Genomic DNA, 72,089 nt, shown 5'->3' with positions numbered 1-72,089 from the left:
GAGTTAGTTGCGGGATGATGCATTACGGAACGAGTAAAGAGACTTGCCGGTAACGAGATTGAACTAGGTATTGAGATACCGACGATCGAATCTCGGGCAAGTAACAAACCATTGACAAAGGGAACAACGTATGTTGTTATGCGGTTTGACCGAGAAAGATCTTCGTAGAATATGTAGGAACCGATATGAGCATCCAGGTTCCGCTGTTGGTTATTGACCAGAGATGAGACTCGGTCATGTCTACATAGTTCTCGAACCCGTAGGGTCCGTACGCTTAACGTTCGGTGATGATCGGTATTATGAGTTTATGTGTTGTGATGTACCGAAGATAGTTCGGAGTCCCGGATATGATCACGGACATGACGAGGAGTCTCGAAATGGTCGAGACATCAAGATTGATATATTGGGCGGCTATATTCGTACACCGTAAGTGTTCCGGGTGATTTCGGAGAAAACCGGAGTGCCGGAGGGTTACCGGAACCCCCCCCCCCCCCCCGAGAGAACTAATGGGCCACATGGGCCTTAGTGGAGAGAGAGGGCCGGCCAGGGCAGGCCGCGGGCCACCTCCCCCTCTGGTCCGAATTGGACTAGGGAAGGGGGGCGGCGCCCCCCTTTCCTTCTCCCTCTCCTCCTTCCTTTCCCCCTCCTAGTAGGAGTAGGAAAGGGGATTCCTACTCCTAGTAGGAGGAGGACTCCTCCTCTCCTGGCGCGCCACAAGGGCCGGCCGGCATCCCCCCTTGCTCCTTTATATACGGGGGCAGGGGGCACCCTAGGACACACAAGTTGATTATTCCAAGCCGTGTGCGGTGCCCCCCTCCACCATATTCCACCTCGGTCATATCGTAGCAGTGCTTAGGCGAAGCCCTACGTCGGTAGCTTCATCATCACTGTCATCACATAGTCGTGCTGACGAAACTCTCCCTCGAAGCTCTACTGGATCGTGAGTTCGTGGGACGTCACCGAGCTGAACGTGTGCAGATCGCGGAGGTGTCATACGTTAGGTACTAGGATCAGTCGATCGTGAAGACGTACGACTACATCAACCGTGTTGTCATAACGCTTCCGCTTATGGTCTACGAGGTACGTGGACGACACTCTCCCCTCTCGTTGCTATGCATCACCATGATCTTGCGTGTGCGTAGAATTTTTTTTGAAATTACTACGTTCCCCAACAATGGCATCCGAGCCAGGTTTATGCGTAGATGTTATATGCACGAGTAGAACACAAGTGAAATGTGGGCGATACTAGTCATACTGCTTACCAGCATGTCATACTTTGATTCAGCGGTATTGTTGGATGAAGCGGCCTGGACCGACATTACGCGTACGCTTACGCGAGACTGGTTCTACCGACATGCTTCGCACATAGGTGGCTGGCGGGTGTCAGTTTCACCAACTTTAGTTGAATCGAGTGTGGCTACGCCCAGTCCTTGTGAAGGTTAAAACAGCACATACTTGACGAAATATCATTGTGGTTTTGATGCGTAGGTAAGAACGATTCTTGCTCAACCCGTAGCAGCCACGTAAAACTTGCAACAACAAAGTAGAGGACGTCTAACTTGTTTTTGCAGGGCATGCTGTGATGTGATATGGTCAAGAGATGATGCTAAATTTTATTGTATGAGATGATCATGTTTTGTAACAAAGTTATCGGCAACTGGCAGGAGCCATATGGTTGTCGCTTTATTGTATGAAATGCAATTGCCATGTAATTGCTTTACTTTATCACTAAGCGGTAGCGATAGTCATAGAAGCAATAGTTGGCGAGACGACAACGATGCTACGATGGAGATCAAGGTGTCGCGCTGGTGACGATGTTGATCATGACGGTGCTTTGGAGATGGATATCAAAGGCACAAGATGATGATGGCCATATCATATCACTTATATTGATTGCATGTGATGTTTATCTTTTATGCATCTTATTTTGCTTAGTTCGGCAGTAGCATTATAAGATGATCTCTCACTAAATTTCAAGGTACAAGTGTTCTCCTTGAGTATGCACCGCTGCGAAAGTTCATCGTGCCGAGACACCACGTGATGATCGGGTGTGATAAGCTCTACGTTCACATACAACGGGTGCAAGCCAGTTTTGCACACGCAGAATACTCGGGTTAAACTTGACGAGCCTAGCATATGCAGATATGGCCTCGGAACACTGAGACCGAAAGTTCGAGCGTGAATCATATAGTAGATATGATCAACATAGTGACGTTCACCATTGAAAACTACTCCATCTCACGTGATGATCGGACATGGTTTAGTTGATATGGATCACGTGATCACTTAGATGATTAGAGGGATGTCTATCTAAGTGGCAGTTCTTAAGTAATTTGATTAATTGAACTTTCATTTATCATGAACTTAGTACTTGATAGTATTTTGCATGTCTATGTTTTTGTAGATAGATGGCCCGTGCTGTTGTTCCGTTGAATTTTAATGCGTTCCTAGAGAAAGCTAAGTTGAAAGATGATGGTAGCAACTACACGGACTGGGTCCGTAACTTGAGGATTGTCCTCATTGCTGCACAGAAGAATTACGTCCTGGAAGCACCGCTAGGTGCCAAACCCGCAGTAGGAGCGACACCAGATGTTATAAACGTCTGGCAGAGCAAAGCTGATGACTACTCGATAGTTTAGTGTGCCATGCTTTACGGCTTAGAACCGGGACTTCAACGACGTTTTGAACGTCATGGAGCATATGAGATGTTCCAGGAGTTGAAGTTAATATTTCAAGCAAATGCCCGGACTGAGAGATATGAAGTCTCAAATAAGTTCTACAGCTGCATGATGGAGGAGAATAGTTCTGTCAGTGAGCATATACTCAAAATGTCTGGGTATAACAATCACTTGATTCAACTGGGAGTTAATCTTCCGGATGATAGTGTCATTGACAGAATTCTTCTATCACTGCCACCAAGCTACAAGAGCTTCGTGATGAACTATAACATGCAAGGGATGGATAAGACAATTCCCGAGCTCTTCGCGATGCTAAAGGCTGCGGAGGTAGAAATCAAGAAGGAGCATCAAGTGTTGATGGTCAAAAAGACCACCAGTTTCAAGAAAAAGGGTAAAGGGAAGAAGGGGAACTTCAAGAAGAACGGCAAGCAAGTTGATGCTCAAGTGAAGAAACCCAAGTCTGGACCTAAGCCTGAGACTGAGTGCTTCTACTGCAAAGGAACTGGTCACTGGAAGTGGAACTGCCCCAAGTATTTGGCGGATAAGAAGGATGGCTAGGTGAACAAGGGAATATGTGATATACATGTTATTGATGTGTACCTTACTAATGCTCGCAGTAGCACCTGGGTATTTGATACTGGTTCTGTTGCTAATATTTGCAACTCGAAACAGGGACTACGGATTAAGCGAAGATTGGCTAAGGACGAGGTGACGATGCGCGTGGGAAATGGTTCCAACGTCAATGTGATCGCGGTCGGCACGCTACCTCTACATCTACCTTCGGGATTAGTTTTAGACCTAAATAATTGTTATTTGGTGCCAGTGTTGAGCATGAACATTATATCTGGATCTTGTTTGATGCGAGACCGTTATTCATTTAAATCAGAGAATAATGGTTGTTCTATTTATATGAGTAATATCTTTTATGGTCCTGCACCCTTGAAGAGTGGTCTGTTTATATTGAATCTCGGTAGTAGTGATACACATATTCATAATATTGAAGCCAAAAGATGTAGAGTTGATAATGATAGTGCAACTTATTTGTGGCACTGCCATTTGGGTCATATTGGTGTAAAGCGCATGAAGAAACTCCATTCTGATGGACTTTTGGAATCACTTGATTATGAATCACTTGGTACTTGCGAACCATGCCTCATGGGCAAGATGACTAAAACTCCATTCTCCGGAACAATGGAGCGAGCAACAGATTTGTTGGAAATCATACATACTGATGTATGTGGTCCGATGAATGTTGAGGCTCGCGGCGGGTATCGTTATTTTCTCACCTTCACAGATGATTTGAGCCGATAAGGGTATATCTACTTAATGAAACATAAGTCTGAAACATTTGAAAAGTTCAAAGAATTTCAGAGTGAAGTGGAAAATCATCGTAACAAGAAAATGAAGTTTCTACGATCTGATCGTGGAGGAGAATATTTGAGTTACAAGTTTGGTCTTCATTTCAAACAATGTGAAATAGTTCCGCAACTCACGCCACCCGGAACATCATAGCGTAATGGTGTGTCCGAACATTGTAATCGTACTTTACTAGATATGGTGCGATCTATGATGTCTCTTACTGATTAACCGTAATCGTTTTGGGGTTATGCTTTAGAGACAGCTGCATTCACGTTAAATAGGGCACCATCTAAATCCATTGAGACAACACCTTATGAACTGTGATTTGGCAAGAAACCAAAGTTGTCATTTCTTAAAGTTTGGGGCTGTGATGCTTATGTGAAAAGGCTTCAACCTGATAAGCTCGAACCCAAATCGGAGAAATGTGTCTTCATATGATACCCAAAGGAGACTGTTGGTTACACCTTCTATCACAGATCCGAAGGCAAGACATTCATTGCTAAGAATGGATCCTTTCTAGAGAAGGAGTTTCTCTCGAAAGAAGTGAGTGGGAGGAAAGCAGAACTTGATGAGGTAACTGTACCTACTCCCTTATTGGAAAGTAGTTCATCACAGAAATCTGTTCCTGTGACTCCTACACCAATTAGTGAGGAAGCTAATGATGATGATCATGTAACTTCACATCAAGTTACTACCGAACCTCGTAGGTCAACCAGAGTAAGATCCGCACCAGAGTGGTACGGTAATCCTGTTCTTGAGGTCATGTTACTTGACCATGACGAACCTATGAACTATGAGGAAGCGATGATGAGCCCAGATTCCGCAAAATGGCTTGAGGCCATGAAATCTAAGATGGGATCCATGTATCAGAACAAAGTGTGGACTTTGGTTGACTTGCTCGATGATCGGAAAGCCATCGAGAATAAATGGATCTTCAAGAAGAAGACTGACGCTGACGGTAATGTTACTGTCTACAAAGCTCGACTTGTTGCGAAAGGTTTTCGAAAAGTTCAAGGAGTTGACTACGATAAGACCTTCTCACCCGTGGCGATGCTTAAGTCCGTCCAAATCATGTTAGCAATTGCTGCATTTTATGATTATGAAATTTGGCAAATGGATGTAAAGACTGCATTCCTAAATGGATTTCTGGAAGAAGAGTTGTATATGATGCAACCTGAAGGTTTTATCAATCCAAAGGATGCTAACAAAGTGTGCAAGATCCAGCGATCCATTTATGGACTGGTGCAAGCATCTCGGAGTTGGAATAAACGTTTTGATAGTGTGATCAAAGCATATGGTTTTATACAGACTTTTAGAGAAGCCTGTATTTATAAGAAAGTGAGTGGGAGCTCTGTAGCATTTCTAATATTATATGTGGATGACATATTGTTGATTGGAAATGATATAGAATTTCTGGATAGCATAAAAGGATACTTGAATAAGATTTTTTCAATGAAAGACCTCAGTGGAGCTGCTTATATATTGGGCATCAAGATCTATGGAGATAGATCAAGACGCTTAATTGGACTTTCACAAAGCACATACCTTGACAAAGTTTTGAAGAAGTTCAAAATGGATCAAGCAAAGAAAGGGTTCTTGCCTGTGTTACAAGGTGTGAAGTTGAGTCAGACTCAATGCCCGACCACTGCAGAAGATAGAGAGAAATGAAAAGTGTTCCCTATGCTTCAGCCGTAGGTTCTACAATGTATGCAATGTTGTGTACCAGACCTGATGTGTGCCTTGCTATAAGTTTAGCAGGGAGGTACCAAAGTAATCCAGGAGTGGATCACTGGACAGCGGTCAAGAACATCCTAAAATACCTGAAAATGACTAAGGATATGTTTCTCGTGTATGGAGGTGACAAAGAGCTCGTCGCAAATGGTTACGTCGATGCAAGCTTTGACATTGATCTGGATGACTCTAAGTCACAAACCGGATACTTGTTTATATTAAATGGTGGAGCTGTCAGTTGGTGCAGTTCTAAGCAAAGCGCCGTGGCGGGATCTACGTGTGAAGCGGAGTACATAGCTGCTTCGGAAGCAGCAAATGAAGGAGTCTGGATGAAGGAGTTCATATCCGATCTAGGTGTCATACCTAGTGCATCGGGTCCAATGAAAATCTTTTGTGACAATACTGGTGCAATTGCCTTGGCAAAGGAATCTAGATCTCACAACAGAACCAAGCACATCAAGAGACGCTTAAATTCCATCCGCGATCAAGTCAAGGAGGGAGACATAGAGATTTGCAAGATAAATACAGATCTGAATGTTGCAGACCCTTTGACTAAGCCTCTCTCACGAGAAAAATATGATCAGCACCAAGACTGCATGGGTGTTAGAATCATTACTGTGTAATCTAGATTATTGACTCTAGTGCAAGTGGGAGACTGAAAGAAATATGCCCTGGAGGCAATAATAAAGTTGTTATTTATATTTCCTTATATCATGATAAATGTTTATTATTCATTCTAGAATTGTATTAATCGGAAACTTAGTACATGTGTGAATACATAGACAAACAGAGTGTCACTAGTATGCCTCTACTTGACTAGCTCGTTGAATCAAAGATGGTTAAGTTTCCTAACCATAGACATGAGTTGTCATTTGATTAACGGGATCACATCATTAGAGAATGATGTGATTGACTTGACCCATTCTGTTAGCTTAGCACTTGATCGTTTTAGTATATTGTTATTGCTTTCTTCATGACTTATAGATGTTCCTATGACTATGAGATTATGCAACTCCCGAATACCGGAGGAACACTTTGTGTGCTACCAAATGTCACAACGTAACTGGGAGATTATAAAGGTGCTCTACAGGTGTCTCCGATGGTACTTGTTGAGTTGGCATAGATCAAAATTAGGATTTGTCACTCCGATTGTCGGAGAGGTATCTCTGGGCCCTCTCGGTAATGCACATCAATATAAGCCTTGCAAGCAATGTGACTAATGAGTTAGTTGCGGGATGATGCATTACTGAACGAGTAAAGAGACTTGCTAGTAATGAGATTGAACTAGGTATTGAGATACCGACGATCGAATCTCGGGCAAGTAACATACCATTAACAAAGGGAACAACGTATGTTGTTATGCGGTTTGACCGATAAAGATCTTCGTAGAATATGTAGGAACCAATATGAGCATCCAGGTTCCGATGTTGGTTATTGACCAGAGATGAGTCTCGGTCATGTCTACATAGTTCTCGAACCCGTAGGGTCCGCACGCTTAACGTTCGGTGACGATCGGTATTATGAGTTTATGTGTTTTGATGTACCGAAGATAGTTCGGAGTCCCTGATGTGATCACGGACATGACGAGGATTCGCAAAATGGTCAAGACATAAAGATTGATATATATGACAGCTATATTCGGACACCGAAAGTGTTCCGGGTGATTTCGGAGAAAACCGGAGTGCCGGAGGGTTACCGGAACCCCCCGGGAGAACTAATGGGCCACATTGGCCTTAGTGGAGAGAGAGAGGGCCGGCCAGGGTAGGCCGCGCGCCCCCTTCCCCACTGGTCCGAATTGGACTAGGGAAGGGGGGGCGGCGCCCCCCTTTCCTTCTCCCTCTCCTCCTTCCTTTCCCCCTCCTAGTAGGAGTAGGAAAGGGGAGTCCTAGTCCTACTAGGAGGAGGACTCCTCCTCTCCTGGCGCACCACAAGGGCCGGTTGGCCTCCCCCCTTGCTCCTTTATATACGGGGGCAGGGGCACCCTAGGACACACAAGTTGATTGTTCCAAGCCGTGTGCGGTGCCCCCCTCCACCATATTCCACCTCGGTCATATCGTAGCAGTGCTTAGGCAAAGCCCTGCGTCAGTAGCTTCATCATCAACATCATCACGCCATCGTGCTGACGAAACTCTCCCTCGAAGCTCTACTGGATCGTGAGTTCGTGGGACGTCACCGAGCTGAACGTGTGCAGATCGCGGAGGTGTCGTACATTAGGTACTAGGATCAGTCGATCGTGAAGACGTACGACTACATCAACCACGTTGTCATAACACTTCCGCTTACGGTCTACGAGGGTACGTGGACAACACTCTCCCCTCTCGTTGCTATGCATCACCATGATCTTGCGTGTGCGTAGGAAATTTTTTGAAATTACTACGTTCCCCAACAAATGATTGTCACTAGGGCCCGAGTGCCATGATTTCAGATCTGAATCTATTATGTTTCATGAATATATTTGTGTTCTTGATCCTATCTTGCAAGTTATAGTCACCTACTATGTGTTATGATCCGGCAACCCCGGAGTGACAATAGTCGGGAAACTTCCCGGTGATGACCGTAGTTTGAGGAGTTCATGTATTCACTAAGTGCTAATGCTTTGGTCCGGTTCTCTATTAAAAGGAGGCCTTAATATCCCTTAGTTTCCAATAGGACCCCACTGCCATGGGAGGGTAGGACAAAAGATGTCATGCAAGTTCTTTTCCATAAGCACATATGACTATATTCGGAATACATGTCTACATTATATTGATGAATTGGAGCTAGTTCTGTGCCACCCTAGGTTATAACTGTTGCATGATGAAAGCCATCCAACATAATTATCCATCATTAATCCATTGCCTACGAGCTTGTTTCATATTGATCTTTGCTTCGTTACTTTTCCATTGACACTGTTACAATTGCTACAAAACTGCCACTGTTACCGCTACTTCCATACTACTTTGCTACTAAATACTTTGCTGCAGATATTAAGTCTTTCAGGTGTGGTTGAATTGACAACTCAGCTACTAATACTTGAGAATATTCTTTGGCTCCCCTTGTGTTGAATCAATAAATTTGGGTTGAATACTCTACCCTTGAAAAGTGTTGTGATCTCCTATACTTGTGGGTTATCAAGTTTATCTTGTCGACATCATGTCATCTTGCTTAAAGCATTACTCCATTTTTTTATGAAATTAATACACTAGATGCATGCTGGATAGCGGTCGATGTGTGGAGTAATAGTAGTAGATGAAGAATCGTTTCGGTCTAGTAATCTTGGACGTGATGCCTGATCATTGCTTTGGATATCGTCATAATTATTTTCTTTTCTGTCAATTGCGCAACAGTAATTTGTTTCCCACTGTATGCTATTTTCTCGGAGAAGCCTATAGTGAAAACTATGGCCCCGAGGTCTATTTTCTATCATATATTAAAACCAAAAACACCTTGCTGTAATTTTTTATTTTATTTTGTATTTTTGTCAGATCTATTTATCAAGACCTATACAATTTAATCTTGCTCATAATCGTTGAGGGATCGACAACCCCTCTACGCGTTGGGTTGCAAGTATTTGTTGTTTTTGTGTATGTGTTGTTTACATAGTGTTGCTTGGTTCTCCTACTAGATTGATAACCTTGGTTTCATAACTGAAGGAAATACTTACCTCTACTATATTGCATCATCCTCTCCTCTTCGGGGAAATCCCAACATAGCTCACAAGTAGCAGGAAGAATTTCTGGCGCCGTTGTCGGGGAGACATCATCAACATATACCAAGTATCTACGCATAAACTTTCATATCCTTGCATTTACATTATTTGCCATTTTCCTCTCGTGTTCATCTCCCGCACTTTTGAATCATTTTATCAAAAAAACACAAAAATGTTTTACTTTGTTGCTTTGCTTGTTTGTTTGCCATAATTGTATGTTTATTGGAATCCATAAAACGAAAACTTATGGATCCTCGTCCACTTGCTAGTCTTTTTAAAATGACCAATTATTATGAACCAATTGCTAGTGAGTTGAGTGCACTAGATTATCTTCATGAAGTTTTGCTTGAAATTCGTGAATCTGAAAATTGTGATGAAGTGCTAAAATAAGAAATTTATAAAGTGGTTCACGATTGCTCCTCAAATGAAAAGCATGATTGCAATGATGTTATTATAACTTCTATAAATGTCAATTGTGTTAATAATATGCAACCCCAAGCTTGGGGATGCTAATTTTGCTATGTCTAGTACTTATTGCAATGATCATGATTGGGTTGATTCTTCTTATGACCTTGAAAATTTATTTAAGCCTCATCATGAATATGATATTGATAATAGTGTTTGCAATAATATTGAAAGTGGATTTGTAAGAGTTCCAACTTTAGATAATAATGATCCCACTAGTTTGGAGAATAATCAATTCTATGAAATTTTTGATAAAAGTGGGCTTGGAGAGGTCATGACTTTATTTGATGATAATCCCACTATTTTGGAAGAGTGTCAACTTTGTATGCATGTGGATCATGTAGAGAATATGTTATGTGATAGCTATATTATATAATTTGAATATGATCCCACATGTAATTATTATGATAGAGGGAAATATGGTTGTAGAAATTTGCATGTTACTAAATTACCTCTCTTCATGTTAAGAATGTCAATGTTTTATTCTTCGTCCTTGCATACGCTAGTTCTTGCTTGTTTTGATAATTTGTTTGCTTACAAAATGCCTATGCACATTAATTATGTTAGAATTAAATGTAATTTTCACATGCTATATGATGCTCTCTTTGTGCTTAAATTCTTGTCTTCCATGTGAGCATCATTAAAATTATCAATGCCTAGCTAAGAGGCTTTAAAGGAAAGCGCTTGTTGGGAGAAAACCCGATATTTTTGTTTTCTTTTTTATGTGTTTATAAAATTATGCTATTGTTATGCTTGTGTTGTAGTGTTTTAATTAGTGTTTGTGCCAAGTAAAGCCTTTGTGATGATTTGGGTGATAGTTAAGTTGATTCTGTCAATTAACAAAAACTTTTGCGTCCAGTAGAAGAATTGTTAAAAAAATCTGGAGTGCGATAAAATTCTAAGTTTTTAACACATGATTTATATACAAATTTCCCATGTTGTCCCAATTTATGATAATTTTTGGAGTAACAGAAGTATGGTCAAAGTTTAGATTACTACAGATTGTTCTGTTTTTGACAGATTCAGTTTTCGTTGCATTGTGTGCCTATTTTGATGAATCTATGGATTGTATCGGGGGGTATGAGCCATGGTAAAGTTAGAATACAGTATATATAATGCAATAATAAAATATGAATGGGTTTGCAATAGCACTTAAAGTGGTGATTTGCTTTATTATACTAACGGATCTCATGAAGGTTTTTGTTAAGTTTTGTGTGATTGAAGTTTTCAAGTTTTGGGTGAGATCACGATGGACGAAGGAATAAGGAGTGGAAAGAGCCTAAGCTTGGGGATGCTCGAGGCACCCAAAGGTAATATTCAAGGACTTCCAAGGAACTAAGCTTGGGGATGCCCCGGAAGGCATCCCCTCTTTCTTCTAATGACCATCGGTAATTTTACTTGGAGCTATATGTTTATTCGTCACATATCATGAGTTTTGCTTGGAGCGTCTTGTATTATATGAGTCTTTGCTTTGTTTTGATTTTTTTTAGTTTATCACAATCATCTTTGCTGAACACACTTTTTTGAGAGAGCCACACGCATATCATGATTTGCTAGAATACTCTATGTGCTTCACTTAAATCTTTTGAGCTAGATAGTTGCTCTAGTACTTCAATTATATCTTTTTGAACACGACGGTTGTTATATTTTAAAGAAATAAACTCTCCTGCTTCACTTATATTATTTTGAGGGTTGGAATATTTTAAAGAAATATGCTCTCATGCTTCACTTATATTATTTTGAGAGTTAAATTTTTTTGAAGAAATATTTATGCTCTCGTGCTTCACTTAGATCTTTTTGAGAGCTAAGAATAGTAATGGTAATTTGCACGAGATATGAATTTGGTCCCAAAGTGATAGATATCCAAGGGGGATATAATAAAAACTTTCATGAAGATCATTGGATATTATAAACTTGATTCTTTGCAATAGTTTTGCGATACGGAGATGACGATATGTGAGTCATGTTGGTGAGTGATTATGCTTTAGTAAGAATATTGGTGTTGCGGTTTGTGATTCCCTATGCATGCATGTAAAGTCAATAGTTATGCAATGAAATTATATCCTACTTGTGGTTCATTATTCATGTTAATTATGTTCAATGTGCGTTTATGATCATTTTTCGTTTTTTGGTTGGTTGCTTCTCAATCTATTTGCTAGCCTTCACTTGTACTAAGCAGGAATATTGTTTGTGCATCCAACTCCTTAAACCCAAAGTTGTGTGAAATGCGTCCACGATACCTACCTATATGCGATATTTCCATGTCGTTCCAAGTAAATTTGTATGTTCCAACTCTAATTTTCATAATGAATTTTCGTTTTGTGTGCCTGTATCGCTCATGAAGCGGCAGGGGGTGGCCAATATTTTCCATGCTAGGTATTTTATTCTCACGATGAGTGTTTATTCACTTGTCATTGCATGAGAGTGTGGCGGGTAACAGGGATGCCCGGTCCCGAAATGAAAAAAACTATGACAATAAATTCCTTGGAAAGTGATGGTATAAAAGGCACCCATGGATGCGACTAGCCATGTATTGTGAAAGAATGATGGAAAGGAAATAAACTTTACTTTTTGTTTGCGAACCGCCTATAATTTTTCTAGCATGGAAGATATTGGAAATTCTCGGTCGTTTTCGTTAACAAGAAAGCATGCCTCTCAAAACAATTTGATCTCTCAATTTAAGCTATGAGCTCTGGCACCTCTACAAATCTCTACTTCCCTCTAAAAAGGGCCTATCTATTTACTTTTCTGCAATTTTTATTTTTATGTTGAGTCTCTGTCTTCTCTTATAAAGCACCAACTAGGGAACACTATTGTCATACTTGTGTATTGGATGTAGTTAATATTTGAGTGTGTTTCATGAATGGATAAATGATTGAGCATAATGGACTGGGGACAACTTTCTTTAGCGTTGATATTTTGAAAGACATAGTTGCTTGTTGATATGCTTGAATATTGTTGTTTTCATGTCAAATTATAGACTATTGCCTCGAATCATTAAAGTCCAATGTCCATGCTACAAAGAAAAGAATATATGATGATGTTAGGTAGCATTCCACATCAACAATTCTGTTTCTAACTCAAGGACGAGCAGGAATTAAGCTTGGGGATGCTTGATACGTCTCCAACATATCTATAATTTTTTATTGTTCCATCCTATTATATTATCAATCTTGGATGTTTTATATACATTTACAAGCAACTTTATATCATTTTTTGGGACTAACCTACTAATTGAGTGCCCAATGTCAGTTGTTGTTTTTTGCTTGTTTTTTACTTTGTAGAATATCAGTACCAAATGAAGTCCAAATGCCACGAAACTTTTTGGAGATTTTTTTTCTGACAATAAGAGACCCTAGAAGCTTCGGGAAGGAACCATAAAATCAAGGAGTGGCCCACTAAGCACCAGGGCGCGCCAAGGGCCTCTGGCACGCCCCGGTGGGTAGTGGGGTCCACGAGCCTCCTTTTGATGTACCTCCACCTCCATAAATAATCTAAAATCCCAAAACCTACCAAGGAGTCCACAAATTACCTTTTCCGCTGTCGCAAGTTCCTGAACCACGAGATCCAATCTAGAGGCCTTTTTTGGCACTCTGTCAGAGGGGGAAACGGTCATGGAGGGGTTCTTCATCATCCTTGCTGCCCCTCCGATGATGCGTGAGTAGTTTACCACGGACCTATGGGTCCATAATTAGTATCTAAATGGCTTCTTCTCTCTTTTTGATCTTCCATACAATGTTTTCCCCGGTGTTCTTGGAGATCTATTTGATGTAATGAAATTTTGCGGTTTGCTTGTTGGGATCTGATGAATTGTGAGTTTATGATCAGATCTATCCATGAATATTATTTGAGTTATCTCTGAACTCTTTTATGCATGATTTTTATAGCCTCGTATTTTTCTCTCCGATTTATTGGTTTGGTTTCGCCAACTAGATTGATTTATCTTGCCATGGGAAGAGGTGCTTTGTGATGGGTTCGATCTTGCGGTGCTCAATCTCAGTGACAAACAGAGACATGACACGCATGTATCGTTGCTATTAAGGGTAACAAGATGGGGTTTATTCATACGTGAGTTTATCTTGTCGACATCATGTCATCTTGCTTAAAGCATTACTCTGTTTTTTCATGAACTTAATACACTAGATGCATGTTGGATAGTGGTCGGCCTATGGAGTAATAGTAGTAGATGCAGAATTGTTTTGGTCTACTAATCTTGGTCATGATGCCTATGTACATGATCATTGCCTTGGATATCATCATAATTATTTGCTTTTCTGTCAATTGTCCAACAGTAATTTGTTTACCCATTGTATGTTATTTTCTTGAGAGAAGCTTCTAGTGAAAATTATGGCCCCGGGGTCTATTTTCTATCATATATTAAAACCAAAAATACCTTGCTGCAGTTTTCTCTTATTTCTTTTATTTTGTATTTTTGCCAGATCTATCTCAAAACCTATACAATTTAATATTGCTCATAACCGTTGAGGGATTGACAACCCTCTACGCATTGGGTTGCAAGTATTTGTTGTTTGTGTGCAGGTGTTGTTTACATAGTGTTGCTTGGTCCTCCTACCGGATTGATAAACTTGGTTTCATAACTGGGGGAAATACATATCTCTACTGTATTCTCCTCTTCAGGGAAATCCCAACGCAACTCACAAGTAGCATCGGTCTCCTCACTGTTGGCATTCTGGTGGTTACATCCTTGGAGCACTTCTATTTCCACAATGTCGAGGTCTTTGGGGTTCTGGTTGAGTTATCTCGGGTTTATCTCCTTCAGGTTTCCTCTCTTGTTGTCTTTCTGGGCATTTGTTGGTGAAGTGTCCTAGATTTCTGCATTTGTAGCACAGTATTTCTGATAGGTCGCACAGTATTGCGGGTCTTTCATTCTTCGGCATTGTGCATTCGTTGGCGTAGTGTCCAAGCTTCTTACAGTTGAAACACATCACTTTGCTCATGTCCTTTCTAGCAGTACTCCTCGAACTCAGGGCTCCTCCTTGTTGGGGTTGAAGGCATTCGCTCCTCCAGTGCATGGGTCCGTCACATTCCATGTAGATGATGCGACCCAAATCCTCCTTGGTCAAGGTTGGCTTGCTGATCTGGCTCCTAACGTACTCTACCATAGGGCAGTGACTTGCGGAGTGTCCAACTTGCCCGCATTCATAACAGGTATAATCCTTTGTGTCTGCTCCTTCTCCTTCCCTACCAACTGGGGTGTCACATGTGATGGATGTTTCTTGCGGGAATATTTCCCCTTCCAAATCCTTTCCCTTCTCCTAAGGTTCTGCCATCAGTGTTTCCCTCTTGAAGGCTCCGCAGTTGGGCGGGTAATGATCAGCTCCTTTGCACAACGGACAGTGACTTCCTCGATGGGGTGATCCTTCTCATCGGTGGTTATCCATCTGGCAATCCTTGCTCTGATTTCTGATCCGGACAAAATCAATCCCTTGGGGTCCATGCTGTCGGATTTTGGGTTCCGGCAAAACCCTTGAGGTTCGAACACTGGGGTGCGCACGAAGATCTCTCTCCTACCTAATCACGCCCTCAGCCACACCGCGATCTCAAAGCCTAACTTGACGAACCAGCAACACAAGAGACACGGGATTTATACTGGTTAGGGCCACCGTTGTGGTGTAATACCCTACTCCAGTGTGGTGTGGTGGATTGCCTCTTGGGTTGATGATGAACAGTACAGGGGGAAGAACAGCCTCCTGAGGAGAGGTGTTCTTGTGCTTGGTGAGTGTGAGGATGGGATGGATCTAGTCCGAGATGAGTCCCCCCTTCCTACTGTGGTGGCTAGTCCTATTTATAGAGGCCCTGGTCCTCTCCCCAAATATTGAGCGGGAAGGGAGCCAACAACGGCCAAATTTGAAGGGAGACAACTAGTACAGGCTATCCTGACTAAAGGTGGTCTTCGCCTGCCAAAGGCTCCGGTGGTGACGCCGTCTTGGGCTCCATGGTGACCTCCGTCCTGCTGTCCTACTAGTCTTGGTCTCATTGCACCGATATGGAAACCTTTGCCTGATGCCTCGGGACTCCTCGCCTGCGCTTGCCTCTTTAGCACCAAAGAGGAAACGACGACACTGTGCACGCTGGCACCCGCCTGGTGCCCACCTGGTCTTGGTCGTCACGGCTTACGTCATAGGAACCTCGCAAGGTTCCCTTGCCTTGATCTCTCCGTCCCTCGCGAGCCAGCCTAGTGAGGTCGCTCCCGAGGAGGTCTTGTGTCGTCTGCCTCGCGAGGCTTGGCCCCTCGTGAGGGTCTTGAGTGTTTGCTGGTGAAGATGGGCTGTACAGGGCCGCTGGTGGAGCCACGCCGTGGGCCGCAGGCAGGCAAGTCTGGGGACCCTCGTTCCCAGGACGCCGACAGTAGCCCCCGGGCCCAAGGTGCGCTCGGACTTGGCTTCGAGGCAAAGCCAAAGGGCAACTGCGGAGCGCCACGGGCCCCAACAGCCTAGAGCCTTGGTCGACGCATGTCGATTGATTGGACGTGGGCGTCTCCGCTTCCCCACGCTGCCTCGGCAACTGCCCGACTTGACGAGTCCCTGCTGCATGTAGAGAAATATCATCATTACCTGTGGTCATGGGGTTCACCGGTTGGCCTTCTCCTGCTATAAATGAGGAGGGGGGCGGAGCCCCCATTACTCATCTCTTCCTGCTCCGCTCGCTTCTTCTTCCTCGCTCCATTGCTAGTAGCGACCCCCATGGCGCCTACGAAGAGGTTCTCGGCCGCGGAGAAGGGGAAGGCCCGCCAAGAGGGGCCCGGCTCTCCGCCGCCCAAGCGTGGGCGCGGCCATCCCCGTAAGCACGCCGCGACCCCCGCCGCGGCTCCTCGTTGCCGCGGCGGTGCCTCTTCTCGTGGTGGGGCTTTCCCAGATCGTGGCAGCCCCGTCGATGAAGGAAGGCGCGCCATGGTCGCACGGCCTCCCCGGCCATGCTTCCACTCGGCGGAGGTGCTGCCGGAGTTCGTCGTTTGGTCGGAGAACCTGGCCGGCGCCTGGCTTCAACTCCCGCGCTTCTTCGCTGGCGAGCTGCCGGCCACAGGTCCAGGCGGGCTCTGGTTGCAGGCGGACGGCTGCTGCAGCAAGGCTTCGTGGGTCACAGTCGAGGTCTCCATCGTAGGCAACGCAGCCGTGGCCCGCGGGTGGCAGACGTTTGCCCGCGCCCGCGGCCTGGGCAGGCGGTGCACCCTCCACTTCAAATATGACGGCAACGCGACCCTCTACGTGAGGGCGTTCGGGGAAGACGGCCGCCGTGTCGGGTGCTGCCCCGAGGACAACGACGGCGACGAGGCGCTTGGCCTTGGCGATGGTTGAGACGAGGGTGAGGACGGTCTTGCCTTCGGTGTTGGCCGCCGCTCGCCCAGCTACATTGACTCACCCTCCAGCGACAGCTCCAATAGCGGCGGCTACGACCAGCCACCACGCCGCTGCACCTGCTTTGAAAGTGGCAGCGGGTCGTCTCGCTGCCACGCCCCTGTGAAGCGCGAGGAAGGGTCCGGCTGAGCTCAGGAGAGCGCCATGGGTCCATCCTCACGAGCTGCTTCAGGGGCATGCGCCGCTTTTGTTTTGTTCTTCCTTTTCTTCCTGCATTAAGAGAGAGACAAGTATGGGGCCCCGCAGGGGCGTGCAACAAACTATGATTTCCGAGTTGTTATGCTATGTTTATCGTTCCTGTGTTGTGTCGCAGCATCAATGTTTTATATAGGCACGTAGAAATAACTTAGCTTGACGCGCTTGAAGTAGCTTCTGCCTCACGAGGCACGCATTTCTCAGTACCCGGCGAGGCCTCCTTGGCCTGGGAGGCGTCTAGGAACTGCGAAAATTCGTTAGAAAACTTTTGTTCTTCCGAGCCCTGGTCGCAGGCGCCGGCAGCCACGATCCAGCGCTACGCATCGTGGTACCCGGGGGGCACGGATTAAGAGAAGCGTGCCAGCTTATGAGCTCGAATGAGGGTGCCTCGCGAAAAAACAGACAAGACGCTCACGAGGGCACGAGGGCACCTGTCCATGTAGCCCCCGGGCCCAAGGTGCGCTCGGACTTGGCTTCGAGGCGAAGCCAAAGGGCAAGTGGGAGCGCCGCGGGCCCCAACAGCCTGCGGCCTTGGTCGACGCGTGGCGATTAATTGGACGTGGGCGTCTCTGCTTCCCCACGCTGCCTCGGCAACTGCCCGACTTGACGAGTGCCTGCTGCATGCAGAGAAATATCATCATTACCTGTGATCGTGGGGATCGCCGGTTGGCCTTCTCCTGCTATAAATGAGGAGGGGGCGGAGCCCCCGTTACTCATCTCTTCCTGCTCCACTCGCTTCTTCTTCCTCGCTTCATTGCTAGTAGCGACCCCCATGGCGCCTACGAAGAGGATCTCGGCCGCGGAGAAGGGGAAGGCCCGCCAAGAGGGGCCTGGCTCTTCGCCACCCAAGCATGGGCGCAGCCGTCCCCGTAAGCACGCTGCGACCCCCGCCACGGCTCCTCGCTGCCACGGCGGTGCCTCTTCTCGTGGTGGGGCTCGCCCAGATCATGGCAGCCCCGTCGATGAAGGGAGGCGCGCCATGGTCGCACGGCCTCCCCGGCCGTGCTTCCACTCGGCGGAGGTGCTGCCGGAGTTCGTCGTTTGGTCGGAGAACCCGGCCGGCGCCTGGCTTCAGCTCCCGCGCTTCTTCGCCGGTGAGCTGCCGGCCACAGGTCCAGGCGGGCGGCTGCTGCGGCAAGGCTTCGTGGGTTGCAGTCGAGGTCTCCATCGCAGGCAACGCAGCCCTGGCCCGCGGGTGGCAGACGTTTGCCCGCACGCGCGGCCTGGGCAGGCGGTGCACCCTCCACTTCAAATATGACGGCAACGCGACCCTCTACGTGAGGGCGTTCGGGGAAGACGGCCACCGCGTCAGGTTCTGCCCCGAGGACAACGACGGCGACGAGGCACTTGGCCTTGGCGACGGTCGAGACGAGGGTGAGGACGGTCTTGCCTTCGGTGCTGGCCGCCGCTCGCCCAGCTACATCGACTCCCCCTCCGGCGACAGCTCCAGCAACGGCGGCTATGACCAGCCACCACCCGCCGTGCCTGCTTCGAAGGTGGCAGCGGGTCGTCTCGCCGCCGCGCCCCCGTGAAGCGCGAGGAAGGGTCCGGCTGAGCTCAGGAGAGTGCCATGGGTCCATCCTCGCGAGCTGCTGCAGGGGCATGCGCCGCTTTTGTTTTGTTCTTCCTTTTCTTCCTGCATTAAGAGAGAGACAAGTATGGGGCCCCGCAGGGGCGTGCAACAAACTATGATTTCTGAGTTGTTATGCTATGTTTATCGTTCCTGTGTTGTGTTGCAGTATCAATGTTTTATATAGGCACGTAGAAATAACTTAGCTTGACGCGCTTGAAGTAGCTTCCGCCTCACGAGGCACGCATTTCACAGTACCTGGCAAGGCCTCCTTGGCCTAGGAGGCGTCTAGGAACTGAGAAAATTCGTTAAAAAACTTTTGTTCTTCTGAGCCCTGGTCGCAGGCGCCGCCAGCCACGATCCAGCGCTACGCATCGCGGTACCCGGGGGCACAGATTGAGAGAAGCGCGCCAGCTTATGAGCTCGAACGAGGGTGCCTCACGAATAACAGACAAGACGCTCATGAGGGCACGAGGGCAGCTATCTAGCCCCCTCGCGAGGGACGCGAGAGAGAGTACAGGTCAAATAGAGAACCGAAGGCAGAAACAGAGGCAGAAGGCGATGGAACAAGGCCGGCAAGGAACACCAGAAAGCAAATTTCGATTAAAGAGGGGCAAGCCAACTACGGAAAGCAAATGAAAAGCCGCGTCCGGCACCTAGTCTAGTCTTCTTGTCTTCTCACCAGCGCGGAGCTAAGTGTTGCCACTAGGACGTGGGAGGGAGCCCCCGAGGCCCAAGGGCGACACTCCTGAGACTCCGGGGCATGTACAGCCCCACTCATTATTACGTGAGAGTGTCACGAGCGGAGACCTTCACAGGCACTGGGCCTTCTTCACAGGCGCTGGGCCTTTCTTCATGGGGAGAACTTCCGGAGGTCCTGGATGTTCCAGGCGTTCTGGATGGGTACCCCGTCCTGCGTCTCCAGGCGCACGGCGCCAGGCCTGGAGACGTGGGCGACCCTAAACGGGCCCTCCCACATGAGTGAAAGCTTATGCAGCCCCTCCCTGGAGAGCACCCGCCTTAGGACGAGGTCACCCACCTCGAGCGTCCTGGAGCGGATGCTGCGACAGTGATACCGTCGCAGCGCCTGCTGATATCTTGCCGCCCGTAGCGTGGCTTCACGGCGGCGTTCCTCCCCCAGCACGAGGTCCATCCCCCGCATGGCGTCCTACTGTGCCTCATCAAACGCAAGGACCCGCACGGAGCGATGCTTGACCTCGTGAGGGAGAACCGCTTCTGCTCCGTAGACGAGGAAGAATGGGGTCTCGCCCGTTGGCTTGGTGGCGGTGGTGCGGATGGACCACAGCACGGACGGAGCTCGTCGTGCCAGCCCCTGCCGCAGGCCTCGAGCTTCTTCTTGAAGGTCCTGGTCTTGAGGCCTCTCAGGACCTCCGCGTTGGCGCGTTCGTCCTGACCATTGCTCCGGGGGTGCGCCACCGAAGCGTAGCAGATCTGCGTTCCAAGGTTTGCACAATATGTCTTGAAGAGATTGCTAAAAAACTACGAGCCGTTATCGGTGATGATGTGGTTGGGGACCCCAAACCGGCTCACGAGACCCTTGATGAACTTGACCGCGGAGCCATCCGGGATGGTGCGTACGGCTTCTACCTCCGCCCACTTGGTGAACTTGTAGATGGCGACGTAGAGGTAGCGGTAGCCCCCAGGCGCTCGAGGGAACGGGCCCAAGATATCCAGCCCCCAGACCGCGAATGGCCACGATAGTGGGATGGTCTAGAGGCCCTGAGCCGGCTGATGGATCTGCTTGGCGTGGAACTAATAGGCCTCGCAGGACTTCACCAGCTCAGTCGCGTCATTGAGTGCCGTAGTCCAGTAGAATCTGGTGTGAAACACCTTGCCGACGAGGGTCCGTGACGACGAGTGGTGCCCGCAGTCCCCGCCGTGTATGTCGGCTAGCAACTCTTTCCCCTGCTCCCTGGAGATGCAACGCAGGGAAACGTCATTTGGCCGCTTCCTGTATAACTCGCCGTCCTGGATGCAGTATGTCGTGGCCTGTCGGGCCACACGCTCCGCGTCCTCCTCCTTCTCCGGCAGCGTCCCTTGCGTCAGGTATTCCTTGAATTCCTTGGTCCAGCACCCCTCCTGAGGCTCGAGCGCCAAGAGTAGGCGCGCTCCTGAGGTCGGACCGCAGGCCGGGGCTCCCGAGGCAGGTGGTTGAGGGAGCTCCTCCCGAGGCAACGCTGTCCTTGAAAGTGGTGGTGTTGCCGATGGCTTGAAGAGCCGCTCCTCGAAGACGCCAGGCTCTTGGGGTAGCTGCTTGGATGCTCTCCTGGCGATGTCGTCGGCTTCCTTGTTGGTGCCACGGGGCACGTGCTACAGTTCCAGGCCCAAGAACTGCTTCTCCATCTTGCGTACCTCCGTGAGGTATGCTTCCATGTGCTCGTCCTTCGGCTCGTATACCTTGTTGGAGAAGTTGACGAGGAGCTGTGAGTTGCCCTTGATGGTGAGGCGCTTCACCCCCAGGGCCACTGCAGCCTTGAGGCCAGCTATGAGGCCTTCGTACTCTGCTATGTTGTTGGAGACCTTCTCGCCCTGCTGGAAGCAGAGCTGCACGGCGTAGTAAAGCTTGTCCTGAGTGGGTGAGATGAGCATTGCTCCAGCCCCCGTTCCCTGGCACGCAAAGAGGCCATCGAAATACATAACCCAACCGTCTGGCACTTCACTCCCCGGCGAGAGGGACCGATCCTCGCCTGCTTCAAGCCCCGGGGCGTCCGTCCATTCTGCGACGAAATCAGCGAGCGCGGCTCCCTTGATGACCCTGGTTGTGTTGAACTCCAACTGAAATGACTGCAGCTCGATGTTCCACTCAGCAACTCTCCCGGCGGATTTGGGGCTCCTGAGCACCATCTCCAACGGGTAGGCCGAGATGACCTTGATGGGGTGACCTTGAAAGTAGTGCCGCAGTGATACATCTCCAACGTATCTATAATTTTTGATTGCTCCATGCTATTATATATTCTGTTTTGGATGTTTAATGTGCTTATTTATACACTTTTATATTATTTTTGGGACTAACCTATTAACCCAAGGCCCAGTGCAAATTGTTGTTTTTTGCCTATTTCAGTGTTCCGCAGAAAAGGAATATCAAACGGAGTACAAACGGAATGAAACCTTCGGGAGCGTGATTTTTGGAACAAACGTGATCCAGAGGACTTGGAGTGGACGTCAAGCAATCAACGAGGAGGCCACGAGGCAGGGGGCGCACCTACCCCCCTGGGCGCGCCCTCCACCCTCGTGAGCCCCTCGTGGCTCCACCGACCTACTTCTTCCTCCTATATATACCTACGTACCCCCGAAACCATCGAGGAGCACCACGAAAACCTAATTCCGCCGCTGCAACCTTCTGTACCTATGAGATCCCATCTTGGGGCCTTTTTCGGCACTCTGCCGGAGGGGGCATCGATCACGGAGGGCTTCTACATCAACACCATAGCCTCTCCGATGATGTGTGAGTAGTTTACCACAAACCTTCGGGTCCATAGTTATTAGCTAGATGGCTTCTTCTCTCTCTTTGGATCTCAATACAAAGTTCTTCTCGATCTTCTTGGAGTTCTATTTGATGTAACTCTTTTTGCGGTGTGTTTGTCAAGATCCGATGAATTGTGGGTTTATGATCAAGATTATCTATGAACAATATTTGAATCTTCTCTGAATTCTTTTATGTATGATTGGTTATCTTTGCAAGTCTCTTCAAATTATCAGTTTGGTTTGGCCTACTAGATTGATCTTTCTTGCAATGGGAGAAGTGCTTAGCTTTGGGTTCAATCATGCGATGCTCGATCCCAGTGACAGTAGGGGAAACGACACGTATTGTATTGTTGCCATCGAGGATAACAAGATGGGGTTTATATCATATTGCTTGAGTTTATCCCTCTACATCATGTCAGCTTGCTTAATGCGTTACTCTGTTCTTATGAACTTAATACTCTAGATGCATGCTGGATAGCGGTCGATGTGTGGAGTAATAGTAGTAGATGCAGGCAGGAGTCGGTCTACTTGTTGCGGACGTGATGCCTATATACATGATCATGCCTAGATATTCCCATAATTATGCACTTTTCTATCAATTGCTTGACAGTAATTTGTTCACCCACCGTAATACTTATGCTATCTTGAGAGAAGCCACTAATGAAACCTATGGCCCCCAGGTCTATCTTCCATCATATTAATCTCCTGTCAACTAGCTATTTCTGTCGCCGTTTATTTTGCAATCTTTACTTTTTATATTTATCATAAAAATACCAAAAATATTATCTTATCATCTCTATCAGATCTCACTTTTGCAAGTGGCCGTGAAAGGATTGACAACCCCTTTATCGCGTTGGTTGCAAGGTTCTTATTTGTTTGTGTAGGTACAAGGGACTTGCGTGTGGCCTCCTACTGGATTGATACCTTGGTTCTCAAAAACTGAGGGTAATACTTACGCTACTTTGCTGCATCACCCTTTCCTCTTCAAGGGAAAAGCCAACGCATGCTCAAGAGGTAGCAAGAAGGATTTCTGGCGCCGTTGCCGGGGAGTCTACGCACAAGTCAAGACATACCAAGTACCCATAACAAACTCTTATCCCTCGCATTACATTATTTGCCATTTGCCTCTCGTTTTCCTCTCCCCCACTTCACCCTTGCCGTTTTATTCGTCCTCTTTTTCCGTTCTCCTCTTTTTCGCTTGCTTCTTGTTGCCTGTTTTCCCTGATGGCCCTGCCTGAAAACGTTGATCCTTACCTTAAAAGGTTGGAAGAAATTGAAAACAAGGTCAAAAGCTTTATGACTTTGCAATTTGAGCATAATAATTTCTTTAGAAACGAGCTTAAAGAACAAAAAAGCTTTATGGAGTACATGAATAAAGAGCTTGATGATATGTCTAAGGAATTTTATGGCTTGAGATCTCAGTTTGCTCATCTTGAAAAATTAATAGCCCAAATTTCGGATAAGCAGGCCACCTTAGTCAATAAGATGGCCGCTAAACCGGAGGATTTTCATGATAATAAGGATGAAGATCTAAAAGTTATTGATGTGTCTCCTATTAAATCTTTGTTTTGCAATATGAACCTTGGTAATAATGGGACTGGAGATGGGTCAACTTTAGTTAAAAGGCGTCCCAATGATTCGGAGTTTTTAGATCTTGATGCAAAATTTGGTAAAAGTGGGATTGAAGAGGTCAAAACTTTACATAGCAATGAACCCACTATTTTGGATTTCAAGGAATTTAATTATGATAATTGTTCTTTAATAGATTGTATTTCCTTGTTGCAATCCGTGCTAAATTCTCCGCATGCTTATAGTCAAAATAAGGCTTTTACTAAACATATCGTTGATGCTTTAATGCAATGTTATGAAGAAAAGCTTGAATTGGAAGTTTCTATCCCTAGAAAACTTTATGATGAATGGGAACCTAATATTAAAATTAAAATTAAGGATCATGAATGCTATGCTTTGTGTGATTTGGGTGCTAGTGTTTCCACGATTCCTAAAACTTTGTGTGATTTGCTAGGTTTCCGTGAATTTGATGATTGTTCTTTAAACTTGCACCTTGCGGATTCCACCATTAAGAAACCTATGGGAAGAATTAATGATGTTCTTATTGTTGCAAATAGGAATTATGTGCCCGTAGATTTCATTGTCCTTGTTATAGATTGCAATCCTTCATGTCCTATTATTCTTGGTAGACCTTTCCTTAGAACAATTGGTGCAATTATTGATATGAAGGAAGGAAATATTAGATTCCAATTTCCGTTAAGGAAAGGCATGGAACACTTTCCTAGAAATTAAATTAAATTACCTTATGAATCTATCATGAGAGCCACTTATGGATTGCATGCCAAAGATGGCAATACCTAGATCTATTGTTGCCTTTGTGCCTAGCTAGGGGCGTTAAACGATAGCGCTTGTTGGGAGGCAACCCAATTTTATTTTTGTTTCTTGCTTTTTGGTTCTGTTTAGGCATAAATAATCCATCTAGATTCTGGTTAGATTCGTTTTTGTGTTTTATTTAGTGTTTGTGCCAAGTAGAACCTTTGGGAAGACTTGCGTGAAGTCTTTTTGATCTTGCTGTAAAAAACAGAAACTTTAGCGCTCACGAGATTAGCTACAAATTTTTACTGGAGAGTGATATTTAGTTGATTCTTTTTTCAGATGTTTAATAGATAAATTCCTAACGTCTAGCAATTTATTTTAGAATTTTTGGATGTCCAGAAGTTTGCGTTAGGTACAGATTACTACAGACTGTTCTGTTTTTGACCGATTCTGTTTTTCGTGTGTTGTTTGCTTAGTTTGATGAATCTGTGGCTAGTAATGGAGTTTATGAACCATAGAGAAGTTGGAATACAGTAGGTTTAACACCAATATAAATAAATAATAAGTTCATTACATTACCTTGAAGTGGTGTTTTGTTTTCTTTCGCTAACGGAGCTCATGAGATTTTCTGTTAAGTTTTGTGTTGTGAAGTTTTCAAGTTTTGAGTAAGGATTTGATGGATTATGGAACAAGGAGTGGAAAGAACCTAAGCTTGGGGATGCCCAAGGCACCCCAAGGTAAAATCCAAGGACACCAAAAAGCCTAAGCCTGGGGATTCCCCGGAAGGCATCCCCTCTTTTGTCTTCGTCCATCGGTAACTTTACTTGGAGCTATATTTTTATTCACCACATGATATGTGTTTTGCTTGGAGCGTCTTGTATGATTTGAGTCTTTTCTTTTTAGTTTACCACAATCATCCTTGCTGTACACACCTTTTGGGAGAGACACACATTAATCGGGATTTATTAGAATACTCTTTATGCCTCACTTATATCTCTTGAGTTAAACAATTTTACTCTAGTACTTCACTTATATCTTTTAGAGCACGGCGGTGGTTCTATTTTATAGAAATAATTGATCTCTCATGCTTCACTTATATTATTTTGAGAGTCCTTTAGAACAGCAGGGTAATTTGCTTTGGTTATAAAATTAGTCCTAATATGATAGGCATCAAAGATAAAAACTTTAAAGTGCGTTGAATACTAAGAGAAGTTTGATACTTGATGATTGTTTTGAGATATGGAGATAGTGATATTAAAGTTGTGCTAGTTGAGTAGTTGTGAATTTGAGAAATACTTGTGTTGAAGTTTGCAAGTCCTGTAGCATGCACGTATGGTGAACGTTGTGTAACAAATTTGAAACATGAGGTGTTCTTTGATTGTCATCCTTATGAGTGGCGGTCGGGGACGAGCGATGGTCTTTTCCTACCAATCTATCCCCCTAGGAGCATGCATGTAGTGCTTGGTTTTTGATGACTTGTAGATTTTTGCAATAAGTATGTGAGTTCTTTATGACTAATATTGAGTCCATGGATTATATGCACTCTCAACCTTCCACCATTGCTAGCCTCTTCGGTACCGTGCATTGCCCTTTTCACCTTGAGAGTTGGTGCAAACTTCGCCAGTGCATCCAAACCCCGTGATACGATACGCTCTATCACACATAAACCTCCTTATATCTTCCTCAAAACAGCCACCATACCTACCTATTATGGCATTTCCATAGCCATTCCGAGATATATTGCCAGGCAACTTTCCACCGTTCCGTTTATTATGACACGCTTCATCATTGTCATATTGCCTTGCATGATCATGTAGTTGACATCGTATTTGTGGCAAAGCCACCATGCATATTATTTCATACATGTCACTCTTGATTCATTGCCCATCCCGATACACAGCCGGAGGCATTCATATAGAGTCATACTTTTGTTCTAGTATCAAGTTGTAATCATTGAGTTGTAAATAAATAGAGGTGTGATGATCATTATTAATAGAGCATTGTCCCAAATAGAAAAAAGGAGAGAGAAAGGCCAAATAAAAAAAGGAAGGCCCAAAAAAGGGGGGGACAATGCTACTATCCTTTTTCCACACTTGTGCTTCAAAGTACCACCATGATCTTTATGATAGAGAGTCTCTTGTTTTGTCACTTTCATATACTAGTGGGAATTTTTCATTATAGAACTTGGCTTGTATATTACAACAATGGGCTTCCTCAAATGCCCTAGGTCTTCGTGAGCAAGCAAGTAGGATGCACACCCACTTAGTTTATTTTGTTGAGCTTTCATACATTTATAGCTCTAGTGCATCCGTTGCAAGGCAATCCCTACTCCTTGCATTGACATCAATTGATGGGCATCTCCCTAGCCCATTGATTTGCCGCGTCAATGTGAGACTTCCTCCTTTTTTTCCTTCTCCACACAACCCCCATCATATTATTCTATTCCACCCATAGTGCTGAATCCATGGCTCACGCTCATGTATTGCGTCAAAGTTGAAAAAAGTTTGAGATTACTAAAGTATGAAACAATTGCTTGGCTTGTCATCGGGGTTGTGCAAGATGAGATCTTGTGTGACGAAAATGAAGCATGGCCAAACTATATGATTTTGTAGGGATGAGCTTTCTTTGGCTATGTTATTTTGAGAAGACATAATTGCTTGATTAGTATGCTTGAAGTATTATTATTTTTATGTCAACATTAAACTTTTATCTTGAATCTTTCGAATCTGAACATGCATGCCACAATAAAGAAAATTACATTAAAGAATGTGCTAAGTAGCATTCCACATCAAAAATTCTGTTTTTATCATTTACCTACTCGAGGACGAGCAGGAATTAAGCTTGGGGATGCTTGATACGTCTCCAATGTATCTATAATTTTTTATTGCTTCATGCTATTATATATTCAGTTTTGGATGTTTAATGGGCTTATTTATACACTTTTATATTATTTTTGGGACTAACCTATTAACCCAAGGCCCAGTGCAAATTGCTGTTTTTCCCTATTTCAGTGTTTCGCAGAAAAGGAATATCAAACGGAGTCCAAACGGAATGAAACCTTCGGGAGCGTGATTTTTGGAACAAACGTGATCCAGAGGACTTGGAGTGGACATCAAGCAATCAACGAGAAGGCCACGAGGCAGGGGGCGCGCCTACCCCCCCCCCCCCCCTGGGCGCGCCCTCCACCCTCGTGGGCCCCTCATGGCTCCATCGACCTACTTCTTCCTCCTATATATACCTACGTACCCCGAAACCATCGAGGAGCACCACGAAAACCTAATTCCACCGCCGCAACCTTCTGTACCCATGAGATCCCATCTTGGGGCCTTTTCCGGCGCTCTGCCGGAGGGGGCATCGATCACGGAGGGCTTCTACATCAACACCATAGCCTCTCCGATGATGTGTGAGTAGTTTACCACAGACCTTCGGGTCCATAGTTATTAGCTAGATGGATTCTTCTCTCTCTTTGGATCTCAATACAAAGTTCTCCTCGGTCTTCTTGGAGTTCTATTTGATGTAACTCTTTTTGCGGTGTGTTTGTCGAGATCCGATGAATTGTGGGTTTATGATCAAGATTATCTATGAACAATATTTGAATCTTCTCTGAATTCTTTTATGTATGATTGGTTATCTTTGCAAGTCTCTTCAAATTATCAGTTTGGTTTGGCCTACTAGATTGATCTTTCTTGCAATGGGAGAAGTGCTTAGCTTTGGGTTCAATCATGCGATGCTCGATCCCAGTGACAGTAGGGGAAACGACACGTATTGTATTGTTGCCATCGAGGATAACAAGATGGGGTTTATATCATATTGCTTGAGTTTATCCCTCTACATCATGTCAGCTTGCTTAATGCGTTACTCTGTTCTTATGAACTTAATACTCTAGATGCATGCTGGATAGCGGTCGATGTGTGGAGTAATAGTAGTAGATGCAGGCAGGAGTCGGTCTACTTGTTGCGGACGTGATGCCTATATACATGATCATGCCTAGATATTCCCATAATTATGCACTTTTCTATCAATTGCTTGACAGTAATTTGTTCACCCACCGTAATACTTATGCTATCTTGAGAGAAGCCACTAATGAAACCTATGGCCCCCAGGTCTATCTTCCATCATATTAATCTCCTGTCAACTAGCTATTTCTGTCGCCGTTTATTTTGCAATCTTTACTTTTTATATTTATCATAAAAATACCAAAAATATTATCTTATCATCTCTATCAGATCTCACTTTTGCAAGTGGCCGTGAAAGGATTGACAACCCCTTTATCGCGTTGGTTGCAAGGTTCTTATTTGTTTGTGTAGGTACAAGGGACTTGCGTGTGGCCTCCTACTGGATTGGTACCTTCGTTCTCAAAAACTGAGGGAAATACTTACGCTACTTTGCTGCATCGCCCTTTCCTCTTCAAGGGAAAAACCAACGCATGCTCAAGAGGCAGCACGCAGCTTACGCGAGGCCACCAAGAGCGCGAGCAAGAGCTTCTGAGGCATGGGGTACGGTGCCCTCGCGTCCCGCAACACCGTGCTGACAAAATACACTGGGTGCTCGACGAGGACGGGTGTATTGATGAGGCTCGTGGCTTCCGGAGGTAGGGGCGCCTCCTGAGACGACGGAGCCCCCAAAGCTTGGTCGCTCGTTGGGGCCTCTGCAGGCCCAAGTGCGCCGTCTTGCTGAGCCTGGTCCTTCGATGACGTTGCGGCAGCCCTTGCGGTGCCCTCCGGGTCTTGCGTCGCCCCGGCTGAGGGAGTGGATTGGCGCGACGCATCCCTGGCCCGACGCTCCTCCCGGACCGCCACCAGAGTTGTGCTGGTAGAGTAAGGGGTGGCGGCCAGGTAAAGCACCAGGGCCTCGAGAGGCCGGGGCGCCACCATCACCGGAGGGCTGGTCAGGTATCTCTTGAGGTCTTGAAACGCTTGGTCGGCCTCCGGGGTCCACCCGAATGGGCCCTTCTTCTTCATCAGCTTGAAGAATGGTAGGGCGCGCTCTCCCAGCTTGGAGATGAAGCGCCCCAACGAAGTCACGCGACCGGCAAGCTTCTGCATCTCCTTAAGGGTTTGTGGTGGACTCATGTCTTCGATTGCCTTGACCTTCTCTAGGTTGGCCTCGATCCCTCTGTGGGACACGAGGAAACCCAGCAGTTGCCGGAAGGGACACCAAACACGCATTTCTCCGGGTTGAGCCGCAAGTCCACCCAGCGCAGGCTTTTGAAGGTCTCCTCCAGGTCCTGAATTAGAGTTCTCGCCTCTCGAGACTTCACCACAATGTCGTCGACGTAGGCTTCAGCGTTCCTCCCGAGCTGTTGACCCAGGGCGATGTGCATCAGCCATTGGAAGGTCGCTCCCGCGTTGCGCAGCCCGAACGGCATGCAAGTGTAGCAGTATACCCCGCACGGGGTCAGGAAGGCCGTCTTCTCGACATATTCTACCGCCATCTTGATCTGGTGGTAGCCTGAAAACGCATCCAGGAAGCACAGCAGGTCGCACTCGGCAGTGGAGTCGATGATCTGATCGATGCGTGGAAGCGGGAACGGATCTTGAGGGCAGGCCTTGTTGAGGTTGGTGAAGTCGACACACATACGCTCCTTTCCGCCTTTCTTGGACACAACGACGGGGTTCGCCAACCATTCAGGGTACCAGACCTCGCGAATGACACCTGCTGCCTCCAGCTTGCGGGTTTCTTGGACGATGAAGGACTGCTTCTCTGTGGACTGCCGCCGCGCCCTCTGCTTCACAGGGCGTACATTGGGGCACACCCTCAAGTGGTGCTCAATCACTCCTCTTGGGACCCCTACCAGCTGATCGGGCTCCCAGGCGAATACTTCCTTGTTTGCGCGCAAGAACTTCACCAATGCCTCCTCTTGATCTGGGTCAAGGTTGGCACCTATGGTGAAGGTGGCCCCCGAGGACCCATCTTCCTCGACCGGCACCTGCTTGGTTTCTGCCCGGTCTTGAGTGAAAAACTGCTTCTTCTTGGTTGGTGCGGCTTCCTTAACTCCGGAGGTATCCGCGTCGGCCGGTTGCATCGTCGCGGCGGTCTTGAGGGCAAGCTTGAGCACCACCAGAGCCTCCTTGGTATCTCCCACTACGGTGAGGACGTCCTTGCTCCTAGGCATCTTCATGAGGTTGTAGGCCGGATGGGTCGCCGCCATGAACTGAGCCAGAGCCGGGTACCTGAGGATGGCGTTGTACGGGAGGCCGATGTGGGCGATGTCGAAGTCGATCAGCTCAGTGCGGTAGTTGTCGCTTGTGTTGAAGGTCACGGGCAGACGGATCTGCCCCAGAGGACTGGCGGAGCCGCCGCCGACTCCAGAGAAGGGCTTGCTAGGGCGAAGCCGCTCGAGTGGTACGTGGAGAAGGCTAAAAGTTTCCACAGAGAGCACGTTGAGGCCGGTGCCGCCGTCGATGAGGGTCTTGGTGACGGCTACGGCGCAGATGGTGGGCGTGCAGAGCATCGGGAGCACGCCCGAGCCGACAGTGGTGATAGGGTGATCCCCCGAGTCGAAGGTTAGGTCGGCTTTGGGCACCGCCCAACCCAAGGGAGCCCCCTGCCGCGTGGAGGCGGCGCCGATCTGGCAAAAGAACAGCTTGGCGTGACGGTCCGAGGGCGGCGCTTGCGAGCCGCCGAGGAGGGCCGCAACGGCGGGGGGCGCCTGCGCTGCGAAATGCGCAGCGAGAAGGCTGCGCATCTCCTCCCAAGATGCCACCGTGGACCCTGGAAGGTTGAGCAGCCAGGCGTGCGGTGCACCAGTGAGGGCCATGGGAAGCCAGTTAGCCATGACCCGACGGGTCCGCCGCGTCGTCGTAGCACGGTGGCATCTCCGGCATGAACTTGGGCGGCCACTGCACCTGCCGAAAGGTGGGGGGCCAAGGCTCGAAGCCCCCGGCCCCGCCACTGGCATCAGTCGTTGGAGCCGTAAGCGCGACGCCTGCCATGGGGGCGAAGCGCGATGGTGGCGAAGCGCAGATCGGTGGAAGGAAAGCTCCGACGCACCCCTACCTGGCGCGCCAAAGGTCGGATTTTGGGTTCCGGCAAAATCCTTGAGGTTCGAACACTGGGGTGCGCACGAAGATCTCTCCCCTACCTAATCACGCCCTCAGCCTCACCGCGATCTCAAAGCCTAGCTCGACGAACCAGCAACACAAGAGACACGGGATTTATACTGGTTTGGGCCACCGTTGTGGTGTAATACCCTACTCCAGTGTGGTGTGGTGGATTGCCTCTTGGGCTGATGATGAACAGTACAGGGGAAAGAACAGCCTCCTGAGGAGAGATGTTCTTGTGCTTGGTGAGTGTGAGGATGGGATGGATCTAGTCCGAGATGAGTCCCCCCTTCCTACTGTGGTGGCTAGTCCTATTTATAGAGGCCCTGGTCCTCTCCCCAAATATTGAGCGGGAAGGGAGCCAACAACGGCGAAATTCGAAGGGAGACAACTAGTACAGGCTATCCTGACTAAAGGGGGTCTTCGCCTGCCAAAGGCTCTGGTGGTGACGCCGTCTTGGGCTCCACGATGACCTCCGTCCTGCCGTCCTGCTAGTCTTGGTCTTTCACCGATATGGAAACCTTTGCCTGATGCCTCGGGACTCCTTGCCTGCGCTTGCCTCTTTAGCACCAAAGAGGAAACAAGGACACTGTGCGCGCTGGCGCCCCGCCTGGTCTTGGTCGTCACGGCTTACGTCATAGGAACCTCGCGAGGTTCCCTTGCCTTGATCTCTCCGCCCCTCGCGAGCTAGCCTGGTGAGGTCGCTCCCGAGGAGGTCTTGCGTCGTCCGCCTCACGAGGGTCTTGAGTGTTTGCTGGTGAAGATGGGCCGTACAAGGCCGCTGGTGGAGCCACGCCGTGGGCCACAGGCAGGCAAGTCTGGGGACCCCTGTTCCCAGGACGCCGACACATGTTGTCAAATTCTGGGGTATTGGATGGTCTGGGTTAGGGTCGAGAGAGAATAGATACCCTTATGCTAATCCAAGTTGGCAGTATATATAGCCTCATATGGCAGTATATATAGCCTCATATGGCCTCAGTTGTCATAGCTTCGTATGCATGTTAATCTAACATATAGATGTGTTCATACCTAAGGTCCGTTCACGGTCTAATACTACGTTCTCACTTCTTCTGAAGTTTCCTATGTTTCCACCGTTCTCATCATAACTCATGAGTGGTGTTCTTCTAACTTCCCTCATTAATTGGGTAGGCCTCTATTACGTAGTAAGTGGTTCACACTTCACACAATTCAAAGCAATAATTTCATTCGACAATCATGATGATCAATTCACACAAGCAAAAAGGTTCAAAGCAAACCTAAGAAAGGTCATACTGCATCTAGCATGATCTCATCCAACTACTGTACAACACATCGTCAGACGTCATAGTAGTGGTTCATGCATAACGTTCTACTTCAGGTTAACATAGTAGTGGTGGTCAAGTCTAAGCTCCATTTCTGCTTCAGTTCTCCCACTCCTTGATCCATGTAGTAGATCCTTCTTCTTTGGGTTGCTTAACTCTTGGGTTGTTCTTATTCTGCTCCTTTGCAAGTTTCGCTTTGAGTGATCTCAGTTCATCCTCAACTCTGTTAAGGTGCTCATGAGTGTAATACAGTTTGATCTGGTGTCTCGTTCCCAACTTCTTGATTGCTTCCCATGCAGCATCTCTTACGGCATCGAATAATGTAGCTTGAAGTGTCGGGTCGGTGATCACATGAAGTCCTCTGGCCTCATGGCTATCTCCTTAATGAGCATACATGTGCAGTTGCACAATCCAATAGTTCCTTCCTTCATGCCAGATTGTAAATCTATTCTACACTACTTCTCCATGCAGTCCCATACTTAACATAATATCCTTCAGTGCTCTTGGAAACTTAGTGTCTTCCTTCAAGGGCATGCTCAGCATTGGAATCTCATTGACTGGGTCCATGATTGTGGATACCTATATCTTGAAAAGAAGAGATTTAGACTTGAATGAGGTAAGAATATACAAGACTATTTATCTACAAAATAGGTTTTGTCCTATGATCTTTCAAATTCCTAGGGTCATGTCCTATAGACAACATGTGCTCTCATACCATTCAGTCACAACCCGGTGCCTGAACGGGGCCCAAATCTCTGCGCTTACTATGTCAATCCTTGGATCAATAGCTGACACCCATAGTCCTGATGAAATACCGAGAATATATCATGTGTCAAGTATTACATCGCAGATCCAGTGTTTTACAATACACACCTGCCTAGCTCATGGACTAGCTTACAATATAATCGTGTAGCGGAGATATCATTCTAGTCTTGTGGCGTCCATGCACTCGCAGGCAGAAGTTGAGTACAAAATCGTAACCCTACTTTGTACCTTCCACTCGATATGGTAAACCCGCAACATGATACGTTGCAGCCACAAGGGTAATTACATCGAATATGTTGGCAAGCTTCACCAGGATTGGCTTGTTGGAAAAGTAAACATGCAAGTGGTGCGGCTAGTTTTCTTTTGCGCAAAAGTAGGTTCCCTATCTTGTATAGTAGTGGTCTACTCTAATAGCAATATGACACTTCCGGTAAACCTCGATCATAGTCTATAGGCACTCCCGGTAAACCCCGGTCGTAGCCCAAAGCATTTGAGCATGTGGGCTCTCCGATAAACCCCGGTTACCCAACCTTCCAAGAAGAATATGTCGGTAAGCCCCGGGATCTTGGGTTGGTCCACACTCCCCGTTGGTTCAAGCCATTGATTTTAAGATCAAGCTGACAGCTCTCGGGTGAGTTTCTCAAATTTGTCCATAACCAGGGACACGATAATCATGATTAGTTTTATACACTTTGCAGAGGTTTGTCTACTTTACCCGTGATTCCCGATCACACCCTTAAGCCACTAAACTTCACTTGTGAAGTAGCCAGGTAGACAAAGATAAGACTTCTGGGAAGTAGTAGCCTCTCTGAAAATGTAGACCCAGTCCAGGGGTCCTACTTCATGAACTACATCTGTTGGTCTACCGCGGGAGATTTCCCACAACTTACTTGGTCCACATAGAGCCCATATTGTCTCATGGTTACACATGAAAGCTAATCAACATTGAACTCATACAATCCCTTTGAGCCTGGGCGGTCTCCCACAAAACATTCAATTATCCAAGCAAATTTGAAGCACCACCCAGATGATTCATTAATCAAGTAGTAGTTAAGTAGTCAACCATGTGGTTGTATGTTGGAATAATATAGGTGTTTCCCAATCCACGATATAGCAGCTAAGCAACTACTCGTTGGTTACAAGGTCAGGGTATAAATGGACCTATATCAACTAGGTTCCATCAAGCATAAAATAAAAATCCTATAGGGGTTCCTAGTTGAAAACAACTACAATGCATGAAAACATATGGTATGATAAAAGTTCCACTTGTCTGTATTGATGATTCTTCAATCTCACAATCTTGATCACATTACTCTTTGCTCTCCGTACAATCTATCGTAAGTAAAGAGCAATCATAAACAACCATACAATGTAATCAAACAACCATAGAATGTAATCAAACAGCCATACAATTCAAATCAAACATACAACATGTGTTGTGCATGGTGTCAGTGTCATTGTGTTGTGAGATCATGTGTCAAGGTTAACTCGTAAGAGTTTGGAAGACAACATAGTGGTTGTTATTGGAATACATGTGACATAAGGGTTCACATGCAAGTTTCAACTAAGGGTTGGTATCCTTCTGATAAAAGTTTGACCAGAATTCCCAAAGAATTTAGTGTTTAACAATTTAATCATAATTCTCAAGAATCACACTTTACTTGACCGACTTTCTCTACATCTTATAACTTGTATGACATTCATACCTGAGCTGGACATTCCAGTCTTCTTTTCTTTCCGCCTCTAAATTCTTATAGTTTTACTTTCAATATTTCTCCCACTCAACAGAAGAATCGTCTAACTTTTAAGAGCGTCGTGAGCCCCGAACTTCCTTAGGTATGTAAGTCTCATTACATCGGTTTTGTTCTTTCTCTTTAAATTCTCACCATCAACTCATGATTGGTGTTCTTCCGGATCTTACACATATTAGTCTCAAACATAGTTGAACGCTTCACTAGAACTTGCAAACAAAAAACTTCTTCAAATATCATATATCTTTTAACCTTTTTCTGAAAAAAAACAGTTCCAAGGATATCACATAATTATCACAAAGATTTTGAAGTTCGGGTTTCTCGGAAGCAAGCAGACCGTAATGTAATTCTTAGACTTTTGGATCAAATGACGTAAATCTCGTCATCCATAGCATCCGTAGAGGGTATTGTAAGCATGCAGTAGGACAAAATCTTTCTTGGCACTCTTAGAGGACGATCCTCTCATTACATTTACCAATCGTAAAGATTCAACCAGATAAATAACAGTCAATCAATTTCAACAACAAAGGTGGAACCAAGAGCCATGATGCTACAACTATAAAGCAAACTGCACATAGACATTGTTCATAATTAATGTTGCACTAGTGTTTAAACAAATTTTTAATATAAAGTGCACTCCCACTCAAATTAGTATCTCTCATAATTCAAAATGAGTGATTCAAGATCCTGATCACATTCACACCCATGGATGGTAGCATCTCATATGATGTGAATTTCAACTGGTGGGCAATCTTTTGCCAATCATATCTCCATATGACTCTTGTTCATCTTTCGATGCTTCGTGCTCCGGGCTCAGAACTTTTCTGCTAGAACTTCAAGACAACCGAGTGTTTCTGCTATGAAGTCTTACCTCACCCGCCCTACACTTCACTTCTCGTTTGTACTCATGGTAGCATGTAGTACTCCGAAAAGGACACATGTTATAGACGGTTGCAACACTGGGAAGAGCACCTTTTAACTTGATATTTTCTATTAGAGATCACCCTAATAATTGACTAGTGCGCAATCAAAGGGTACAAACAACAAAGGGATAAACATCTCAGGCAATTAAAAGCATGGTATGGTATAGCCCTGGGCGCTGGGAATCTCTGTGATCATCTTCAATCTCCAGTTGAAGCGTCGTGATGGCCAATATTTCGTTGACGTGGCAACCGTTTCAAAAACATTGGCGTGGCGGCAATTTCAGAAGATGTTGTCGTGGCGACAGTTTCAGAAAACATTGTTGTGACACAAATTCAGAAATTCTATCGTGGCACGAAATTATAGCTCCTCGTCCCGCGCCAAGTACACCTTCTTCACATTGGGGTCCTACGTGTACGGTTGCCATCGTCACTTGTAACATGTAGGCTATCTATATGATATTTACATGAACGTGGCAATCTCGTGGCTCCAATCATTATGTCGTGACGCGTAGGCCACTTAACATTACAACATATAACCATCTCATACATAAACTCATTATCATGACGAAGGCTATACCACATCATATGCATACCCTGCAAAACCAAGTTAGACGCCCTCTAATAGGTTTTAGCAAAATTTTAGTTATGCGGTTAACCAATTTTAACAAATAATACTAGCTACTTACGTCCATAATTTAGGTGATGATTCTTGATGCTAGATTAAGTTTTGGGGTGTGTGAAAGAAGAGACTTAATTAAAAGGAACTATTAGAAGATCATCCATCTTCGACACCCTCTTTTGTACGCGATGGTTCACTATTCTCAACTATGGTGGAGCCCAAGGAACTATTAGAAGATCGTCGACAGCCAGAGTCGATTGATTGTCGGAACCTTTTGAAAAGCGACATCATGTCGTCGATGAACTGAACCAAGGCAACACTCGAGGGAAGCACAGCAAGAACATCAACCCTCACAATCACATGTGATCTAGATCATAACCTGCACCTACTCATATAACTGCTCTGATACTACTGTTGGGAAACGTAGTAGAAAACAAAAAATCGCGCCTACACACACCCAAGATCAATATGAAGATGCATAATGGGTTGGGATCATGATCGTTACTGTCACCGAGTTGCAGCGGAAGAAGAACATGTCAGTGTAGATTGTACTTGGAGTCCCTCGAATCGTCGATGAATGATCTCGCGAACCGCCCACGAACAGTCTCTCGAACCGAAGACCGAAAGCACGACATCTCTACTTGGTTGCAAGCGTTCAACCTTCACGATCCGGCAGCACTTCGTTGTCCAGAGCTGATCGTCGCCGAAGAATTAGAGGGAGGAGATTAGAACCCCACAAAGCTTCTAATTATGAGGACAAGAGGATTAGCCTAGCTCTAATTAGTCAACTAGGACATACTAGAACTAGAACTAAAAGAACTAGAGGAGGATCCAACAACTTATATATCAAAAGGTTGGAGGGGAGAGGAGGGGCGCCACAAGGGAAGGGAAAGTCCCTCCCCTTTGGCCAGCCAAGAAAGGAGGAGTTGAACTCCTCCCCCCACTCCAATCCGGCCTCCTTCCTTAGGGAAGGGAGGCGCCTCCCCACTTGGGCCTTTGTGGCCCAAGTTGCCTTCCACCTCTTGGGCTTTTAAGGCCCATTGATATTTAATTAAATATAAATACTTCTAGACTATTTTATATATAATTTAACATCCCTGAAAATAGTTTCCACCTATATATATTTATGGATAATACTCGGTATTACGCGATATTCATCGAAACCCTTCCGGTGACCCCGAAACGCCTCCGGAGCCTCTCAAAACTATTTTGAATATTAATGAAACAATTCCACAAATATATTCTCAACACTCCCGTCCTACTAACACTCATCAGATCATGATTGCCTTAAGCTTGTGACCCCGTAGGTTCGATAACTCATAGACATGAACGAAACCCCTTCGTTCAATTACCGACAACGAAACTGTGGACGTCCATATCGGTCCCTATGATCACACGAATGATATTCAAGTGAACCTTTGGTTATCATGTGATGTTCCCTTTGCTTCGCGATACTTCACAAAACCCGGGATGTATCGGTATGCTCCTCAGCCATCACCATGCTCACTATACCGTTATCCTCGTTACCGGTTTGGTTCTTCTTTCTCATTGTCGTGTTCCGGCATCACCGTGACAAAGTCACCTGTGTCTGGCCAGATGATGATGGATGTCGTCACACCGAGAGAGCCCTAAGAATATCTCTCCATCGTCGGAGGAGCAAATCCCACTCTCAAGCTATCCGGCCACTTATCAAACTTTTCGATGAACCTATAAGTTGTCGTTATGATCACCGTGTTACAGGTGACGTTTGAGCAACCCCAAAGCCCATTGTATGGTAAGAAGTGACCACGATACTCTTATGGTCTAAGGAGCAAGATCACATGTCAACACTCCATGTTATTACAATTGATTACACACGATGTTATCTCAATTCATAACAAACAAGTTTGTGTCGATTCAATATGATCGTTCTTCTAACATCATAATCTCAATGTCGCTTTAGGACTATCGTTACACTTAACAATATCGTAAGATCCGGAAAACATGATCAGCAACAACACTTGAGCTAGTCTTAGAGGCGAGACTAGGAACCTTTGATTTTATCGTTTATCATTCCGCACGTGCATATAAGTTTTCCACTGAATCGCATAGTCCAGGATCGTAACAGTTATAGGCTTATAGCATGAAATATAAACACTTAACTATGAATATGGAAATATAATAATATAATATTATTGCCTCTAGTGCATATTTCCAATGGGAAGAACTACCTATTTGCTCATTTTCTTTTGTTGATTCTGGATCTATGTGCTTGATAGAGGCGAGGGTCCCGACCTTTTGATGAGATGATAACTATTGATTTGGTGGAGCCGACTTCCGACTACAAATGTGCATGACGTTGCACCTTAGCAATCGCTAAACCAATCTCCGGAAGGTTACTGACAATGTTGGAAGCACGATCAGCCCGACCACAAATGTATTTTCCCGCAAGCAAGAATATGATTAAAGCAATATATATATTCACAATTTTCAGATTGTTTTTATCATATTCTTGCTTGTTCATCGATTGCTTGCGAGAAAATACATTCGTGGTCAGGCTGATCGTGCTTCCGGCATTGTCAGTAGCCTCCCAGAGATTGGTTTAGCGATTGCTAAGGCGCAACGTCATACACATTTGTAGTCGACAGTCGGCTCCACCAAATCGATAGTTGTCAAAAGATTGCGACCATCGCCTCTATCAAGTGGTATATGTGCTTGTATGGGATTTGTGGGGGTAGTGGTTGTGTGACTTGTGTTCTTGTCTTTTGAGTGTTTCCGGTTGTTTCTCTTGTGTTCATCCTTCTACACCCCCTAGTGTGAAAGATTGAGCCACTTAGGGTTCTACCCTACATTAACATCGCACGTGGGGGCGGGCGGGACGAAGACTGAAGGACGGTGGCCCCGGTCACGCCCTGCAACTCACCCGTCATGGACCTCTCAGTTGGGTTGTCTGGGGGCGAGCCATCCGAGCAGATCGGACGACTCGAAAATGCCCTGAGAGACCCCTGCAGCACACCACCCGACGATGGACCGCCAGGAGGCTCTCCTCACCCAACGCCGTCCAATGACGGTGGCCCTGGGCACAACAGGCACCCAGCCAGGTCGTTCGAGCGCCCGCCATCCGGACCGATTGGACGAGGCCAGAGCCCCAGAAAGCCCTTGTGGCACGCCACCGTGAAATGGGCGGCTAGGAGGGCTCGCGTCAGTGAGTCGGGTCGCGTGGTTGCGTCTGGTAGCGCGAGAGACTCAGTCGGTACCCAGCTGGCACGATCGGACGAGTCCGACACGGGGCATAGACGCCGACAAATGGGTCGCGCATTAGAGAGAGTGCGCACGACCTCAGCACGAGTGCGCCCGCCACCGCCCAGTGACGGTAGCCCCTCAGGTTGCCCGGGCGCACGCTGTCCGGACAGATCGGACGGCGCGGAGCCGCCCCAAGAGGCTCCCATCGCAAGCCACCCAGCAACGAACGGTTGTAAGGCTCTCTTCGCCCTCAGAGTGCCCAGGGAGACGGGTACTGTAGTATCTTTTATAAGAGTAATAACACTCAGACAGCTTCGCAGGGTTCCAACGGCTACCCTCATTGACAGCCCAGCACCAGCCCACTCTTAGAGCAAGTATAATAGAGCTGAGTCAGCGGGCTATAAGGAATAAACTAGTATATTTCTGCTTAGTTGGAGGAACGAAAAGAGGAGAGAGAAGGTAAGCGGGCTCTTCGTGAAGAGCCAGCTCTAGCACATGCTCCTAGGCACTTTGTGAGAATGAAAGGTGGACCACATAATAAAAAAGAAGTACACTCTTTTAATGTACTATTATACATGTTGGCTATAAGATGGGTTGTAGATGACATGGCACTGGCTTATAGCCAGCAGCTGGCTATAAACCATGCTCTTACTCAATTACTCTACGCCGGTTACACCTTTCCAAAATACGATCTCCCTTCATCACGTCCATGCCTGAAACCTTGACAGATGGCCAGGCCATTAGTAGCATCAGCATCTTGAACGGCCAATCATAGGTGCCATACACATTACTCACGGGACTGCAAGTCTTTACTCCCAATCGTCGGAACATAAACCCCCATTTGTGTCGGCCCACATCAGAGAAATGCATTTTCTTTCTGACTTTTTCTTCTTCACGTAATGCAGCACGTTTCCATCTGCTTCATTGTCCAGAATTCAATCTGATATCCCCCCTCGCAACCTACGTGACTGCCCCAGCGATGCTCAAACCGCTGGAGCTCCCATCATTGTAATCCAATGCCGCAGCACAGAAATCCGAATATGTCCATATTCTATTCAAACCTATGACCGGTACGGAGCTGCCTACAAATGTTAGCTAGAAGTGCCTCCCGGTACGGAGCTGCCTACAGGTTATGTTTTCACATACACAAACAGGGCTAGGATTTTGGTGTTTGAAAACATAGGAACCATAATTAACATACGACTGCCCAAGAACCCACCAAGGCAAAAGTGAAGTAGGCATTAAGTACAAAATAATCAACACTCGGCGCTAATGCTATGGTGCTTCACAATGCATCAGCCGGTGACCTTTGCTCGATGCCGTGACTGTTTCTTCTTGGCATCTGCATTTTTGTCTTGATCATCGTCTTCCTGCTCCGATAACTTTGTCAGCTCTTCTTGAATCATAATTTTGATAGCTCCTTTTCTTGCGGTCAGATCAATCTTGTAATGGTCATCTATAAGACGCAATCTGTTAGGATGTCTGGTCGACAACTGCAATGACAACAAAAACATATCTGATAGGCTTACCGAGCTTCTTAAGAATGTCGCTAAAAGTAGACTGCAAAATCAGATTCCAAAATACGTCAGTTCCCACATGAGAAATTTCAAGTGAAAACAGAAGTGCAGTCAAAACAAAAGGGCAAGTAACCTTCCGAGTAAGAGCAATACAAATGTAGATATTAACCTCAGAATCTACTTCTGTACAAACACCAGCTATATTTACAAAACAATACTTATCATATCATAGGGACAGACACCAAACAATAAAATGGTGGGATCAATGATCAATGTGTAACCAACCGTGTTGAAGTCAACTTTTTTAAGGATTCCGATAATGGTCTTCTTCAACTCAGCCTTACTGGGCAGACCCCCTTCTGCTGATTCGCCTTTGCTCTTCATTGCCTCTTTACCTAGATAAAATATCATTAGGTTTGCCGGACAATCCAACATCACATATGCTCTAACGGATATCATAAAATGGAAGAAACTTGTTAGATTATGCCATAAGCAATAACTGCATCAAGTACTGGAATGAGGGCCTTAGAAATCAGAAATGAATGGAGTATACGGGAATTGTTATCAAACAACCAGTTAATCCATACTCCACATGGATAACAAGAACTACACTCATAATTATTAGTACCAAACATAAAAGAAAAGGGCACATATATAATACACAAGGTACTATGGAATAGATTGTACTACCTGATGACTTATTTTCTTCTATCACCTTTTCAGAGCTTGGAGTATGCTTTGATATGATGGGTTTCTTCTTCCTAGAGAAGACCTTTGCACTCTCATCAGGGCTCTCCTTTTCCTTGGAACCTTTGGATGGTGATGTTTTGCCTGCAGTCTTGCTTGCTGTCCTTGGCGGACTTGTCCTATGGGTGCTCCCAGCAGCAGCCTTCTTTCTACCTGCAGAATATTTTACTTCCGAGGACTTCCTACTTGCCTTTTCTTCGGCAGAGTCATAGCCATCTTCCTGCTCATCATGAGATTCATCTGCATCTTCCTCGCTATCAGACTTCACATCTTCATCCGTATCATACTCCAGAGCTTGCTTTCGCCTTGGAGATATGTCGTCAGCAAATTTCTGAAGCAACAACGAAGAGTGAGAACAAGATTTTTAACATTGAAGAATGATGGTCATGGATGTGGCTACATTAATTTGTCACGGGATAAACAGTTAAACACAAACTTCACTTGTATGTACATGTATATACTCAACACAGTATCAAGATGTCATGCTGGTTGCATTGCAAAAGGCACTAAAAAATGTTGCAGATATTAATATGGATATGCGAAAATTGCAGAAGGGGAGCCTTGGCGCAGTGGTAAAGCTGTTGCTTTGTGACCATGAGGTTATGGTCACGGGATTCGAGTCCTGGAAACAGCCTCTTGCAGAAATGTAGGGAAAGGCTGCATACTAGACCCAAAGTGGTCGGACCCTGCACAAGCGGGAGCTACGTGCACCGGGCTGCCCTTTATATGCGAAAACTGCAACTGAAAATAATAGAGCCGACAGGTTCCATCTGACAAATCTGGCTGCATACCTTCTTAGACCTCTTGGGAGTGATATCCGAAGTCTTGCTTGAACTACCACCTCCTCTCTTGCGTTTCCTAGAATTTGACCCCTAAACAGTAGGAGAGAATGAAGCACACAGAGAAAAAAATATAATAAATTGTTCAATTACCACACATTCTAATCCCAATCATAAACACATCACAACAGCAAGGTACTGAGGTACAGCTGCAAGATAGGTTGTAAGGTAACAATTATTGTTCTCACCTGGTCATCAGAGAGGCCAGAATCAGGCATAGCATGAGGTTCAGCAATGAAGTCCAACAGCTTTGCCACGATATCTTCCTATATGAGTTATCCCAAACTATGTTAGATGCCACAGTATATTCACCACGTTATTGCACCGCGTCTATCTTAACAAAAACACTGTTCTATAAACAGAACATTGAACCACCTTTCTGATGTTTGTTTTGGGAACCGGAATAGCAAGAAGCCAACAGAGATCCACCAGCATGTCTTTCATACACTTGTCAAGCTTCTCCTTTGCCTTGGCTCTCTGCTTTTCCTGCAGATAAATAGAACTCTTTAAAGATTAAACTATTTCCATCACCTAAATATAATGGGAAATTAAAATTCGGAGCAAAGCAGCTTACATCGCTCTCATGCCACACAAATCCAGAGAACTGAAGTATATGGCCTTTAAAATCGACAGTCTGGAACATTGAGAACATAAAAGAACTTCAGCATTTACATCAATCAATTATAACTTAAGAGTTACTGAACAGAACTAATAACAGTTGTGTTTTACTTGAATAAGAACCCAAACCAAGTAGATGCCTTCTAAGATTTAACCACCAAAAATCGTAGAAGCAGAGGTAATCCATTTTGCAAATGGAAATTGAACTGATCGGTAAAAGTAGATTCCCAATGCACCACAACTTAGCCATTGCTGTTTCAACATGGCATTTTGATAAGCCATGCAGTACACAGTAAGAAAATCGCTTGACTCGAGAACAGTGTTAATCGCTTAAGGTCTTGCACAAGTGTATAAATTTGACAATTTTCCTACACTATTCCTCCTGCTACCTTTTGTTGCCAGATAACATATACAGCGGAGTCAAAGGACTACCTCAACAGACTGATAGTATTGGGTATACACCTGTTTTGGGGGAATATAGGAGTATACACCTTCAGTCTAAAATTGGACAATGCATGTGCTCAAAACTTACCTAGAGGGACTAGTGCCTCTTGGGAAGTTCAGTGTGCAAAGTTACTTGAATAATTTTAGTCCAGCTGAACAGGAAGCAATTAAAACCCAAACGACAACAGAAAGTTTTCAATGCCAGTTATCGTAAAGGCAATATCATATTTAAGATGTTTACCTTGCCTTTCCTCCCAAAAAGAACATTGTGAAGAAATTTAAGATCAGCAGGTTTCTTCCTCGTTAACCTCTGTGCCACTGCAAATAAGTTTCAAAAATCAAATCAGTGAGAGGACAATTGAAGTGCAATAGGAAAGAGAGAAAACCACACACATTACAGCATGACTGCAGGAGCTGAAACAGTAAAATTAAAGACAGTCACAATTGTCCTTTTTTTATCGAAGATATGGACATGAAACATCAATGGAGCAAACAAAGTTATAACTGAGACCAATGTAGTTTATTATTGGTTAATTGTTGATAATACCACCGGCGAGAAGAGCAGCTACCCATCATTAAGAGTTCAAGACACATTGATACTATCCCAGATGCCAATGAATTTCAGTCAGGTCACAACTAGAGGTTTGAATCAAATTGTTATTGTTGGATCCCATTCAAATTACAGCAGAAGATAAGATATAATGGTATGCAGATACAAAAATCTAGCACTTGACTAAAGTTAATAAAAAAAACTTGCTAGTCACTAGAGCCTTTTGGCCTCCTCTTACTACTGTTGGACACTCAATCAGGCCAGAGTACACAAGAAAGTTTGCATCTAATACAGTTCACTTATAACTGCGCTTCAGTAATGACTATAACAGTATAAATTTGATCATATTTTGCAGTCTATTTCCCATGGAAGTGATCCTCTCTTCTGCAATAGATTAGAATCCGCTGGAGCAAAACGGTGCTATATTTGCAAGTCTAATTTAGGTAAATAATCCATGCAACACCTAATTTATTCACATAGCTTCTCACTTCTCAGTGGAAAATCAAGGATGGACACATCCACTAAGGTGGCGTTTGGTTCACGTTATCCCTCAGGGAAAACACTCGTTTGGCATGGTGGCAGGAAAGGATAGGAATAGTAAAGAATCTGGGAATATTCCCCTAAAAACTGGTTGAGCAGAGCCAAAAAATATGCCGGATGACAGCAACCACCCACGGCCCACACTCCCCTTCCCTCATGTCCCACGCGAAACATTTTTCGCTCAGTCTCCATGCTCTCTGTCACGCAGCGCGTGGGCGGGAGGAGAATGCACAGCAGCGGGCCTCACCCTCTCTTTTCTTTCTATCCCAGCCCTCTCCCATGCCCCGTGCGTGCAAGGAGATAAACCAGAACTGGGAGCACAACTGAGCAGAGATGAACCACGCCGACAGTGCACAGATGAGGCTTCGCAACACAGTATCTTGCAAAGGCGGACACGGACTCAGTTGACATGGCCACCGTGCTCCAGATCGGGTTCCCGCTCCACCGCACCCCATGCTGGCAGCCAAGCAGTACACGAGCACTGCCACCACCAAGGTCTGCGGCTGGCCCCATCCTCTCTATTCCCATGCTCCGATTCCCTTCTCAGCAATTCCTCTCTCTGATTTCTGGACGATTCCCCTTTGACTTGTAGCCTGAAGGAGACATCCGATCTGTTGAATTCTTGGACGACTGCGTATACCTGTGTATGTATGCTTGAACGATTCCTCTGTACACTAATGTAAGACGTTTTTGCAGTTCAAAATGAACCGCAAAAACATCTTATATTAGTGTACAGAGGTAGTAGTAATCTACATGTGTATATGTGTATATAATTGTGGATGTACTCCGTCAAAAAAAAATACTATTGGGGATGTACACCAAGACAAAGAATTGTGTAAACTTGCGTATGCATACTATTGTGTATATATATATATGGATGATTCATGGCCATATTGTGTGAATGCTTGTTGTATATTTCATCTTCAAGTTCATTTTTTTCTATTGCAGATGAACAAAAAAAAAGTAAGCTTTATATTATGTTGGGCTGTGATGTTAAAGTTCACTTTTTATTTTCAAAATTAATGTTGTTATCAAACATTCAAACATTGCCATTCAAAAACTATTGTAGATGGACAGCAAAAAGAATAGTCATTCAAAGAAAATGTTTTTTATCAAATGTTCAAACTTGACATACATATGTTGCTATATTACTTGTAACAAGGATAATATTACCACCTCAACAATCATTCATCTCTTATCCTCTCAACTAAACACACAAATAGCTATCCCTAACCACCTCTCATCCATTCAACCAAACAACAAAAGGTGGCTACCCCTAACCACGTGGTTGGGCATATATGCCCTTAGAACCAAACGCCACCTAAGTTCCTCAAAATAAGGATCGTACACGCACTAGTGATCGCAGACTAGTTTAGACTAGCAGCTTCAGAACTGAATACAAGGTTGTGAAAAGGTGTTGGCTTAAGCTCAGAGCATCTGTACACATTTGGACTAATAAATATAGATATAAATAAAGTTAGAGTACAAACATGGCTACTAAGTACTAAACATATCAAAGGCATATACATAATGTAACGTGTTGATTCAACTGGCAGATCAGGAGCAAACTGATCATGATTCATGAGATATAGACTCACAGGGAAAACGATCTTAACTGGTACCTAAAAATTCACAACAGGCTTCTGCCCAGATTAAGTAATACCATGCATCATTAGGACAAGTGTGCTCAGATTTAAGTGCTTGATGCAAGAAGAACATAGCCTTAACCAAGAACTGATGTCTATTATGCAGTCCCTAAAAATAAAGTAGGTAAAAAGTTAAAAAAAAAGTGTGCCATAGGGCCATACCACTTGGTATATCCTTTAAAGGAGTGCCACGACCCTGCAATGAAAAGATTTACCAGAAATTATAGCACAGACAAAAGGAAAAACACGAGATAAAGGAAATATGACTGCAAGCAATGAACCTTCTCAACTACGAAGCTCCTGTTTGGCTCCTTATCAATCACTTCAACCAACCTCTCTACTATTTTCCTCTCACGTTGAGGGCGATCAATACCATAAGGGCTGGGAGTGTTTAGTAAACTTTTGGCTTCCCTGGATTTGGACCCATGCTGTTTCTTGTCCTGTCTTTGGCGTCTATCCCTAGAACTCCTTGCCCTCTTGTTCTTAGGTGTTTCCTCCTGATTCTCTTCCACGTTCTTATCTGCCTCGCCTACCTCCTCTTCTGTTACCTTGCCATCTTTTCCTTCCTTGTTCGCACTTTCTTTTTCTAGCTTTTCTTCATTCTCGTTTGCCTTACCATCCCCTCCTTCCTCTTTCTTATCTGAAGAGCCCTTTTCTTCCACTTCCACTTCCCCTTGACTATCATCATCACTCATTTCTTCAGCTTTATTTTCTTGCTGCCGAGCCGCTCCATTCTTTCCTTGCCCATTCAATTCATCATGCATCTCAGAACCACATTGATCTGCATCTTTCGGTCCCTTCTTGACCTCTGTGTTCACATCCATTTCTTCCTTGTGCCCTTTGTCTTCGAGCTCTGCATCTCCTGGCTTGGTCTCAGCCTCCGCCATCTTGACATCCACGCATTCTGCTACATTAGAACTGTTATCTTCTTTTACATCTGCATGCTCTACCACACCCATTATGATATCATGATGTTCTGCTGCCTTGGTGTTGTTATCTTCCTTTGCATCAATATCCTCCACGGCACCCATTTTGACATCCTCATGTTCTGCTACCTTGGTGCCATAATCTTCCTTTGCATCTGCATCATCCACATCAACCATTTTGGCATCTTCATGTTCTGCTGCATTGGCATCTTCATCTTCCTTTACATCTGCATTATCTACAGTATTCATGTAGCCAACCTTGCACTCTTCAGCCTTGGCGCCAATGTCTTCATTGGCATCTTCATCTTCCTTTACATCTGCATTATCTACAGTATTCATGTTGCCAACCTTGCACTCTTCAGCCTTGGCGCTAATGTCTTCATTTGCATCTGCATCCTCCACACCACCTGTTCTGTGATCCTTGCGTTCTGCTGCCACACCACCTGTTCTGTGATCATCGTGTTCTGCTGCCTTGGCTTTGTCGTCTTCCTTTGCATCTGCATCCTCTACAATAACCATTTTAGAGTCCTTGTGTTCTGCTGACTTGGTGTTGGCATCTTCCTTTGCAACTGTATATTCAATACCAGCCGCTTTGGAATCCTCGTGTTCTACTGCCTTGGCTTTGTCATCTTCGTTTGCATTTGCATCCTCTACAATAACCATTTTGGAGTCCTTGTATTCTGCTGACTTGGTGTTGTCATCTTCCATTGCAACTACATCCTCGATACCAGCCGTTTTGGAATCCTCGTGTTCTGCTGCCTTGGCGGCTTTGTCATCTTCCTTTGCATCTGCATCCTCTACAATAACCATTTTGGAGTCCTTGTGTTCTGCTGACTTGGTGTTGTCATCTTCCTTTGCAACTACATCCTCAATAGCAGCCGTTTTGGAATCCTCATGTTCTGCTGCATTGGCGCCATTACCTTCCTTGGCATCCGCACTGTCACCTGATTTGACATCCTCTGTACCTGCCTGCTTCACAGCACCCACATCATCTTCCTTTGCATCTTCAGCCTCCTCCATCTTGGCATCATCATCAGATGAGCCCTTAGCGCCGTTTTCTGAGGCTTTATTCTGTTGGTCAGCATTGGTATTCGCTACTGCAACATCCTTGCTCTCGCCAGCCTCTTCCATCTTGGTATTATCCTTCTTATCAGAAGCAACAACTTCAGTGGGTGTTCCTCCATTTGCCACAGCCTTCAACTCCATTACTGGTGCCAGGTCTGCCCCGGTCATCCGGGTGACCCTTATTGCTCCAGCTGCAGAAAAATAGTTTGGACAAGTGCATTAAGTTAAATAGGTAAGAAGCTGAAAGAGAAGAAAACAACTGAGTGAAACATGTAATGATGTGAAGCTTGTGGCTTTCATCCAAAAGAAAGCAGGAAACATGTAAAATGAACAGCAGAAGTGTCTCCCCTCGTAAAAAAAACATAATGTAAGATTTGGTTATCTCCATCCCACTGCAAAGAGTGCTACCACTAAAAAAGGCAACAGAAAGACAATGCTATGAGAAAAAATGACCTTCTGGCGACTAGAGATAAAACCCTAACCAGTAACTGGACAATTAGGTTCCACGACCCCACCCCCCAAAAAAATCACATATAATGACACGGCAAAGTGGTCGCTGCAGATCGAAACACGAAATTCCATCGGTAAAACCGATGAACAGCAGGTACGCAGCGGCACGAAGCTAAGAACTCCACCCAAATCGAGCCTAATATCTGGGTGTGGGGCTCGTAGCTGTGCGCAACCCAAACCCGCCCAAGCTCAACGAATCACACAGTCGTAAGCTGCAACCTGCCCAAGCAGACGAAGTGCTCCCGCGACCCCCGCTGAAGATCGAGTCGGAGCAAACCCTAGCAAGCCCCAAGCTCAGCCGCTGCTCCCGCAGCAGCAACGCATCGAACCTGGCAGGGAAATCCGACGTGAAGCAGCAGTAATCTCCAACAAGCAGCGGAAAATTTCGGTGGTGCTGTCGGTGTTACCTAGAGGAGAGCGGTGATTCGTGCGGAAGAGTGTGGAGTCGCGTTGCGTCCCCTCCGTCGCCTCCTGGTTTCTGTCCTCCGACTCCTGGGAGAGAGAGAGAGGAGAAATATTCTGAGTTTATTTTTCCTTTGTATACTACTAGTAAATGGTTGGGCTAGTCGGGCTCGGAGCAGTGTGGTTTGTGCGCCGGACGGCCGGACCCCAAACCTGGATTCCAATCCACTTTTATATTTCGGCATAGAGGTTTGGGATCGCGCGACTCATTGCAACTTTCGCCGGTGGCCTTGTGGGGGGTTTCTGATTTTTAGCCAGCACTTGCTTTGCACTATGATAATTTATCACTCTTCACATTCTAATTGATCAGCTGCCACTCAATATTTTGCACTTCAATTTTTTGCCCTCAGTCAAGTGGGTCCCATGTAAAATGACTAGAGTATCCCTGCCCTACAGGCTACAGCCCACCCTCTCGCCCGCAACGACCGCAGAGATGTGGCGGCGCTCGCCATCCCCGGCCAAACCTCATTCTGCCTGCTCCCTCCCTCAATCTGTGCCATGGCCGCGGCTCGGCAAGGTGGCAACCGTGAGTCCTGATCAAACAGGCACTGGGCGGGCACTGAAGGGAGTGCACGCTGGCCCGACACGTGGTGCTTCAGCGACCGGAGCGCGCCCGCCAGCCGCGCTCACGCGTACGGAGTGGATCCCGCGGCCATTGTCACGCGCACATCCATTGCCTCGTCGCTGACAAGGCGACGATGGAAAGAGCTGCTACTGCCGCCATACTCAACCACGTTCATGCTCTCTGCTTCTTCTCCATGGACTATGGCGCCGCTCCCCTCTCCACTCTGTTGAGCACGAGCAGCAGCAACACGCGGCAGCGAGCATGTACACGCTACACATACACAAGCTAGCCAAGGTAAGCTATTGATCAATTCTTTGGAAGACAAGCACGTAAAAACTACACGTACACAACTGCCTAAGTTGCTTAATTGGTTCTGGCGAGTAATGCAACACGCAGGCAACACGCGCGGAAAACAGATTGATTCCGCCGAGACATGTACCCACGTGAAAAGATATCGATTCAAGCTACTACTCCACTATGGAGAGGCAGCGGCGACGACCGTGAGCAGCCGACGGCGAGGAGCAGCAGCACAGGGCGGGGAGCAGCACGACCCACATCACCAACCGCATCTGGTACTCCGGCGGAGCGGCCGCTGAAGACTGGAGGAGAGCAGCGCGAGGAGGAGGCCATCAGCAAAGGGCGCGGCGGCGGCGTACTAGTTCATCTCCTCTTTGTGAATCGGCTGGCATTGGTGAAACTAGCTCAAAGGCTATTTTGGTCCACTGATTTGTATACACTAGCACATATGCCCGTGCGTTGCAATGAAAAAAAATTGATGTTTTTGTGCACGCATGATGTCTCGCAGCACCGGATTCACTACGAAGAACATGCAATGCATCATCCTTTTACGAAATGAACATAAAAAATAGGATGCAATTTATCTGCGTCCATATTTTCTTTGCGGACAAAATCTCTCACTAATACCATTTAAGTATAATCCTTCCTTTAATATTTCTTACAGCATAATCCTTCCTTTAATTACCATGACGTCCTCGCCCGTTTTAGTCGGGAATCGAATCCTTCATTTTCTAATTTAGTAGCCCCACCATAATGAAGCCTATGGATCCTTCCTTTTAATCATCCTACCTTTTTACCTCAAATCCTTCCTTTAATTAGACTCGTCTATTTGAATATTCCATTTATTAAGCCCACAATCATTCTTTTAACTATTCCACTAGTTTACCCACAATCATTTCTTTAATTAGCCACATCCATTTAAATATTCTGTTTAAGCCGCGTTTAATTCCCACAATGTTGATTTATGTTGATTCAATTATTTCACGCGGTCTCTATGAAAGCCCATAGAAGACCCATGAACGTACAAGTACCTGGCCCAGACGGCTTACCGTGTGTACGAGCGGACCGTACGAAACTTAAGCATGCGCTCATACCAAACGAAAATCAATGAAAATGACTAAACCAAACCAAACCAAGAATACCTATTCCCTTTAATAGTAGGTATAGATTATGACAATCATTTAGAAGTATTGTTTTTGTGTGAAAAAGTGGCAAAAGGTAAAGTCTAAAGTAGAGAGTGAAGGAAATATGCCCTAGAGGCAATAATAAAGTATTATTTATTTCCTTATATCATGATAAATGTTTATTATTCATGCTAGAATTGTATTAACCGGAAACATAATACATGTGTGAATACATAGACAAACAGTGTGTCACTAGTATGCCTCTACTTGACTAGCTCGTTAATCAAAGATGGTTATGTTTCCTAGCCATAGACATGAGTTGTCATTTGATTAAACGGGATCACCTCATTAGGAGAATGACGTGATTGACATGACCCATTACGTTAGCTTAGCACCCGATCGTTTAGTATGTTGCTATTGCTTTCTTCATGACCTATACATGTTCCTATGACTATGAGATTATGCAACTCCCGTTTACCGGAGGAACACTTTGTGTGCTACCAAACGTCACAACGTAACTGGGTGATTATAAAGGTGCTCTACAGGTGTCTCCAAAGGTACTTGTTGGGTTGGCGTATTTCGAGATTAGGATTTGTCACTCCGATTGTCGGAGAGGTATCTCTGGGCCCACTCGGTAATGCACATCACTATAAGCCTTGCAAGCATTGTGACTAATGAGTTAGTTACGGGATGATGTATTACGGAACGAGTAAAGAGACTTGCCAGTAACGAGATTGAACTAGGTATCGAGATACCGACGATCGAATCTCGGGCAAGTAACATACCGATGACAAAGGGAACAACGTATGTTGTTATGCGGTCTGACCGATAAAGATCTTCGTAGAATATGTGGGAGCCAATATGGGCATCCAGGTCCCGCTATTGGTTATTGACCGGAGAGGTGTCTCGGTCATGTCTACATAGTTCTCGAACCCAAAGGGTCCGCACACTTAAAGTTACGATGACAGTTTTATTATGAGTTTATGTATGTTGATGTACCGAAGGAGTTCGGAGTCCCGGATGAGATCGGGGACATGACGAGGAGTCTCAAAATGGTCGAGACGTAAAGATCGATATATTGGACGACTATATTCGGACTTCGGAAAGGTTCCGAGTGATTCGGGTATTTTTCGGAGTACCGGAGAGTTACGGGAATACGTATTGGGCCTTATTGGGCCATACGGGAAAGAAGGAAAAGGGTCTCAAGTGTGGCCGCACCCCTCCCCTTGGTCTGGTCCGAATTGGACTAGGGAAGGGGGGCGCCCCCTTCCTTCCTTCTCTTTTTCCCTTCCTCTTTTCCTATTCCATACGGGAGGTGGAATCCTACTAGGACTAGGGAGTCCTAGTAGGACTCCACACTTGGTGCGCCCCCTCCTAGGGCCGGCCTCCTCCTCCCTTGCTCCTTTATATACGGGGGCAGGGGGCACCCCATGGACACACTTGATATACGATATTTTAGACGTGTGCGGTGCCCCCCTCCACCAGATTACACCTCGATAATACCGTCGCGGAGCTTAGGCGAAGCCCTGCGTCGGTGGAACATCATCATCGTCACCACGCCGTCGTGCTGACGAAACTCTCCCTCAACACTCGGCTGGATCGGAGTTCGAGGGACGTCATCGAGCTGAACGTGTGTAGAACTTCGGAGGTGCCGTCCGTTCGGTACTTGATCGGTCGGATCGTGAAGACGTACGACTACATCATCCGCGTTGTGATAACGCTTCCGCTGTCGGTCTACGAGGGTACGTGGAAAACACTCTCCCCTCTCGTTGCTATGCATCACCATGATCTTGCGTGTGCGTAGGAAATTTTTTGAAATTACTACGTTCCCCAACAGTGGCATCCGAGCCTGGTTTTATGCGTTGATGCTATGCATGAGTAGAACACAAGTGAGTTGTGGGCGATATAAGTCATACTGCTTACCAGCATGTCATACTTTGGTTCAGCGGTATTGTGAGATGAAGCGGCCCGGACAGACATTACGCGTACGCTTACGCGAGACTGGTTTCACCGTTCGGAGCACTCATTGCTTAAAGGTGACTGGCGGGTGTCTGTCTCTCTCACTTTAGTTAAACCGAGTGTGGCTACGCCCGGTCCTTGCGAAGGTTAAAACAACACCAACTTGACAAACTATCGTTGTGGTTTTGATGCGTAGGTAAGAACGGTTCTTGCTAAGCCCGTAGCAGCCACGTAAAACATGCAACAACAAAGTAGAGGACGTCTAACTTGTTTTTGCAGGGCATGTTGTGATGTGATATGGTCAAGACATAATGTGATATAATTTGTTGTATGAGATGATCATGTTTTGTAACCGAGTTATCGGCAACTGGCAGGAGCCATATGGTTGTCGCTTTATTGTATGAGATGCAATCGCCATGTAATAGTTTTACTTTATCACTAAGCGGTAGCGATAGTCGTAAAAGCAATAAGTTGGCGAGACGACAACGATGCTACGATGGAGATCAAGGTGTCACGCCGGTGACGATGGTGATCATGACGGTGCTTCGGAGATGGAGATCATGAGCACGGTGCTTCGGAGATGGAGATCATGAGCACAAGATGATGATGGCCATATCATATCACTTATATTGATTGCATGTGATGTTAATCCTTTATGCATCTTATCTTGCTTTGATTGACGGTAGCATTATAAGATGATCTCTCACTAAAATTTCAAGACAAAAGTGTTCTCCCTGAGTCTGCACCGTTGTAAAAGTTCTTCGTGCTGAGACACCACGTGATGATCGGGTGTGATAGGCTCTACGTTCAAATACAACGGGTGCAAAACAGTTGCACACGCGGAATACTCAGGTTAAACTTGACGAGCCTAGCATATGTACAGATATGGCCTCGGAACACAGAGACCGAAAGGTCGAGCGTGAATCATATAGTAGATATGATCAACATAGTGATGTTCACCATTGAAACTACTCCATCTCACGTGATGATCGGACATGGTTTAGTTGCTTTGGATCACGTAATCACTTAGATGATTAGAGAGATGTCTATCTAAGTGAGAGTTCTTAAGTAATATGATTAATTGAACTTAAATTTATCATGAACTTAGTCCTGATAGTGTTTTTGCAAATTATGTTGTAGATCAATAGCTCGCGTTGTTGCTTCCCTGTTTATTTTTTATATGTTCCTAGAGAAAATTATGTTGAAAGATGTTAGTAGCAAAGATGCGGATTGGATCCGTGATCTGAGGATTATCCTCATTGCTGCACAGAAAAATTATGTCCTTGATGCACCGCTAGGTGACAGACCTATTGCAGGAGCAGATGCAGACGTTATGAAGGTTTGGCTAGCTCAATATGATGACTACTTGATAGTTTAGTGCACCATGCTTAACGGCTTAGAATCGGGACTTCAAAGACGTTTTGAACGTCATGGACCATATGAGATGTTCCAGGAGTTGAAGTTAATATTTCAAGCAAATACCCGAGTTGAGAGATATGAAGTCTCCAACAAGTTCTATAGCTAAAAGATGGAGGAGAATCGCTCAACTAGTGAGCATGTGCTCAGATTGTCTGGGTACTACAATCGCTTGAATCAAGTGGGAGTTAATCTTCCAGATAAAATAGTGATTGACAGAATTCTCTAGTCACCATCATCAAGTTAGTAGAACTTTGTGATGAACTATAATATGCAAGGGATGACAAAAGTAATTCCCGAGCTCTTCGTGATGCTGAAATCGACGAAGGTAGAAATCAAGAAAAACATCAAGTGTTGATGGTTGACGAGACCACTTCAAGTGTTGATGGTTGACGAGACCACTAGTTTCAAGAAAAGGGCAAAGGGAAGAAGGGGAACTTCAAAAGGACGGCAAGCAAGTTGCTACTCAAGTGAAGAAGCCCAAGTCTGTACCTAAGCCTGAGACTAAGTGCTTCTACTGCAAAGGGACTGGTCAACTGGAAGCGGAACTACCCCAACTATTTGGTGGATAAGAAGGATGGCAAAGTGAACAAAGGTATATTGGATATACATGTTATTGATGTGTACTTTACTAGTGTTTATAGAAACCCCTCGGTATTTGATACTGGTTTAGTTGCTAAGAGTAGTAACTCGAAACGGGAGTTGCAGAATAAACAGAGACTAGTAAAAAAGGCGAGGTGACGATGTGCATTGGAAGTAGTTCCAAGATTGATATGATCATCATCGCACACTCCCTGTACTTTCGGGATTAGTGTTGAAACTAAATAAGTGTTATTTGGTGTTTGTGTTGAGCATGAATATGATTTGATCATGTTTATTGTAATACGGTTATTCATTTAAGTTAGAGAACAATTGTTGTTCTGTTTACATGAATAAAAACCTTCTATGGTCATACACACCAACGAAAATGGTTTGTTGGATCTCGATCGTAGTGATACACATATTCATAATAATGAAGCCAAAATATGCAAAGTTAATAATGATAGTGCAACTTATTTGTGGCACTGCCGTTTAGGTCATATTGGTGTAAAGCGCATGAAGAAACTCCATACTGATGGGATTTTGGAATCACTTGATTATGAATCACTTGATGCTTGCGAACCGTGCCTCATGGCCAAGATGACTAAAACGCCGTTCTCCGGAACTATGGAGAGAGCAACAGATTTGTTGGAAATCATACATACAGATGTATGTGGTCCGATGAATATTGAGGCTCGTAGCAGGTATCTGATCTTCACAGATGATTTGAGCATATATGGGTATATCTACTTAATGAAATAGAAGTCTGAAGCATTTGAAAAGTTCATATAATTTCAGAGTGAAGCGAAGATCATCGTAACAAGAAAATAAAGTTTCTACGATTTGATCATGGAGAAGAGTATTTTAGTTACGAGTTTGGCCTTCAGTTAAAACAATGTGAAATAGTTTCACTACTCACGCCACCTGGAACACCACAGCATAATGGTGTGTCCGAACGTCATAAACGTACTTTATTGGATATAGTGCAATCTATGATGTCTCTTACCAATTTACCACTATCGTTTTGGGGTTATGCATTAGAGACAGCTACATTCACGTTAAATAGGGCACCATCAAAATCCGATGAGACGACGCCTTATGAACTGTGGTTTAGCAAGAAACCAAAGTTGTCGTTTCTTAAAATTTTGGGGTTGCGATGCTTATGTGGAAAAGTTTTATCCTGATAAGCTCAAATCCAAATCGGAGAAATGTGTCTTCATAGGATACTCAAAGGAGACAGTTGGGTACACCTTCTATCACAGATCCGAAGGCAAGACAGTCGTTGCTAAGAATGGATCCTTTTTAGAGAAGGAGTTTCTCTCGAAAGAAGTGAGTGGGAGGAAAGTAGAACTTGATGAGGTAACTGTACCTGCTCCCTTATTGGAAAGTAGTTCATCACAAAAATCTGTTCCTGTGACTCCTACACTAATTAGTGAGGAAGTTAATGATGATGATCATGAAACTTCAGATCAAGTTGTTACTAAACCTCGTAGGTCAACCAGAGTAAGATCCGCACCAGAGTGGTACGGTAATCCTGTTCTGGAGGTTATGTTACTAGACCATGACGGACCTACGAACTATGAGGAAGCGATGATGAGCCCAGATTCCGCAAAATGGCTTGAGGCCATGAAATCTGAGATGAGATCCATGTATGAGAACAAAGTGTGGACTTTGGTTGACTTGCCCGATGATCGGCAAGCAATTGAGAATAAATGGATCGTCAAGAGGAAGACGGACGCTGATAGTAGTGTTACTATCTACAAAGCTAGAATTGTCGCAAAAAGGTTTTTTGACAAGTTCAAGGTGTTGACTACGATGAGAGTTTCTCACTCGTATCTATGCTTAAGTCTGTCTGAATCATGTTAGCAATTGCCGCATTTTATGAAATATGGCAAATGGATAAACAAAACTGCATTCCTTAATGGATTTATTAAAGAAGAGTTGTATATGATGCAACCAGAAGGTTTTGTCAATCCTAAAGGTGCTAACAAAATATGGAAGCTCCAGCGATCCATCTATGGACTGGTGCAAGCATCTCGGAGTTGGAATATACACTTTGATAAGTTGATCAAAGGATATAGTTTTATACAGACTTGCGGTGAAGCCTGTATTTACAAGAAAGTGAGTGGGAGCACTACAGCATTTCTGATAAGTATATGTGAATGACATATTGTTAATCAGAAATAATGTAGAATTATTCCGCAAAGCATAAAGGAGTGTTTGAAAGGAGTTTTTCAAAGATAGACCTCGGTGAAGCTGCTTACATATTGAGCATCAAGATCTATAGAGATAGATGAAGACGCTTGATAAGTTTTTCAATGAGTACATACCTTAACAAGATTTTGAAGTAGTTCAAAATAGAACAGTCAAAGAAAGAGTTCTTGCCTGTGTTACAAGGTGTGAAATTGAGTAAAGACTCAAAACCCGACCACGGCAAAAGATAGAAAGAGAATGAAAGTCATTCCCTATGCTTTGTCCATAGGTTCTATAAAGTATGCCATGTTGTGTACCAGATCTATTGTATACCCTACACTGATTTTGGCAAGGGAGTACAATAGTGATCTAGGAGTAGATCACTGGACAGCGGTCAAAATTATCCTTAGTGGAATAAGGATATGTTTCTCGATTATGGAAGTGACAAAAGGTTCGTCGTAAAGGGTTACGTCGATGCAAGTTTTGACACTAAATCTAGATGACTCTAAGTCTCGGTCTAGATACATATTGAAAGTGGGAGCAATTAGCTAGAGTAGCTCCGGTGCAGAGCATTGTAGACATAGAAATTTGCAAAATACTTACGGATCTGAATGTGACAGACCCGTTGACTAAAATTATCTCACAAAACATGATCACACCTTAGTACTCTTTGGGTGTTAATCACATAGCGATGTGAACTAGATTATTGACTCTAGTAAACCCTTTGGGTGTTGGTCACATGACAAATGTGAACTATGGGTGTTAATTACATGGTGATGTGAAATCACATGGTGATGTGAATTATTGATGTTAAATCACATGGAGATGTGAACTAGATTATTGACTCTAGTGCAAGTGGGAGACTGAAGGAAATATGCCCTAGAGGCAATAACAAAGTATTATTTATTTCCTTATATCATGATAAATGTTTATTATTCATGCTAGAATTGTATTAACCGGAAACATAATACATGTGTGAATACATAGACAAACAGTGTGTCACTAGTATGCCTCTACTTGACTAGCTCGTTAATCAAAGATGGTTATGTTTCCTAGCCATAGACATGAGTTGTCATTTGATTAAACGGGATCACCTCATTAGGAGAATGACGTGATTGACATGACCCATTACGTTAGCTTAGCACCCGATCGTTTAGTATGTTGCTATTGCTTTCTTCATGACCTATACATGTTCCTATGACTATGAGATTATGCAACTCCCGTTTACCGGAGGAACACTTTGTGTGCTACCAAACGTCACAACGTAACTGGGTGATTATAAAGGTGCTCTACAGGTGTCTCCAAAGGTACTTGTTGGGTTGGCGTATTTCGAGATTAGGATTTGTCACTCCGATTGTCGGAGAGGTATCTCTGGGCCCACTCGGTAATGCACATCACTATAAGCCTTGCAAGCATTGTGACTAATGAGTTAGTTACGGGATGATGTATTACGGAACGAGTAAAGAGACTTGCCAGTAACGAGATTGAACTAGGTATCGAGATACCGACGATCGAATCTCGGGCAAGTAACATACCGATGACAAAGGGAACAACGTATGTTGTTATGCGGTCTGACCGATAAAGATCTTCGTAGAATATGTGGGAGCCAATATGGGCATCCAGGTCCCGCTATTGGTTATTGACCGGAGAGGTGTCTCGGTCATGTCTACATAGTTCTCGAACCCAAAGGGTCCGCACACTTAAAGTTACGATGACAGTTTTATTATGAGTTTATGTATGTTGATGTACCGAAGGAGTTCGGAGTCCCGGATGAGATCGGGGACATGACGAGGAGTCTCAAAATGGTCGAGACGTAAAGATCGATATATTGGACGACTATATTCGGACTTCGGAAAGGTTCCGAGTGATTCGGGTATTTTTCGGAGTACCGGAGAGTTACGGGAATACGTATTGGGCCTTATTGGGCCATACGGGAAAGAAGGAAAAGGGTCTCAAGTGTGGCCGCACCCCTCCCCTTGGTCTGGTCCGAATTGGACTAGGGAAGGGGGGCGCCCCCTTCCTTCCTTCTCTTTTTCCCTTCCTCTTTTCCTATTCCATACGGGAGGTGGAATCCTACTAGGACTAGGGAGTCCTAGTAGGACTCCACACTTGGTGCGCCCCCTCCTAGGGCCGGCCTCCTCCTCCCTTGCTCCTTTATATACGGGGGCAGGGGGCACCCCATGGACACACTTGATATACGATATTTTAGCCGTGTGCGGTGCCCCCCTCCACCAGATTACACCTCGATAATACCGTCGCGGAGCTTAGGCGAAGCCCTGCGTCGGTGGAACATCATCATCGTCACCACGCCGTCGTGCTGACGAAACTCTCCCTCAACACTCGGCTGGATCGGAGTTCGAGGGACGTCATCGAGCTGAACGTGTGTAGAACTTCGGAGGTGCCGTCCGTTCGGTACTTGATCGGTCGGATCGTGAAGATGTACGACTACATCATCCGCGTTGTGATAACGCTTCCGCTGTCGGTCTACGAGGGTACGTGGACAACACTCTCCCCTCTCGTTGCTATGCATCACCATGATCTTGCGTGTGCGTAGGAAATTTTTTGAAATTACTACGTTCCCCAACAGAGAAAGGCACCAGATCAATTACAATGTAAAGAGCGGCAAATTATCAAAGTGTAAAGTAAGTGGTGGTTAAAAATCAAAAACCCCGGCCTTGTGCGTGAGTGTCTCGCTCCCCGCGATCCCTACGCACGCATGTTAGGTGCGCAAAAAACATGTTTAGTAGCGTGTGTGAAGGTCTAGCCCACACACGCATGAACCTTAAAAGTGGCTCAGAGCCTGGCTCGCTAGGACCGCATGAATCGGTCGTTTCGGGCAAGTCGGACTAAGTTGAGCATAAAAGGGGGGCAACGACGTACGCGATGGTGCAAGTGAACTCGGAGCGGAGATGGTAGGAGACGAAAATCCATCAGTGCCGGATGACGCGAAATCTAGCATCCCTCCCCCAATTTACACGCTCACCTTAGCGCTAGGACAAACCCATTCTCGGTTCTTTGCAATGTTCAGCGGCAGTGACTCAGATCAAAGATGGCGACTTTAATCTCTGGCAACTAGACCTGCTTCTCCCCTCCGTCTTATCCTCCCCGCCTATGTGATGGGCAGGTCATCGGCTCCAAAGGGCGTAAGTAGCATACAAACCCCTCCTCTATTAGGTCTTTAGGTACACGGTGTAGGGTCGATTTCGCCATTGCTTACCACACCATCGATGTCGCCATTAGGTTATGAACGAACAAAAGTTCACATATGTGTTAGCTGGCTGTTGTTGATGTTGCTTCTTGTTGTTGTGTAACACCCAAAATTTTGGCCTTGTTTTATTTATTAAAAGGTTGCCAGGAAATAAAACTTTTCCATTTGTCAAGTTTTACCTTTTGTGATTTTGGATTTTTGCCTCTAGTGGGAGAAACCTTCAAAAGTATTGTTGGACTTGTTTACCCTCTATGATAAAACAATTCCTCATCAGTGGATTTAAATTTCAAGACTTGTCTCCTCAGAGCTTTATTCTTTTAAAATGATTTCTTTTGCAATTGGAGCCTGTTTGCACTACAACCATTTGATAAATGCTTTTAAAAATTTCACCAAAATTTGGGGATGTCATGTGATGTTTCCACATCACTTTTATGCAAGAATACCTTCTGGCCATTGGAGATTTTGAGCTCTACACCAACTTTTCCAATCTGGTCCAGTAGGCACTTTTGCACTACAACCCATTTAAATATTTCTTTAAAAATTCTTCCAAGTATTTGGAGATGTCAGTGGATGCATTCAATTCATCTTCAAGCAAAAACCCAGTGATGCTCTTTGAAAAATTTGAGTGGATCAACCTCTTTTGCATTCTGGTCCAAATTGGTGATTCGTACTGCAACCTTATTTTTCTTTGCTCTAGTAACCCTGAGCTTTTTCCTACTTGTAGCCCTCCCTTCAAAACCCTTAAGTCCAGGAGAGTGGACTCATTGGAGGTTTTGAAGTGCATGCTTTAAACCCCTTTTCTTTCTGTCCAAAACTGGAGTTTTGCAAATCTTGCACTAACAAGTTTCTGGTTTGGCCCAAGTGACCTTACCACCATCTCCTGCATCTAAAGAGACCCTGATCTGGAGATTTTGGCCACTCCAAGAGTTGCCTAAGTGCACCTGGCATTCTGTCGAACACCTGGTGTGCACAGTCTGTTTTGGCATGAGTTCTTTGTTTGCACTATGAGATTGTTCCACTGACCCAGCAACCTTGTCCACTGAGCTCCTAGCCACCCCTACCCTTGTTCTGTTCTTTGCCAGCTCCACCCTCGCGCTCTAGATCGCGCTGGCATTTTGTCGAGCAGGTGCCGTGCGTGCTCTGGGCGCGCCCAGAGCGCACGTTTTGCACGCGCGCGCACTGAGCCGACACGCCGCTCTGCCGCCCTCGTCGCGTCCCATCTCTGGCCCCTGCTCGCCTGCCGAACCACTCCAGGCACTCGCCCTCTCTCCAGTACCCTCCAAGCTCTCCCTGGCACCCTGCAGCGCCGCCTTGGCAGCACGCCGGCGTCGGCAGCGGATTCCGCCGCGGACGGCGCCGCCCAAACCACCAGCGCACGCCAGCTGCCCCAGGGCACAGGCCGTGCTTATCCTCCCGCTCGTCGGCATGCTTTCGTCGCCGCCACGATGCCCTGCCACTACAGGAAAGTGGTCGCCGGCGATCTTATCCTCGGCCACCGCGGGAGCCAGCCTCAAGCGCCTATTTAAAGGGAACCCCGAGCCTCTCCGAGCACTCAGGCGACATCAGACCCTCCCCGTAGAGCTCCCCTAGCAGTAGATTGACCGGAGAGGACCGTCCTCTCCAACTCCGGCCAGTTCGGCCGCCGCTAAGCTCCGGTGCGATTCGTCGCAACCAGCCACCCTTTCGCCCAACCAACGCCACTAGTAGCCCCCTTTGGTCCTTGCGGAGCTGCCCATCTACCCAACTTCGATCGGGGACCACCGGAGCACAAAAGGCACTTCGCCACCGTAGCCTCTCTCCGCCGCGGAGCTCGCCGCCGGCAACTCCTTCCACCTCCGACGACCCAACAACCACCTAGGGGACCGCCTCGGTCTAGCCGTTCCATCCCCGCCCTTGGATGCCCGTGAGGTGCTGCCGTTCGTCGACGGCGATCGCCGGAGCCTCGCTCCCGTCGGGCAGAAGAGAGGAGAAGGAGGGAAGAACGGTCAAACCTGACCAGTGGGCCCTCTGGACCCACTGTCAGTGACCCGCGCGGCCGTTCTCTCTCTGTTTAAGTGAAGGCGCTAACTCCCGAGTGCGTCTCCTCTACCGCGAAAGCGCATTCCTTCTGAATCGTTTCCTTTTCTGGCTTTATTTAAAAAAACAGAGTTTGACCAGACTTTGACCAGCTGTAACTTTTAAAATAAAACTCCAAATGAGTTGATTCTTTTTCCTACCTCTCTCAAATTTCATCTAGTTTATTTTAAGATTTATTTCAAAAATATTCGAGACAATTTTTGGTACTGTGTTTGAAATATGTGTTATTTGTGTATTTTGCAAAATAGGATTTTTGGAGAAAAGGGAAAGCTTCCAATAAGTGCATCCTTTGCATACTCTTGAAGGCAAGCATTTCTGAACTCTGGCATAATATTTTGTTGTGGTGTTCTGGTGCGATCACAACACCTTTTGACTTGGTATGCGTTGGCTTTATGTATCGATATAGTCTCGTGCATGGATGCACTTTGGAGTCGTGTTGTGGTCAGCAATGGATACATTAGTGATTTGGATCATCCTCGTGAGCTCCTCATGCATACCGGTAGGAAGCCGGGAAAGTCGTGGTCTTGGGTAGACACGAGCTTGTCCCTAGTCCCTCGTCGAGACGAGTATGCCCGGCATGGCATGGTGAGGCTCGAGGAGTGGTGATTTATTTCACTAGTGGTAATATTGTTGGAGGATTCTTGGACCACCTGAATCGGTTGTAGATCGAGTCTTGATCAATAGCTTCCTTATTTGTTGGTACCACCACTTGTCCCCTGCAGGGGACAGGGTATGGTTCAGTAAGTTGTCAACCCCTACCAAAGCACACACCGTACAGAGGGGCCATAGTGGAAGATACCGGAGGCCTCCGGTAGGCATGCCACTTGGTCAGGGGGCATTGGTGTTTCCGGTTGGGACCGAGAGGGGGGGCACCCCCTTAGAGCGCGCGAATAGAAATTTGATCCCATGCTACGTCGAGGTTGTAGCCTCCCCACTTAGAGTTTTGCTTGGCAGGTGTCGTGGGTGATTCCAGACACCGGTGAGTTAAGCTGGTGTGTGCAGGTCAGGCGTGTTTTCAATTAGAAGACCGTAGACGGAATTAGTCCCGATGGACTAAGTAAACCCGTTACTCGTGGAAAATGGTACTCCCTCTGCAGAGGATATATCCTGTTGGATAGTCATGTTCTTGAGTATAGACCACAGTCTGAGTTGAACCCAGTAATGGTATTCGGATGGAGAACGGTTTAACTAGAACTCAGTAACGGTTTTCGGATGGAGAACGAGTTAGCTAGAGCTCAGTAACGGTATTCGGATGAAGATACGTTTCGACTAGACCATATTATCGGTCTTCGGATGGAGAAACGACTGACCTATATATTGTTTAAGATTATGGCACATATGGATTATGATTCTTATTATTTTGTACTAACCCTTTTATACTGCGTATATTATTGAGTATCCCTGGGATGGTTCTACCTCCTGGATATTCACTGTGATTATTCTTTTATAAGCCCTTTCTGTGGTGTCGCTCAGACGCCCGACTGCGGCATTACTATTCTTGCATTTTCCTCTCGAGGAGTCATTCAGACACTCGTTTGGCACCAGTATTACTATTCTTGCATTTTCCTCTCGAGGAGTCATTCAGACACTCGTTTGGCACCAGTATTACTATTCTTGCAGTTTCCTCTCGAGGAGTCATTCAGACCCTCGCTTGGCACCCAGTACTTTATATTCGTTTATTTTCACTCACATGTGTGCATCTTGGTTTTTTTCGTACTTTTCGTGACAGACGTGTGATCACATAATAATCCGGAGTATGTTTGATATTTTATACCCGTGTTCTTAATGTTTGCGAGTACATTCAAACGTACTCACTGGCTTGTCCCTGGCTATTGTCTTGGCCAGATTTCTTGCTTGGAGATTAGCATCGCGGCGACAACCTCGGAACCTACATGTTGACATTTGCAGCCTCGCGAAGATAGGAGTTATCCTGGTCAGCTGTTCTTGTGGGAAATGGAGTCCCATAGACGCAGATGTATCCAACCGCTTCCGCCCTCAACCACTAGAAACCAAGTGTTGTACTCCTAGGCCTAAATGGTCTTGTACTACATATTTTTGTACCTCGCTTGGAATTCTTGTATCAAGTTGGTGCCTCATCAGCTAACAGTAATCCTGGGGCTGATGGGCACAAGGCCGTTTTTCTGGGAAATTATTATCTCAAAAATCCGGTCGTGACATGTTGACTTTGATCTGAAGTTCATATGTGTGTTAGCTTGCTGGGAAGGATCCGCTCATGGTGCTAACATTCTTGCCGAAAACATGGCTCGACCTGATGGCATAAATATCCCTCACGGTAAGTTCTACCTAAGAGATGTTGGATATGCATGTTGGCTTGGTGTTTTTTCATCCTTCAAAAAAATCAGGTACCATCTGGACGAGTTCTCCTCTAGGAACTATCTTAGAACTACATATAATTTGTTCAATCTCAAACACTTGATGGCCCTATATTTTACGCACTTTTAGAGATAATTTGTTGCATGTTCTCTTTATATATCACGTCCCATTAAACCAAATAGTTGTTTATTATGCATGTTTACCGGTATTTACATTTTCCCTTGTGAGTATTGCATATTTAGTAATTTATTTGGTTTTTATTAGTTTTCTTTGTTTTCTTGTGTCTACAAGTGTTTTGGAGCAACCTATGACCAAGCACGATGAGAGGACCAAGGATGGGTTCGATACGAAGTCGGCCATGGGTTAGACTTGGCCATTTCAAAGGTCGGGAAAAGTCATTTTTCCAAAATGCTCCAAATTAAGATCTAAGACTAGAGATGGATCGGTGTCATTCATACGAATCCAACGAACCCAAGAACGTCAAATTCCGAGTTCGTGTGAAGAAATGACGACCGTTTTACCGGAGGAGGTCAGATCAAAAGACGATGTTCCATACGACCGCGCGCGTTCGTTTGACGTGCAGACAGCTCCAAAAGTTGCCCTTCCAGACGGGATTCTTCACCAATTTCGTCCCCTCCCACGAGATTCTTAGCTCGTAAAGAAGAGATTGTATGAAGCCCATCAAGAGAGGAGGCTAGGGAGGCTCCTTATATACACCTCCTCAACCCTAGCTGTCGGGATGGGAGGTCATTCATCCACAACCATCACTACAGAAAAAATACACTTCCGTGATAATACGTGTTTGTCAGGGTAGGTCACGTTTTCTGTCATGCATGTACATCTGTAACGATTTTATGACAGAATCAAGATAGTCATACTGGTGCTATCATAGAAGTGTCCCATGATAATACTAAAATTATCATGGAAGTGTCCACTTCCATGACGATAAATGTTGCTTCATGGAAGTGTTTTCGTCAAGGGTAACTGACATGTGGCATCCACCATAATGGGTCATCGTTAAGAAATCGGATCCAGTTTTGGATCCAATAACCCATTAACAGCCACGACCAATGGCGATTTTCCACGTGTAAAATTCTCATTGGCCGAAGGAATCACGTGCCAGCTCCGTGTTGGGACAGATGTCATCCATCCAATGGATGAGACGCACCTATGATACGTCGACACGTGGCACAGCCCAACAGAGGCCCATATAGTTTTAAAAGGTGGCCCGTTTGACTTGGTCAAAAGCTAGCGAGCCGGGCCATGGAAAGCCTGTTAAGGGTATGTTCGCATATAGCCCGTTTACGGCCCGGCAACTCACGACCCGTTATGGCCTATCTGAATTCGGCCCAACAACGTCATGTGGGCCGTCCAATATAATTCCAGCCTAAAAGTGCTAGTTATCGACTAGAGGGGGGTGAATAGGCGAATTTTATGGAAGACTTAAAAACACGAGGTCTTTGAAGACAAACTGTTGAACTAAGCCTATATGATATGCAGCGGAAGATGAACTACACTAGACAAGCCATAGTCAAGTAAGTAGTGTAGTGAAAGTACGAAGACTAATAGCAACTAGGTAGTATGGATCAGGATGGAAGACAGTATGAAGCCAAACAGGTAATTGTCTTCACACAGTGAAGTCAAACAGATTAGGCAAGCAAGCAATGACTTCCACGAAGACAAGCTAAATTATAAAGGAAGTAGGGGATAGAACCAGTTGCTTGGTGAAGACAAGGATTTGGTAGACCAGTTTCGGTTGCTGTGACAACTGTACGTCCGGTTAGGGAGGCTCATATTGAACTCAGAAGACTGTGTCTTCACCTTATTCCCCTTGAGTTAAGGACACCCAGTCCTCGCCCAATCACTCTAGTAAGTCTTCAACTAGACTTCCAAACCTTCACAGACTTTGTTCACCGGCGATCCACAATGACTCTTAGATGCTCAGAATGTGACGCCTAACCGGCTGGAGGATGCATAGTCCTAAAGTGTAATAAGTCTTCAGGTCAAGCGGACAAAAAGACTTCAGTGATGCCTAACACTCTTTGGCTCTGGGTGTCTTGGGCTTTGTCCTCGCAAGGATCTCTCTCTCTCTCTCTCAAAGGCTCCGGAGGTGGGTTGCTCTCAAATGACAAAAGTCGTGCACTAACTCTGAGCAGCCACCAAATTATGGTGTAGGGGTGGGCTATTTATAGCTAGGAGGCTACCCGACATGATATGTCCGAAATGACCCTGGGTCATTAAGGAACCGACACGTGTCCAACAGTCGGATTTCAAACACATGCGGCAGCTTGGCTTGGGCTACAAGCAAAGCTGACTCATCCAACTCTGGATAAGATTTGCTCTCATTGTCTTCGCTCGAAGATATAGGATTTTGGTTGAGCATCATTTCAGTCATCTGACTTTGTTCACTTGGACCCCACTTAATAGTACGGTGGTTCCTATGACTCAATAAAGAAGAAAAGGAAACTACGAAAGAAACTATGTCTTCGCACTCCATAGTCTTCAAGTGAATGTCTTCACAAGTCATTATCTTCATCATGAATGTCTTCACGAACCACCATTGTCTTCAATGTCTTCATACATTTTTAGGGGTCATCTCTGGTAGGTAAGCCGAATCAGTGAGGGACTTCTACCTGTGTTATCCTACAATTCTCTCAAACACATTAGTCTCTCAACAAGTTTGTTGTCAATACTCCAAAACCAACTAGGGGTGGCACTAGATGCACTTACAATATCCCCCTTTTTGGTGATTGATGACAAACTGGTTGAAGTTTTCAACGGGGATAAAAGTATGTGAAAGTTAAAGTTCATAGGCATTGTCTTCATAGGTTGGAAAGGGCTCCCCCTGAAGATGTGCATATAAGTAGTTTGCTTTTGAATGCAAATGCACATGGCAACTTTTTCTTTGTGGAGATCCTCTTCAACACATGAAGACAATTCATCATGCATACATAAGAATAATGAAGATAATGAAATGCATAATGAGGAATGGGCGTCTGCAGAATGACTTCACGTGGAATTTATCATCGCATCACAGGGTAGCAGCAAAAGTGGCAGACGACCATCAAGTTTAAGTGTTACAACTCAAAAGCCAAATAGTTTCAAGAACGAGAGTTGTAAGAACTTCGCAAGAATAAGCAACCCATATGGACCCGCTTGAAGACTATCAACTCATATGCTTCTCCCCCTTTTGTCAGTAAGGACCAAAAAGGTTTCAAGACATAGAGTGTCTACTCGCTCGCAGGTGGTGAAGATGTTGGAGCAGCAGGGTCGATGTTGGTGTTGGGCGGTGCAGACGGGCCTGGTGCAGCATCGTGATGCAGTGAAGCCATCGCTGGTGAAGTGGCGTCGTCCTCTTCATCTATGACTCGAGGAACCACTGTGGCAGCTGAAGATGAATAGCCTGAATCTTCAATTGAGGGAGTTGGACGCCAACTTGCAGATTGTGGTGGCCTGGAATCAAACTTGAATCGTTCTGTGAAGCCAACTTCACGAAGATCATCTTCAGAACAGAGCAGTGTGAGGCTCTTCCAGGACCACCGACAGGCTTCGTGTGCAACAAAGGAATTCTTGGTGGCCAAATTGTGAATGCGATTGACATCAATAAGAAGACTCTGCATCTGACGCTTCAGCCAGTCGTGATGCATATCCTGCTTCTGATGAAGTGATACAAGAAGCTCTCTGTCATTGAGGACACGAGGACGCTTCTGAGGCCTTTGAGCTATAGTGCTGGCAGTCGCATCAGTGTTTGCACGATGCGATAGGCGTAGCTGGCCAGCCAGAGGACCATCAGGAGCAGGAGGATTGGTCACATGTACTCCATCAATTTGCTGTGTGAAGCTTTGAAAGGCTGCATTGTCTTCACGCACTGGCTCCTTAGCAGGCTTAGGGTATATGGCTTCATGTGACATATCAACATCAGGCAAGAATACAACTTGATTGCGCGCTGAAGGTTGATAGTTGATTGTAGAGTGAAGCTTGATCAGCCGCATAACCCATGGAGCATAAAATTTGAGACCAAAAAGATCAATGAGAGAAGATACCAACTGTCTGATGAAGAAATCTTGAGTATTGAACCTGATGCCATTGAAGATGTAGAAGACCAATGTCTTCATAGCGCCTTCAAGCTTAGCGTCTGGAGAATACCCCTTGATAGGCCATAGAGTACGCCTCAGAATATGATATATGGTGCGGGGCAGGTACTCGAGGTCTTTGACAAAGAACTCCTTTGGATATTCAGCATCAATAAGCAATGGCTTCATCATACTGAGCATCTGACTCATATTGGGCTCAGGCTTCTGGAAAATGCTCTCCAGTTCATTTTCATATAGCTGACAACCTGGTTCAAACAGATCACCAGGAGTGGACAGGGAAGTTAGCTCGATGATATCCTGAGCTTTGGCTTCATGATGGACATCGCCTATCATCCACTCAAGGATCCATGTCTTCGGATCCCTGTTGTAGCCTCTGATGTGAAGAGTAGCATAGAACTGCAGGAGAAGCTCTTCATTCCAATGCTCCTTATCAGTGACAAACGGGAGAAGCCCAACTTCTCGGAAGCAATCAAAGAGCCTCTTCAAGGCATGGTAGCCCAGCAATGGCGTCGCAGTCAAGACGCTTGTGAGGAAAAATCATGTCTTGATTGTATAGTTGCAAGAGTAGTAGCTGCATTGCTGGTAGCTCCAGAACCTATCTGAGGAGATCTTGGGATTCTTGTATGGATTCTTTCCAGAGTCGAAGAAGGTGTTGTGCTCTCTGAAGCTGAGCACACTGAAAGAGCCTTGAGTAGTTACAGCACTGGGAAGCCTTGGCGGCCTGGGCTTCGGGCTTCGGCGTTTGAGGCCTTTGCTCCACATGGTAGTCATATTGGGGACCTGGAGCAGTGGGTGGAATCAGAATGGGCCACTGCACAGTAACAAGCTCACCATGGTTGTAGGCACGTTCCATAGTGTGAGGCACTGGGGGGAGGAACAACTACATCAGAAGTGGTTGGTTGTGCATTTTCTTCGGTGGCAGCATTGACTTCAGGCTCCACATTGTCTTCAGCCATGACAACGTCATTGGCTTCAGTAGTGATCGTGGTGGCAGCTGCATTGGCTTCAACTTCACTTGCATCATGAACATGAGGGTCTGGCACAATCACTTCCTCTTCTTGTACAACAGGATCACTTGTAGGGGGAATAACTTCATGTTCTTCTTCTTCTTCTCTTTCTTCATCGGCTGATGCAGCCGGAATGTCTTCAACCTCTTTGGCTTCAGTTTCTTGAGCAGTCACTGAGGGGATGGCTTCAGGGAACACTTGACGTGCTACTGAGCTAGTGTTTTGCACATCCTCCTCAGGAATGCTGGACATGGAGACCTGGGGCCTAGGGCCTCTGTGAAGCCTTTGGAAAGGAGGCGTCACCTGTGGTGAAGGAGTGGTCTTCTCCAGTGCGGGGAATCAATTCATGCAAAGAGGAGTTGGGTGTTGCTCTTCCCAGAATTCATCTTGAGCAATTGGCATCGTGGGACCGCCAATGCTTATAAGTTCACTGCTCTTGGGAGCAGGCGATGATACCGAGATTTGCTCGATCTGAGGAAGGACTACATCATCTTCCAACGTGGCCATCATGACCAATGTCTTCAGCTGTGGTGGAGTCGGCAACTGGAATCTCTTCAGACTCAGGAGCCTCTGTGGAAGCAGACTCATGCACAATGAGATGACGCTCGCGATTGGAGGCGGCAGGTAGTGCAACAGAAATGGGTTCAACATTCAACGGCTCTTGGGGGGCAGCATGCTCTTTGCGTGAAGACTTTTAAGACTTTGTCTTCATCTTCTTCTGGGAGGGAGCAGCATGAGAGGTATCGTGGTGCTTCCTCTTCCTAGCTTCAGCCTCAGCTTGCCTAGTCTTTTTCTTCTCTGAAGCGGCTGAAGGGACCTTTGGCTTTGAGCCAGTCATACTGGCAGGGAAGATAATGGTTGGTCTTTCCTGCCTTG

The 72,089-nt window shown here is 45.6% G+C and overlaps 1 protein-coding gene across 3 annotated transcripts; it reads right to left on the bottom strand.

Annotated features, from left to right (window-relative positions):
- Positions 1–41,526: 41,526 nt before the first annotated feature.
- Positions 41,527–50,563, bottom strand: LOC109768767 (uncharacterized). Of its 3 annotated transcripts, XM_073496575.1 has the most exons (14): positions 50,307–50,563; positions 50,119–50,228; positions 48,673–49,580; positions 47,680–48,582; positions 47,561–47,594; positions 44,904–44,980; positions 44,175–44,234; positions 43,976–44,086; positions 43,789–43,866; positions 43,553–43,633; positions 42,705–43,092; positions 42,300–42,409; positions 42,027–42,057; positions 41,527–41,953 (listed from the first exon to the last, which is right to left on the bottom strand). In XM_073496575.1, exons 3-14 carry the CDS (start codon positions 49,555–49,557, stop codon positions 41,793–41,795), a joined length of 2,919 nt encoding a protein of 972 aa, XP_073352676.1. In that variant the 5' UTR covers positions 49,558–49,580; positions 50,119–50,228; positions 50,307–50,563; the 3' UTR covers positions 41,527–41,792. The 3 variants fall into 3 exon arrangements, with proteins under 3 accessions (XP_073352676.1, XP_020183080.1, XP_020183081.1); XM_020327491.4 differs by having other exon boundaries at positions 47,680–49,580; XM_020327492.4 differs by lacking the exon at positions 50,119–50,228 and having other exon boundaries at positions 47,680–49,580; positions 50,307–50,517.
- Between the last annotated feature and the right edge of the window lie 21,526 nt (positions 50,564–72,089).

Source organism: Aegilops tauschii, chromosome 4, assembly GCF_002575655.3.
Source record: "Aegilops tauschii subsp. strangulata cultivar AL8/78 chromosome 4, Aet v6.0, whole genome shotgun sequence".
Lineage (NCBI taxonomy): Eukaryota > Viridiplantae > Streptophyta > Magnoliopsida > Poales > Poaceae > Aegilops > Aegilops tauschii.
The sequence above is the reverse complement of the archived record's forward strand: the minus strand, read 5'-3'. Positions and strand labels throughout refer to the sequence as shown.

Coding starts and splice junctions, on each gene's coding strand:
- LOC109768767 (XM_020327491.4), bottom strand. CDS start 49,557: ATGACCGGGGCAGACCTGGCACCAGTAATGGAGTTGAAGGCTGTGGCA. Junction 44,981..47,560: donor TTTAAAGGATATACCAAGTG/GTATGGCCCTAT, acceptor ACTTATTTGCAG/TGGCACAGAGGTTAACGAGG. Junction 43,634..43,788: donor CTGGCCTCTCTGATGACCAG/GTGAGAACAATA, acceptor CCTACTGTTTAG/GGGTCAAATTCTAGGAAACG.